The 72089-nt window shown below is 39.0% G+C and overlaps 1 protein-coding gene across 1 annotated transcript; it reads left to right on the top strand.

Moving 5' to 3' along the window:
* The first annotated feature begins 25066 nt into the window (after positions 1-25066).
* On the top strand, positions 25067-25927 carry LOC107195126. Its single transcript, XM_015584909.1, has one exon. The coding sequence runs from the start codon at positions 25067-25069 to the stop codon at positions 25925-25927; it is 861 nt and encodes a 286-aa protein (XP_015440395.1).
* The last annotated feature ends 46162 nt before the right edge of the window (positions 25928-72089 follow it).

The following is a 72089-nucleotide window of genomic DNA, read 5'->3' on the forward strand; positions in this document are numbered from 1 at the left end:
CAAAATAAAAAAAATTTTTTTTACGGAGTTATGATTGTCAATTACAAGTTCTCGTATATCATTCTCAAAAATTGGACTTCTTTCAAAATTTTTCTTCTGAATAACGAAATTGCGGATATTAAACAATCACAAAATGCTAGTAATGTATGAAACAAATCAGTAATTGTTTCAGTTCAGGATAATTTTTTATAAATTTGTATGAACATTAGATGTATTCACCGTGTTCCACATGGCTTTAAAATTCTTGCTTTTTGATTAGATTTCAATTTGGCTTTGAAATGAGGTTTAACGGTAAATAACTATTGGTGCCGGCTATTGCCGGACTTGATTTCTGATTTAATTGTTACTTTACCTCTAATTTATTGAATTACGATTAATTCCAAGTGCGCCATTTTGCGCCTAAACAAAAATATTTTCGTTTTAAGTTCTACCAACCTAGCAAGTGATAGCATACCGAAGTAACAATCACTGATTCTCATGAAATAAAAAAATAATAATGCTGAACGATGTTTTTAAACAAATGCATGCGTTAATTGCTTATCGTTCGAAGCTTCGCCCGATAGGATAATATCTCTATTCCTGAAATATTGAATATTTACTTACTGTGATTTATGTGCATTGCACGTTTTATTACCACTTCGATCTTACTCCAAGTGTTTGAGGTTCTTGTATTCGCAAAAAAATAATATGCAATTAACATGGATCATACGAAACGTATAATGATATTAGAATGAAACTAAGATGAAATTGGCCGCACCTGCATTACGATGCATGAAGAGAATACATAAAATAAAATAAAGAAAATTGTTAAACACATACATTCGGTGTAATATGAACCGTTACTAACATGGAGTTGGCATTTGACGTTGAAAGTTCTTTTTACAAGTTAATGTCAAGAGGGACAGCCGAGAACACAATAGGCAAGGTCTTCGTTGATGGCAGTAACACGTTACAGGCAATCCGCGGGTGGTCGCCCTGCAGAAGACAAGAGACAATTTTATAATGTCCAGACTCGCTCACCCTCGGCATCGTGGCCAAGTGGACCGGAGTGGTGTATGAGATAAAAATACAGACGTTGCTCTAAGAATATACGAAAACAAACGCGACCTCCAAGACACTTTCCCATGCAGCTTTTCCTTCCCAAAAAGTATTGACCATGGAAGAGTGGGGATAGACCTATTACGCTACATCGATCCTAACGAGGGACGATCAGTTCAACAATATCAGTTGTCTCTTCCGAACGGTGTCCTTTGCATTCTACGAGCAAATAGAGTTCATGTTCGGAAAAACTAAGTTGAGTTTATTTAGCGATTACGTAGTGATTATTTAGTAGTGTAGCGTACGTCGTTGTTATAAATTGTATAAATTAATTATTGTAGGTTTTCTTAAATATTACAGGTTTTATTACACATTGTAGGTTTTATTAATTATTGCAGGTTTCATTAAATATTGTAGGTTTTATTAATTATTGCGTGTTAAAAATTAGTATAAATAGTTGTTAGAAATTAATTAGTGTAGGTTAAAAATTAGTGTTAAATAGTTATGAATTAATTATTTTAAGTGTTTGTTTTCTGTAACGTGTATAGTGTGAAACCCAACGGAGGAACCGCTTGCGGGTTTAATTATTCGCGCAGTGTGTGAACATTTTTCGCGGTTGGGACAATTGCGCAGTGTGTGTGGTCATTTTTCGCGGATAGGACAATCGCGCAGTGTGTGTGGACACTTTCGTGGACTTTGTGTGGTGTACGTGCATGTGTGGATTAATTTCATTGATACTCGTGGACAGGAGAATTGTTGTACGTGACATAGAGGGGGCATTAACCCTACCTACTCGATAATATTCGTAAGAAGATATTTACATTTCTTGCGAATTTTATCGAGTAATTAGAGTTAATGCGATACAAATGGATTCGACTCAAATACCGCGGGCACAAGTTATCGACATCTTCTACGGGGTAAGTAGACAGCTGTTCTACCGTCAGTTTCTGACAGTCCGTGCGCGCGGATTGCCATCATTTGGGTTAATTTGTAAACGCTTATACCTAACAAACGAAGCATTTGTCGCAATTTCGTTATTCTTGATTTTCGTCTTATTTTGCTTCAAAGAATCACCCCTTAAATTTTTTCCCACTAATAGTCGAACACTCTGTATACAAAACCATCATTTGCTGCTGGACAGCACGACACTAGGAAACCTATAATTTTCGCAAGTCTCCTTACTTTAAGTTTCTGATTTTCTTTTGTATCCTTAAGTAAATTATGTATACCTAGTTTCTTCTTCTTTGTTAGTTTCACTAGTATTTGTTTAGAATCATAAATAAACCCTAAATAATGGCATCTTTGTTTTGGTGTTAGTTGACTTTTATGTATATTAAGTATATAGCCCCTTATTTAAGTAATTCACTTAAAAGTTTCTGTGTTTCCATCACATTCTGCGGGCAACTTGGAACAGAGTCTCCTATAAGCAATAAATTATCTAAATATATTACAAAACGGTATCCTACTTTGCGTAAATATGTCACGACAGGCTTTAACATTTTCGTGAAAACGTATGGAGCCGTACTATGTCCGAAGGGCAAAGAAGTAAATTCAAAAAGTTCGTAATTGAACTGAAAACAGAGGTATCTTCTACCTGTCTTATCAATAGGTATCAAATAATATGTGTTTTCATCAAACTACCAGGACTTAATAGTCTAGTCGCTGTCCTTGTAATCCTCGAGCTTAAGATGTTCGGTTTGTATAAAAGTATTAAATTCAAAATAAAACCATCAGAACCGTCGGATTTCAGAACTAAGAATATTTTTGAAAGGAACTGATCTACTGGTCTACACGTTGCCACTGTGCCCTTTTCCTGTAGCTGACAAATTAAAGTAGCGATTTCAGCTATTTCTGTATTTGACCAATAAGTTTCCTTAAGCTTCTTGTCTTGTTCAGAACATGTAACAAAAGGAAACTGATACCTACTTATCCATGATAATACTCTGGGATCTGAGGTACGTGTTTTTCATTTTTCCTTTAGAAATTTAAGCCTACCGGCAAAAAAACCTTATTGGCTGATCTAGCAATGTCGACGATAACCCGACTCCTTTCTTTCTTGTCTGGTCTATAGTATGGTTTCTACGCTGTATTGCACGACGTTTCCGCACTCTTCTGCCCACACGACGTCACGAGTAAATTCCTTGTTCGAGGCTGACGGGGCGGAGCTCTTTAGTCTTTTTAACTCTTTGGAGGTTGACTCTCGCCCATTGATTTCATATCTTTACAAGAGATTTCCATGAATTTTCCTGACTTTAGGTTGTCATTCAAATGGGATACAAACAACCACTTATCAATTGCAAATGTATTAAAGGTTTCCACAACTCAGGTATTGATGTTTGACAAGATAAAACTACGGCGAATTAGAGATTCATCGTGATGAATGTCTGCCAGCAATCTATTTGACTCACTCACGAATTCCACGAGAGTTAAGTTCTCTTTATCATTGGTCAAGACGCGTGATAAAGCTTTCCCACTTGCTGCTAAACATGCAGCGATTCTCTCTTGCTTTGTAACAATTCGGTCGTCTCTTTTGACGACTGTCTCCTGTAAGGAGGCCTTTACCACCGCCTTTAACTTCGGCAGATTGGTTAAACAACACTTACTCGAAGCCGGATATTTTTTAAGAATTGCAGACCTATCCTCTGATGGTAGGCCAAGTTTAATAATTTCTTCCCATCTAACTGCAGTCACCTGATGTAATGGAGGCGCTAGAATCTTATCTGCAGCTATTCGTTTTCTAAAAATATTCAAAACCTCCTCATCCAGATCATCATTATCTTTTCCAGACGGATCAACCTCAACTGGTTCCTCACCGTTTTCTGCTTTCTTATTAGCCTGAATTTTTTCGTTGGGCGTTAGATTTGTCTTATCTGGCAGAACGTCTTGTTCTAGTGCTTGATGCACGTAACTCGACGAGCCCACGCTTGGTTTAATCGCATAACCTGCGAAAAAATTAAATCTATAAGGGAAAGGGTCACAATTCTGTTATGCACCTACATATGTATAATTAAGTCTACATAAATATATCCATATTTATGCAGAAAACTCATATGACCATACATAGGTTAAAATCGTGTGATTTTTGCGAAATTCACTGCACACAGATTAGAGTCTGTATAAGTATTATGTTTGACGGTACCATCTCTATGTGACAGGTTGGAGCCCATAACAAAGAGGACAAGCATTCGAAGAAATATTTTCTTGCTTTACAGGTTAGAGTCCGTAAAGTCTTGTTTTCTTTTTGCGATTGGATGCACATGATGGTTATACCGCCAAATAACCTACATAGGTGTTCCCGATTGACTTACAATCGGGTAGTCGAAACCGCGAGAATTAGAGTGTGTGACGACACCTGACGTGGTAATAGCCTAAGTTTCGTCTTACCTATCGCCCTCTTTCCGTCAATCCTTACGCGCTCCATTGTTTCTTTATTCCACTCCTGGTAATCCTAATCATCGTTTCATCTCCCTCTAACCAACGCTAATTGGGTTATGTGATTCGTCGACAGCTGGCCGCAACACTTCCAATTCTCGCATTTTCATAACGTTCACCATCTAAAATCAAGTAATTGCCGGTGACCGTCGCGCTTCCGAGCAATTCTTGAACGCTATAATTTTTAGTACAAACTCTGCTTTGAGTGCCGCTATCACGGAACAGTAAAACCATTGTTTTTTTGTCGCTATTTGTTTTATTATTTAAGTAGTGTAATGTACATTTTATTTGTAATAAAATAAGTAATTGTAAGGACAGTTTGTGTGTTCCGTTGTGCACCTCTATCGATTAGTTAAACCGTAATCAAATCCGATATTAAATAATAAGCTTACACACATGTTAGAGCCTGTAGTAAGTTTCTTCCTCCCGTCTTCATGAAATCTGAAAATTCAACTTATTTTTCTCTTTGTCAGAATCTAATTCTTCCGACGAAACCAATTAAGTTTTCCATCGCCTCAAGCTTCGACGTTTCTTATTATTTTTTAACAGCTTCTCTAACTTTCTTATACGCTTTTCAAGAGTATACTCAAACCCGTATTCTGATGTTCTACTCGCCTTTTGATTTATCATACACTTATTTTCCAATTAATATAATAAAACATAAAGTATTTTTTGTACGCGTGACAACTTCAGCACAAAAGCGAAGAATGAGGCAGCACGGGATCGAGCAGGAGAGGCGACTCGCTAGGCGTTGTTGTTTTTTTTCTGCCATAAACGTTAAAAATGTGACGACATCAGTATGAAGTAGGAGTACTACAAGTTGATCACGAGAAAGGAGCGTGCAATACATACTGTGTCTGTGCCGTATTTTCATACAGATTATATTATTACGTCATTATGATACAAGTAGTGTCAGTTACCATTTTTACGATAAAAACATGGATTTACAAATGTTTTTTATAAGAACCATTAGATTCTCGTAATAAATAAACTCTAATGCATTTGTTATATTCGTCAATGTTTCCAATTTGATCCAGCATGTGATGCGAAGATTAAAATTTTCAGTAAAGTGCCTTGAAGTATATCTTTACTTATTAGTCATAAGAAAATAAAGTACACGTATTCTTTTATTTTTTGTTTCTTAAAATTTTCATACAAACAATAAATTTCAGAATGTGTGCAACCTGTGAACTAGAATGAGAAATCGACTTCAGGATAAAAATTGCGTGTGACTGACAAACAGGGCGCGAAACTGTTGGCAAACGGCAACTACTAAATAAGTCCACGCGGCTCTGTATCGCGATTAAAGCTACATTACACTTGTCAAGACGCTCATGGTTGTTTACAGCCGAAAAGCAGATGTCTCGTTCTGGCAAAGTTTGCTGGCACTCGACACTGATACAAGTATCCATTTATCGGTCGTTAAACGAACTGAAACTTACGTACTTTGAGTTCCGCTCGAGGGAAATCAGTGAGGGTTCCGTTGAAAATAATGTTGCTTGAAGAGGGAATGGAGATTAGTAAGTTGGCATAACCATTACTTTCCGAACGCTTTAACTCTGCTCGTTACGTGTCGAATAAATTACTCGAGTACCTGTTGTCATTTTTGGGAATGACAAATAAAGGGATAAAAGAGAGAAAGAAAACATCGTTACTTTCTAACGTTGAGAAGAATTAATGATACACTACCGCACTACTGTGAAGATTTTCAACAATTTACTAAAAATTTGTCTTCGTAGTTTCTCATTTTAATGGCCACTACATTTCCCTTAAGAGGAAAATTACATGAGAGTGCATCTTGTGAATTAAGATTTCCTTTAGTTTTTTTTATGATACTGAAGAAAAGCAGACACCCCGTAACTGATTCTGTTTTGCCATTAAGACATTGTACGTTTATTCGGCGAACAAGCGATGCAATTTTCACAGTGATTTTCAAGAAAGTTGAGAATAAGATCGTAATTCATCGCCAGGTGATATTTGACATATTATAAGAGTTTGTATAACAATAACATAACAATGTCATCAGTGACAGGATACGATTTCTTTTAATGTATAAAATTATATATTACCATAATTATTACAGGCATCGTCCTTAATTAAATACAAATATATTTAATACATAGTTATTCAAATGAAGTGACTATAATTTTCTGTAATTCTTTTTTATAAGAGAACAGTTACTAATAAGCAAAAACTTTTTGGCAATATCTTAAGTTCGATATTGGGAATCATGTCATATTAATATAAATGGAGGTTAAAAATAACACTGTACAAATAAATATACCAATATTTTACATTTAAATAAAAATCTTTTAATTAATCTGCGTCTTTTGAGAGTATTTGAATAACGTAATTGATTCAATCCAAACAGAATAACGACACTTTATTCCTTTTCTTCTATTGCAATGTCCAATTTGTGAATCATAAAACGTATACAAAGTTATGCGTCCATAAAAGTGCCCCCGTAGAACAATCGTAAAACTGGTGACACATTTTTCCATTCTCTCCTATTATGAGACTAACATATCCTATTTCATGTTTTAAAAGCTTATAAAAAGCATCTGCAGGCTATACCAGGCGAGTTACCGGAAACGGAACACGTGAATATCCCTGGTTGATGTCAAAATAGTAGTCAAATAATCTCAAGAGAAGGACGTATTAAATAATTTTTCGACTCAATGTAATATTTTCTAGAATTGTCATATTTATTAGTAATTTTTGAACTAAATTATGTATCTTCATTCTTGAAACGTCGAGTTAATCGAGTTAACCAAACGAATTCAAACAATCATTTTATAATTATACAATATTAGTGAAAAAATCTTGAACGTATAATTTCAATAAATATATTGAAATTGGTTTGTTCGATAAAACAATGAAATTAACTTATAAAAATAACTTTTTTACAAGTTCGTATCTCTACTAAACGAAGCAAGCTTCCCTCAAAAATGTCTAATTAGTACTAAAGTAAGATTGTCAGAAATAGTACAATGAAACGGATAATTCGTAAATTCAATTTACAAATTGATACATCCTGAAATGACTACACTTTTTGATAAATTCTTAAATTACATTAAGAAACAGAGGAAAAATATATGCTCAATGGATATGTATACATATAAACACACACTATCATGTTGTATCCTGCGTAAAATTTGGAGGTCATGAAAGTGTTTACCTGTATTCGAATTTTTTAAAGTTATAGTACAAATAAAATAGTTTCAAAGTACTGGAGGACAATGTAATTTTTATCTTTTCTTCTGTCTTTGCGAGATAGCTTAAGAAATCCTATTTATTTACCTATCTGGCTATTTCAAAAACTTTCTAAAATTCATCAAAAACTATTTCGGATACCACTAATAATTTCCAGGATGTTAGCGTGGATCGATTAAAGCTGAGCACCCGGTACAAAGACGTTAAAATTCCTTTCAAGCAAATATCCTCTTCTGGAGCGTGCTCACATATAATCGGCCTGACATACCATGTATTCATCGTGCTCGGCGTACAAACGCCTTACCCCATGGCACGCTATCCTCTTTGCAGCAATTTCCTCTATGATATTTCGTAAGGATCGGAATACCGTCGTCGAAGATGAGCCAGAATGTTTGTACAACAAATCAGAAGTCGCCGGGCCAATCCTACGTTAGTTCTTAGACTTCCGTGTAAACTAAGAGTAGACTTAACTCCCTCGTAAGATTTACCTTGTCGATCTACAAACCTATCCGTCCACGTCAACCGTATACCGTCGTGTGGCGACGGTCCCGCAGCAAGGAAATTGGATTTTCTTAATACTGCGTGTGTACGAAATTTATGTCGAAGATAGCTCCTGACATACGTGATACATCGAATTTTCCTGAGAACCTAGTAAACCTACTCTATGATACACCTCTACAAGTAGAAACTGGCCATTACCTCGAATAGTAATGTGGGTTACACCATTCGATAACATAAACGTGTTACTGCAATATTAAGTTTCTTTCCGCAACGTAATAACCTGTGATTCAGTCAAAAGTACTTCGAAATTTTGAAAGCAGTAAACCTTTAAGATAGGACAACTTTTATTTCGATGTAAAATAACATGACAAATATACTATTGTTGCCAATTGCTAATACAATTTAAGAATCTTCACAGCATATAGCAAATTTTTAAGAATCTATCGTCAATGAAGTGGTGAAAGGTTATTAATCTGTAGGCAATACGATATTTCATCCAGCGAAACCGTGCGCCTAGTGATGGGTAACCGAGCTTCGCTGTTCGAGTTTGTTCGAACGAGCTCACTTCGAGCTTGTTCGAGCTCCTCGAATGAGCTCGGGTGACAGATTTATGATCTCAGGGGAGACACGAGGCTCTGGCACTCGGAGCTCAAAGCTCGAATCCTCGGCGCGTAGAGATATTATCTGGTTACCGGCAACCGACCCTCGGGTCCTCGGGTTACAATGTAACACACGGAATGAATCACCTATGAATAAAAATTTAAACTTTTACTCCTTTCAGTGTACTTTCTTAAAAATGTTATGAATAAATGTAGGAGATTCTCTTGATGAAAATAAGTGTAAACCCGACATAAACCGGACAATATTTAATAACATAGAATTCATATCGCGACATAACGTATGAATAAAACACAACATAATATAACATAATATGAAGCAATGCAGTGCAATAATATATTGATCACTAAGATATAAACATAATACAATTATTTTAATTGAAACATATTCCAAAGATAATATAAGAAGCAAAGAGAAGAAATTAATTATGACAAAATATAGTACAGAAACAAGTGTACAGTAAAGTGCATAAAATAATATAATGATATGTAACATTAAGACATAAACTGAATGCAATCATTTTAACCAATAAATACAACATTTGACCATGCTGACTTTCTTAGTCTGTTCGGAGGGTACGGTTTTATAGTCTTGTTGTTTGACGCGTCGCGTCGGTGAGACCGGCTGCCGGCCAACATACGGAAACAGTTATAATATTCCGACTAGGTGGCTGATGAAGTGAGCAAAGAAATAGCAACGGCGAAGGAAAACGTTAACCCTCATCCGTCCCTCATTTTTCCAATTTAATATGCCCCTCGGTGTCAAATTGACCCAGTGGTAAAAATTAATATAATGAAGTTCTAAATAGTTAAACGTATAGATTTTTTTTTATTTTAAAGAATAACGTTATTTCGTAGGAGAAAACTGTGTCAAATTAACGGAAGGTGCGGATTAGGGTTAAGGCAAGTGATATTTGTAGAACAACTGTACATGGATAAGTATTAACCTTTTCGCTCCGACGCACTTATCACAAAATATGCTCGTCGTGAATGAAACATATTTCATCTCGGATTACTTGACGCTGGCATACGGATATCTTATGTGCAAAGTAAGAAAAAAAATTTAATATAGTATACATTCTTCATACGCGACCGTCCAGTTTTTGTGGGCATATACATATGTATATGCGTTCTTTGGAGCGAAAAGTTTGATTATTCATGGTGGAGAAAAAGGTTCCTTCAGGAATAAATGCACATCTGAAAATAATTAAAAACACGTGGCCAACTTTGGCTTGCCCGCGTCAAGGTTGCGAAAGTTCCCCAACGGTACAAGTTTATGACGATATTGTTCTTCGCCTCGGTGGTACCTTGGTGGAACCTTCGTTTATTGTATAAGGGTGTCGAAAAGATTAAAAAGGTACGCAATTGAAGTCAAACGGACAAGATATACGGGAAATTGAATGGCTAAATTAGAAGTTGTTCGAAAGTAATAACCGCTGCTATGAAGTACTACAAATATTTGCAAGTTAGAATACTGCAGGAATATTAAGAATCTGTAAGCAAATGATGGGATATAAATATAATAAACAATTATTTTTACTTCATCAAAAAGGCAAAACTCATGAATTATCCCACCTTTCCCTTAATACGAATTTTATGTTATTAAATATAGTCCGATTTATGTCGGGTTTGGACTTATTTTCATCAAGAGAATCTCCTACATTTATTCATAACATTTTTAAGAAAGTACACTGAAAGGAGTAAAAGTTTAAATTTTTATTCATGGGTGATTCATTTCATGTGTTACATTGTAACCCGAGGACCCGAGGGTCGGTTGCCGGTAACCAGATAACATCTCTACGCGCCGAGGCTTCGAGCTTCGAGTGCCAGAGCCTCGGGTCTCCCCTGAGATCATAAATCTGTCACCCGAGCTCGTTCGAGTAGCTCGAACGAGCTTCGTGATTTTCCCCTACTACCGAAACACGTTCGAACAGCTCGGTTACCCATCACTACGTACGCCACTTAAATTAACAACACTGAATTATAAATATATAAATGTATATAAAGTTATATTGAAATAAGTAAAGGGAGCCACTAGTAAAGATTTTCGTGAACGAAACTGATTGTGAGTCTATTTTATCCCAGGGAGCCACTAGGATTGTAAGTATGGGTCACGTAACTTTAAGAATTCGGTACACTTCAAGCAGTAAAAGTGTGCCTTGTGGGTGCGCTTCTTGCTGGGAATTTAGATATTATTCTAGAGTTGAAATTGACAACATTCAATTATAAATATATAAATTTATATAACGTATATTCAAATAAGTAAAGGTTTTACAAACGTTAATGTAAGTGGTAGTCGTGGAAGCTAATTCCAGCGTTCTCGGTTTTCAGGCATAGAGAAATGTGGGGGCCTGTTGTACAGAGTATAGCTTACTTTTAAAAATGTTGGAAAGGGACTTTAATACCCGATCTCATTAACCAGACTTTTGGCATGTGTGTGACCCGCACATGAGCTGTACGCGTCCCTTTTTATACCCCAAATTCGAGTCTAAAATTAGTGGGATACACGCCTGTGCTTCAACGGAATCAGTTTTCCAAGAAAAGTACCCACCACGCCATAACACCACGTGAGTAACTACGTATACTAGCCGGATGCGTTCCAACTCCCGATAGAGTCCAGAGGTCACGAGAGTGTCTTCGTACGTAACAGGGGTACGATTTGTCTGAATTTTGTTATTATTTTTATTTCTTGCCCCAATATTGGAGTGTCATCCATATGTTATGGAACACCTTTAAAGGAACCCACAGACCAGCGCGAAATATTCGCAGTGGCAGCGAATATTTCGAGGCGGTAAATTCACAGTAGTATAATGAACATAGCGGCTTATGCGTGTGTCCGCGCCAACGCACACGAGCGTTTTTATCCGCGCCTGATTTATTTCGTTCTCCAAGACGTTTTCTTCGTCGCCATTCTAAATTCGTGATAATGTAAATAATAAATAGCTCTAAAGAATGGGTATGATTCCGGCCAAGTGAAAGTTTTCGATCATTATTTGGCTTAGGCTAAAACTTCCTCCAATGTGAGTGATATTAATTCAGTAAATAATAAAACCAGTAGAATCTTCTGAGAATTTAGAAAATCGAAATATTCAATTGGAACATTCAGAAAACAATTTTATTGAAAATGCATCAGATACAGAAATTTAAGAGACTTATTCACAATTGACGAATGATATTCAATTATCGTATTCAACACTATTACAACAGAATATGATGCAATTGGTATAAAATGGCAGCGAAGAATTCGCACTGCGGTGTGAAGAAATACGTGAATTTCGCTGTCGTGAATATTTCCTTGCCGTTGATCTTGCGAGTATTTCGCGCTGCTTTGGGTTCCCTTCATACTGCATATGTTCATTTATGTCATACGGCATTTTGCAATTCCAATAGAGCTTCTGGTTTTACCATGTATACCTTCATTTGTGACTTATATATTACAGGACAGTGAACGCGTTAGCCCGCTCAGAAACGGAACAAAACTCTAGATAGAGCTGCATCAGCTTAAAGGACACCTGTGGTGGTCATTCTAGACTATTCTAGAGACTACAGAATGTGCGCGTGTCAATTAAGGATGAAGCATCGTAGGCCGAATACGCATGCGGTCAAAGTGGTGCTGAATGCGTGCATCGGGTGAATGATGAGCACAGCATGGAGGGGGAGGGGGGGGGGTAGAAAGCTGCTGCGGTGCAGATGTAGACCCAGCGGCAACTTGTACGAACTTATTACCACCCACCTGGCGAGAGTCGACAGGTGCAATCCTCGTCCCGTGCACACACGCAGTGGTGAGCCTGCGCTCACGTAGAATGTAACTTTGCGACGTTACACCACAAACACGCCAGAGGGTAGGAGCCTCGTTACAAGCGTTGTACCTAACCGCTCCGACTCGTTACGACAAGATGTGGTTCTGGTTTTCACTGCACGCGCACACACAGTCTGCGGGTTAATTCGTGCGAGGAAGTTTCGAGGGCGAGTTGTACACGGGGGCCAAATCGACAAGAGAAGAGGAGTCGGACTGACAAGGGAAGGTTCCGAACCCAAAAATTCTGATTTTAATGTAACATCGCATAAATGTACAGCATATTGAACTATGCTTAGAGCAATTTTTTTTCGTGCCCGTTTTCACTATGAGGGGGTGAAATCAGCCCTTGAAGTTTTCACGGTTTTTTCGTTTTCTTGATATAACTTTGTAACAGTACGAGATAGAGAGAAACGGTAAATATAGAAATTGTTAAGATTTTTATGATCTATTACGCTACTTGAAGGAAAATTTTCTGCGATGCTACATTTATGAACAAAATGATTTTTTGTTATTTTAAATATAGATTCTTAACCGTAAGAGACAGAGATAGTCATTGCATGAAAAAAATGTACAATTATCAATGGTTATCAAATTATGAACGCATATTATTTTTATAAATTTTTTTATTTGCAAAAACAATTTTCCACTTTTGTACTTATATGCTTATGCATATACGTGATATCTTGTGCCATTCATGATTTGTAACTTACAGAAAGTTTTACATGTGGGATTCTATTAACCGACTTATGAAACAATTATAAAAGAAGATAGACGAGTTCAGAGATCGATTTCATTGCGATCTGCAGCGACGCTTTGTACATGACTGTGGCATCTTCTTTCGCGACAGCATGATCAACGTGTTAATGGAAAATTCAGTAAAGATACTTTTGCATCTGTAAGTAACTCATGCATATAAGTGTCATGAGCACGACTTACAATGGAATAGTATGTCTGCAATATGTTTCACACTTGAAAATTCTCCGTGATAGTGAAACATTTCGAAAAAATGGTTTAATCATAAAAACTTGTTGCATGATGAACCACGAATAACAGCAGGTTCGCTACAGATAAAACATGTAGGTGGATGTGTACTACAGTGCTCGGCAGGTTTATAAAGTACTCAAAAATTTTTCAAGTTTATTATCTTCCATGTACATCTGGTACATGAAAACATTGTGATTTGTTAAATTATCAATAAAAATGGCGTTATTGTTAAAAAATTCATGTTGCTAACTTTAATGTTTTAATTAAAACTGTGTTTGCAATGTTTAGCCTTGTTACGAGCCAGGGCTAAGTTTGGTTTTTTGAGTTTGTTATGTGAACGAACCTGTGCCTATTTCATTACAGGGAGCCACTAGTGAAGATTTTCGTGGACGAAACTGATTGTGAGCCTATTTCATCCCAGGAAACCACTAGGATTGTAAGTATGGGCCACGTAACTTTAAGAATTCGGTACACTTCAAGCAGTAAAAGTGTGCCTTGTGGGTTCGCTTCTAGCTGGGAATTTAGATATTATTCTAAAGTTGAAATTAACAATATTGGAATTTTACAAATGTTAATGTAAGTGGTAGTCGCGGAAGCTAATTCCAACGTTCTCGGTTTTCACGCACTGAGAAATACGGGGCCCTGTTGTACAGAGTATAACTTACTTTTAAAAATGCTGCGGATGAGTTGTACGCGTCCCTTTTTATACCCCGACAATCGAGCCTAAAGGTAGATACCTGCAGGCTGCAGGTGAATTTCCGAAATGGTTCTATTCACTTTATTGTTGATTATTATTTTTTTAATTTAACGTAAGTTACATATGACTTTTTCCCGGCAATAATTCTGCAAGTTTACGTACCCACATTTTTCTTCGGGCTTCTTAAAGATTCTATTTAAAAAAATAATTGTGTATTCGTCTTTTTACGTTACACATGATTTTCTTACATTTATGTTTCATTCATTCATCACTTTAAGTGGCAAAGGAAAGATGATAAAAAGTTCGATTTGTGATGTTTTTTTATTTGCTATTATACGCGGTTTCGTGGGATGTATGCTGACTTGCTTGTTCGGAGCTTCATAGTACAAGCGTAGCGCGTAGCCACCGCTAACGCGGGAACTCGGCTGGCAAACTCGCGCTCTGATTGGTCGATGCTTTTGGTTAATATCTCCTTAACAAAGCCGCAGATAACATTTTCCCTAAGGAAAAAGTGGTTTTAAATCATCCCAGCAACCCGTCATGTCTCAGAAGAGAAACATTTTTGAGACACCCTGTAAGTACAAAAGTGGAAAATTGATTTTGCAAATAATAAAATTTATAAAAATGATATGCTTTCAGAGTTCGATAAAGCATTGATAATTGCACATTTTTTGCATGCAATGATTATCTCTGTTTCTTACGGTTAAGAATCTATATTCAACATAACAACATATCATTTTGTTCATAAATGTTGCATCGCAGAAAATTTTTCTTGCGGTAGCGTAAAAGATCATAAAAAACTTAACAACTTCTGTATTTACAGTTTTGCTCTATCTCGTACCGTTTCAAAATTTTATGAAGAAAACGAAAAAACGCGAATACTTTAAGGGCTGATTTCACCCCCTCATAGTGAAAACGGGTTCGACAAAAAGTTGTTCTAAGCATAGTTCCATATGCCCTACTTGCATGCAAAGTTTCATGAAAATCAGAATTTTTGGGTTTGGAACCTTCCCTTGTGAGTTGTATTAGCGTGACGCCAAGATAAATGCAATCGATCTTCCTCACGCGAGAGGCATTAACGAATTTTGCTATTCGACGAGCTTAATTCGCCGCGCTACAATGGAGTCTTGTGGATGTAATTTACACACACTGGCACACACACACACACACACACCGTACGGTGAGTCTGTAACCCCTACGCGGCGCGTCCCCACGTGGCGGATCGGGGAGTGCTCGCTAGAAATAAAGGGTAGAGCAGAAATAAAATACGCCCTGTGAACCAAACAGACTAGGAAAAGGAAGCCCGAAAATAAACCAATCATGGAACAGTTAAATAATATGACATCTATTACTGTGCAGGGGCTCGGAACCTCAATACCAGCGTCCATTAGAAGTAAGCAAGCGTGCTCCCACGCGTCGTCATCCGACAACCGCAATGTTATCGTGGTGGCACACTTGGCTATGGTAACAGATAGTGCTACACGTGAGGCGAGCAGCACATTGGAGAAACTTGGTGCTAAGATAGAGGAACTGGCCGCCTTTATGAAAGGCAAATCCAATGTCCACATGGATACCTGCAGGCTAATCGCATCCTGCAAAACGCTGTTCGAGCAGGCTGTACTGCTAGTCGCGGGTAAGAGTCACCCAGACAACACGGAGTCTGACGGCGCGCATGACCAATAAGACGCGTTATAGAGTCGAGTCTCTCCCTCGCCAAAGGAATCGAATGTAGCCAAATATAAAAGGGCCAAGCCTAAGAGCCCAATACCAGACAGGAGTGCCGCTGCAGCCGCACCGAAAACACAGAGGAAGCCAGTTTCTCCTCTGACTTCCCTGGAGTGGCAGGTAGCCAAAGGGAAGAAGAAGGAGAAAAAAAAGAAAAAGAAGGAGTAACAAGGATGCGAAAGAAATACGCAGGAAAAGCTGCGTCTTAAGATGGCGATGTTAGCCGCACGTGCTACCAGGGCGTCAGGCAACACCACCTACGCGGATATACTGCGCAAGATGAAGAGAGACGCGGCACTGAACAGTCTTGGAAGCAGGGTCTCCAAGATTAGGAGAAACGCGGCTAGGGATCTTGTCTTATAACTGGACCGCGAGGCTGATTAAAAAATGGACGAGCTTCGGAAATCGGGGGAAGTGTTCCTAGGAGTGGCTGCCGAGGTAAGAGCGCGCACCCAGGAGACTTTTCTGGAGTTTAAAGATCTGGACGAGATCACGACGAAAGAAGATGTCACCATGGCCCTGGCGCAGCACCTTGAGTTCTCCAGCATCACGATAGCTGCGGTCAAATCCCTGCGGTAGGCATACGACAGTACGCAGACGGTAATGGTTGTACTGTCGGTAAGAACTGCCGCCAAAGCCTTGGGCATCTACAGCCGCGTTCGAGAAAATAAGACAAGCGTCCTGCTACGATGCTTCCGATGCGTTAACTATGGGCGTATGGGCAGAAACTGCACAGGAAAGGATCGATCCAAAAGATGCCTCCAGTGCGGAGAGGAAGGGCACGGCACCAGATCCTGTTCAAAGGATCCTGCGTGCATGTTGTGCCGGGAAAAGGGCTCACAAGCTACCGATTACGCCACCGGTAGTAGAAAATGCCTGGTATTCTGAAGCGCAATGCAGGCGGATAAGGCCAAAAGCAGAATATGAGGTTACTGCACTTAATCCTCAATCACTGCGAGGCAGTGGAAGACCTACTGCGGTAGACTGTTCGGGACCAGCAGATCAATGTCGTCGTCGTTTGCGAAAAGTATAGCGATATCGACTAGGACACCTGGACTTCGGACGCCACAGGTCGGGCTGCAGTTTGGATTTGCGGAAGATATTCCATCCAGTCGAGGATGCAGGACAAATCGCAGGTGGCTGGCAATACATCTTTAGCTGTTATGCCCCACCAAGTGCGTCGATCAGCGAGTTCAAAAACCTGATCGACACATTAACTAACGCGGCATGACGGCGAAGTCCCTTGATTGTCGTCGGAGACTTCAACGCATGGGTAACCAAGTGCGGTAATCGACAGACGAATAGAAGAGGTGAAATCCTACTCGAGTCCTTTGCAGCGCTGGGCTTTGTCCTCCTAAACACAGGAATCGAGTCTACATTCTACAAAGGAGATAAGTCATTGATAGTTGATATCACCTTTGCCAGTGAATGGTTCGTCACCATAGACACTACGTGGCAGGTCTGCGATACCTACACACATAGCGATTACTCGGCCATAATGTGAGTTGCGTGGACCTAAACGTACAGGCCGGCCACCAAGAACATCTGTAGTCATGAAGTGGATGTTGGGAGCGCTCGACGAGGACTTGTTTCTCGTGGCAATGGAGGATGAGGTCGCCAGTTGATGGCGCATATGACCAGAGCTTGTGACGTGGTCATACCCAGGATTTCTGCATACCGCCAGCGCCCACCGGTCTACTGGTGGAACGATGACTTGGCAGAACTTCGAAAGAAATGCCAGCACTCTAGAAGGTTGTGTCAACCCGCGAAGGGAAAATCTCATTAGCGGCTCCTACATCAGCATAAAGCGGCGTAGAGGGAGCTGGTGCGCGCAATCAAGGTGAGCAAGCGCGAAGGCTGGAGGAATTTGTGCAGCGAGGTGAATAGCGACCCTTAGAGTAGACCGTACCGCAAGGTCATGGATAGGCTGAAAGGTCCTACCATGCCGTCGCCGATCTACCCCGATCTGCCGCGCAAGGTATTCGTTACACTATTTCTACGACAGTTGCAAGCCAACAGCGGCCCCTTAGAACTAGCGTCAGGAAGCGAGGAGGACTCGCCATCTGTCACCAACGAAGGGTTGCTTAAGGCCTGTAGGAAGATAGGGGATGGAAAGGCACCTGAGTCTGACACCATCCCCAACATTGCCTTAAAGACAGCGATCAAGGTGTGCCTGGAATTATTTCTGGACGTGTACAAGTCTTGTCTGAGAGTGGATGTCTTTCCACGGTGCTGGAAGAAGCAGAAGCTGGTATTGGTACTGAAGAGCAAAAAGTCACCGGAGGATCCTTCGTCGTGTCGTCCAATCTGCCTCGTGGACACGGCAGGGAAGATTGGAAGGGATCATATGTGACCAACTGGAGAACTGCACCGAAGGGGGGGGGGTCTTCCGACTACCAATTTGGTTTTAGGAAGGCTCACTCAACTTTGGATACCGTTAATCTGGTTGTCGACACCGCAAGGAAGGCGATCGTAGGGAGGAGGTGGAAGAGAGGGGCTAAACGGTATTGCGCAGTTGTGACAATTGATATCCGAAATACCTTCAACACCGCGCGGTGGATCTGCATCCTGGAGGCCTTGTGCTAAATAGGTACACCGAAATACGTAAGGAGAATTGTCGGAAAATGCTTCAAAGACCAGATTCTGCTCTACATCACTGACGACGGACCGAGGATCTACAGGGTCACGGAAGGGGTCTCGCAAGGCTTCGTGCTGGATCCGCCGGTGTGGAACGTGTTGTATGACGAGGTACTCAAGCTTTAAATGCCAGAGGGCGCTAAGAGCATCGCGTTCGCCGACGACGTTGACATCGTGGTGGCAGCAACACTGGAAGACCACAGCAGTGGCTGGCGGTCAACGGCAACTCGCAGACGAAAAGACCGAAGCGGTGCTCATCAGCGGCGGAAACTGTAGGGAAACCATTAGACTTTCAGTCGGTTAGCACAAAACAACCTCGGGTGAATCGTTGAATTACTTGGGGGTTCGGTTGGACGACAGACATCGTTTCCGAGACCAATTGAAGTGTATCAGCGAAAAGGTGGCAAGGGCAACGACGGTGTCATCGCGCCTGATGCCGAATATCGGTGGGCCCAAACAAGGCAGAAGAGCTCCACTCTCGAGTGTGGTACCCTCTATCCTGCTGTATGCAGCACCTATCTATGTCGAAGCGTAGAGTACAGCCGCATACAAGCGATGTGTCATTGCGGTACATCGAAGGTGTACTCCGAGGGTGGCCTGCGCTTTCCGCACCGTGTCCTACGATACAGCGTGTCTGGTGGCCCGCACGACGCCCATAGAAATTTCGGCGGACGAGCGATACTGAATTTTTAATAGGGGAATAGGAGAAAACTACGGCATAACATCTGTTGAGCAGAGAGCTGGATCAAGAGTACAGTGGCAAAGCTGTTGGGATTCGTTCCTAGCTGAGGGATGGACCCACCGTCTGATCCCCGTGCTGAATCCGTGGCTGAACCGACAACACGGCGAGGTTGGCTACTACCTCCACCTGTTTCGCATGTCCAGTATGTCGACATATGGAAGAAAACGCGGAGCACGTTTTCTTTGTTTGTTATCGCTTCGACAGCGAAAGGAACGTGTTATATGGAAGACTTGACCGAACCATTACCTCGGAGAACATCATTTCGCTCATTCTGGACACTGAAAAAGCATGGAACGCGGTCGATGAGTATGCGGTAATCGTTCTCAAACGGCTACGCCTGGAGATAGGAACAGGAAGCGCGCGCTATTGTAGCTGTAATAGCAATTCTGCCCACGAAGTAATGCCTGACGGCTGTTCTGTGGGTAACACAGGAAAGAGAATGTGCAAAGGCAGGTGGTTTTTAGTGGATGACAATCCCACAGAGCCCGGACTCTTGGAGTCTTTGAAAGATTTTCCGCCCACCTTCGCAAAAAAAAATACACACATTTTACAGCACAAAATACCTCGGTTGAACCGTGACCTCGTAGCCCCTTTCAGAGCGAGAAGTTTTCGTTCATCGGTAAGTTCTATTCCTCGATCCTAATTTTTGTAACTTTCGCAATGAGAAAGTTTCCGCGGGAAAGTGACGTATGAGGAACTAACGTGCTACGGTTGAATTGGCTGTTTCCTTCTGAAAGGATTACCGACAATTAAAAGCATAATGAACTGTGATCCGGCGTAGGGACCGGTAAGAAAAGGTAAAAATAGTTGTACTTCTGTAACTCGCTAAAAAGTTATATGATTGGAAGTAATTACTAGAAGTTGTGAAAATAGTTTTCATACGCTAATCTTCATTGCTCTTTCCTACACTTCGATATTCTTTTGATTGTTCCGGTAGGGAGTGTTTTCATCTTTTTGTATATCATGAGTGTGTATAGGAAATATGGTACACCGTTATACATATATTCGTGGGAAATCATATTAGAAAACATTATATGACCTAATAGTTTTGCTAAAATTTCTTCAACAATTAACAATCTCCTCTAATAATTTAAGATGGATCACATTAAAAAATCTATCACAAAAACTCTCATTCCTTTGATTTATCGTGATTACATTGTCTTTAAATAAATATACCACATGAATAATAAAAGGTTTTTGAAATTCGACTAAGTCGTTGGCGTACCGTCGCGCGGCCCAAGTTTCGTGAGTTTTCCCGAGGTTTCGCGAGGTTCCACCGCGCTCTTTGCTTTTCCCGAAATCCAATCGTGGCGCGCACCTGTATCACGCGATGACTCACCGCCAATCACCGGGCTGTGCAAAAAAGGACTCACGGTGCTCGAGCCTTATCCTACGCCGAGAGCCCGCAGAATACGAAGAATACCGGTACTACTCTCATGGGACAATTGTGCACACAAATCGCGTCTCTGTCGTTAAGTCTTCTTTTGTTGCAAACGACCAACAATTATTATAGCACGCGCATCGCGTCAAATTTCACGACTGTTTACTTTGTTACATGGTCTAATACAGGCCTGTCCAACTTGTGGCCCGCGGGTCAAAATCGATAATCGCCCCTACCGGCTTGCTGTTTCAGCCGAGGGGAATGACCCCCCTCCATATCCACAAGAAGCCCGACGATATAGAGACAAGAAAGCGTGTGTATATGCTCTGGCTGTCCCCACTTCCGACGCTCCAGAAATTCCTACCCGCACGTACCTCTTGCTCGACGATCGCATCGCAGCGCAAGCGAGTAGTGGGGAATGGACTGAGTGATGGTGGGGACCGCGTCGTCTGGCGAAATGACTCGCGGGCCACATGTTGGACAGGCCTAGTCTAATAAATAGTCTAGTGTTCGGTCAATTATCGTAATTCGCGTGTGTTTTATTGGGCTCGACCAAGAGTCCTCTATCAACCTTCACGCTCAGCGCTGAGCGATCCCAGCAAACTACTTTATCGAAAGTTGTAGCCAGCGTCCATTTTCGATACAGGATATGATACACTTGAGTCGATGTGCATGAAATAATATCCGGCGCGAAATCTTTCAGTAATTATTATGTAAATCCGGCTGTTGCGTTGAAACTGTTCGCATCAAGTATGATGGAATTGATTCTATGATACGAGCCATGGTACTGAGGGATGAGCGAGTTTGCGCCGTCGCGTTGGTTGTGAATTATTATCGAGCCCCGAAAAGCCTGGAAGTTGCAATAAGATCGCGATTATCGTGCGTTCTCGAATAAATGTCAGATAAGTCGGAGAATGAATGAGGGGGTGAGGGGTCCGAATAACGCATCCATCAATCTGTCGGCGCATTACGTGTAATCCCTTCCATAATATTTAAAACCTCTTACGGGGCTTGGCGAGTCTGTATTTACGCCGGATTATAGCGGAGAGCGAGTTTAGATTCAGGTTTCACACCGACGCAATGGCGTGATAATATTGTATTGGACTATAAACTCATATCGCGCGAACAAATTTGTCGCGAAATGTATTACACGTTTATCTTTGACCAATTGAATTCAAATGGTCCCTGCTGTTTCGAATTATTAATAGAAACGCTCGTTGATACTATCATGCATGAACATCAACATTAAGTTCAGCTTTTGTTAAGAGAACAGTGAACTCTTGATTCATTGCCGCGGCCGAGATGTTAGGAAACGAAAAGTGCTGGACAGACAATTCCCCAATCGATGGATCGGTCGTGCTGGACAATTTCTGTGGCCACCACGTTCAACAGATTTAACGCCGCTAGACTATTTTCAATGGGATACATAAGAGATATGATACATCGTGAACCAACAACAACACTAGAAAATATGAAAGAACGAATTCGTGAATTATGCAGTATGTTCGCTGCAGAAACAATACAGAGTGCAGCTTCCTCGTTGATTACATACATAGATTACATCAATGTATTAATGTGTATGGACACCATTCCGAACCCCTACGCTAGTGAATGGAAGAAGTCTTACGGAAATCTTTGCTGGTATTGAATCTCCAACTTGATATTACGCACAGACCATTTTTAAGAAACAGAGTGAAATTATTCATTAATTATTAGGTTTACGACTAATAAAGGTCAGTACGTTTTTACTCAAAATTTAACGCTCTTCGATATTATGGCATAGAAAATATAGCATTCCATTTAAAAAAAACGAAGTTGACCTTCAAATTTCTGAAACGACTCCGCTCACAAATAAAATATATGCATTACATAATGTATCCCTCCAAACCATACAACTGTTCTGTAACAAATGTTGTCATACAATGTATACTTTAACAGTTATTCAGAGTGAACAAGTTACGTGGACCACCCTGTATATTTTACATGCATACATACATATACAGTGAGAGTCAAAAGTGAGTATACACTTTGAAAATATGGGATTCATTCATATTTATTTCTCTCACTTTAGAATCTAACATTTCGCATAGATGCTCTATACTCTATTACATTGAGATCTGGTGACTGTGGAGGTAGGACCTGACTGATTGAAAGTGTTCTCCAGCAAACAATTTTTCACCACCTTTGCCAGATACATATTTTGGGCCATGAACTCTCACTAATAGACCCATGTTTGCAGCTAAATTTAATTTTGAAATGTTTAAATATCTAAATCTGTCCATAGTCAGAGTCCTGCATCAGAGGTTGTCATGCTGCCCGCAAACCATAATACATAGTACATTCACCATGTTTAACTAAATTTTGTGGTTATAGTTCTGAATTTCTTTTTCTCCAACATGTTGGCTGCCTATTTATCTCGAAAACGTTAAAAAAATTCATATCCAACTGTATTACTATCATGATCAATTGCAAGATGCTACAGAAGTATTACCACGAACCTCACGTATTGTGAGGTGTACACTTAGTTTTGACTACTATACTGCAGAATTACATGTTTAATACGTGCCGATATATCTGAAAAACATGATTCCATACGCCATGTTTCCTGTGCTTACACAGAGCATGTCATGTTGCATAACTTTTATGTTCTTACCTAATTAGCATTAGTTTCACTGGAAGAATCATGCAAAAGAACATTAAATTAACTCGGTAAACATCTTATTTGCATTTTGGAAGATACATTTAAAATGTGCAGTGAGATATAAGATAACGAATACATTTGTCATTCGAAAGGCAAAAGCACCTGCTGAAAATTTTATTGGAGTGCCAATATAAACGTAATTAGACGCATGAATTTTTAAGTAAAAACTTGAAGGAAGTTATTCTTACTCTTAGATTCGTATAACAACTTAACTTTTAATATACAATTAATGTGAGATTTTACACAACGAAGTAACCCGTTATGTGCGCTTAACAGGTTAAGGAACAATTATCTCATCTATCCCTGTGGACCGGGGAATAGAATACGGCCACGGCATTCCCTGCCTGTCGTAAGAGGCGACTAAAAGGGACCGTTGGGATCGCGGGACTGTGGCACCCGCGGTCCGGTGGGGGGGGAGCTCACTGCTTCCCCCACCACAGAGAGGGCGCTCCGCCGTCTCTGGCGGAGCGGGCGCTGGGGAGGTACCGGTTGTGTTCGCAAGAGATCCCGGTGCCTCCCCGTATAGCGCCGAGCCCGGCCACCGTGAGTGGTTTAGTGGGTATTTCCCCTGGGCACAGCCCTATTGGGGATGAGTCCCACACTACCCCCGCCCACTCCTCCCACATAAGGAGGAGGGCGGGGGTGTGCGTAAACAGCATTCCCTCACGTTAAAAAAAAAAAAAAAAAAAAAAAAAAAAACAATTATCTCATCTACTAAGTGTTCTATATGTACATGTATCTGCAATTATTGTACTGCCGATGAAATGTAATTAGTAATTCACATTCCTGAGCTGTTGGCCGTCCAGGTGCAAAAACAATATCGCCACTCTTATTAATTTATTATTATTTAATTAAGAATTTCGTACGCCGTGTTTACTTTCATATCTATATAAACATAGTTTTAAACAGTTATCATGCAAAAGAAATATATTTTAATTTTTATTTACATAAAATGAAACGAAGATACTTACAAAATAAATGGTTTTATTTAAGATGAATATTTTATTCCACATATAAGTACTAAACCAATACATAACAAAGACAACTATTGGTATTAAGTGTAATGAAGGTAAAATAAATTAATTTCATAGATACATAGGTGTACCATGAGTCTGTATTATTATCATACTAAAATTTAGTTATAATGATTAAGAGTGTGGCGGCACGTGAACAAACGCGCCGCCTCATGGACGACGTGCCGATCAGCGCGTTGCGACAAAACGCACTTCGGCTGCTCGGGCGAAAGTTCTCGGAACGGCGAGGACCGTCGTCTGTATACATTATCGAATAATCGAGAACGTTCTCGTTCGATGCGTCAGACGACGGCCCTCTCGAAAAGCCGTCGCGGGACAGACAAAAAGGGGCAGTCGGGCCTCGAGTGTTGCACGCGCAACAACGTTCCGAGCGATACACTACCAACGCGAAATAAACGATTTCCGACCGTCTATGTGTGGATTATTTCACCCAAACGCCGAATTTCCCCACATAATTGGTGACCCCGACGTGATCCGCCGCGCAAGGGTGAACCGCGAGTTTTAAAAATATGTGCAGTGTGTGAAGCGTCGCGAATTCGGACGGTGTAGTGTGGCCCAGCGCAACATGACGAGCAGACAGCCTACTATCGACGCCACTGCGGCCAGCGGTTCCCAGGGTGAGGCTAGCGGGGTAGCCCTGACAACTACGCCTACCGTGGGGCGAGTTTCTGTCCACATCCCACCGTTTTGGGAGAAGAACCCAACAACGTGGTTTCGACAACTGGAATTCCAGTTCGTGCTGTCGGGAATCACACAGGACGCGACGAAATATCACTACGTCAGTGCGAACTTGGAGAACAAGTACGCTGATGTAGTGATCGACATTATCAATAACCCCCCGACGACGAATATGTACGAGACGCTCAAGGCAGAGCTCATACGGCGACTGTCCGATTCCAAGGAGCAGAACATTCGGCACCTCCTGGAACACGAAGAGATCGGTGATCGGAAACCGTCAATTTTTCTGCGACGGCTGCAGAACCTCGCGGGTGATACAGTGTCGGACGAGTTTTTAAAGACATTGTGGTTGGGACGCCTCCCAACGAGTGTTCAGGCTATCCTGATTACACGACAGAAGGAGTCGCTCTCCGAACTTGCCGCCCTCGCCGACGCTGTAGTGGAAGTTTCACCGCGTCCACAGATCGCCGCCGCCGCCGTCGCATCGACGGTGCAGGGTGACATTCGCGCGGACTTGGCCGAACTCCGTCGCGAAGTCGCGGCCCTCCGCGTAGAAACGAACAGTTTTCGTCGCTCACGTGCCAAATCGCGAAGCAGGCATCGTAGCCTTTCGCGATCGCGTGGCCGTAATGAGGGAGACATTCCTACCGACGGCAAGTGTTGGTACCATTGGAAGCACGGTGCCGCAGCCAGGAAGTGTCGCGATCCGTGTAACTTCGCGACGGGAAACTCCAGGGCCGATCGTTAATGGCGGCTAGCGATTCCGGGCCGACCACTAGCCGTTTGTTTGTTGCAGATCGCGATACGAAGACCAGTTTCATGGTAGATACGGGATCCGATCTGTGTGTGTTTCCTCGCGCGCGAGTGCGTGGACCACGTGAAAAGACACTCTATGTGCTTCACGCGGCAAACGGCTCGGTGATAGCGACGTACGGGTGCGTCAGCCTCCGCTTGAATCTCGGGCTGCGGCGTGACTTTACGTGGAAGTTTGTCATCGCAGACGTCACAACGCCAATCATCGGGGCCGATTTCCTCTAATCGATGGCACCACGACCCTAACAACAGCTGGACGTGTTGCCGCGGACGGTACGCAGAGCGTCAAGGCGATATCCGGGGAATCGCGATATCATTCGATTCTCGCCGAGTTTCCGGATGTCACGCGACCGTCGGGAGGACACCGCGCGACGAGGCACTCGACGTGCCACCATATCCGGACCACGCCTGGTCCACCGATGTCCTGCAGGCCGAGACGCCTTGCCCCCGACAAGCTGAGGATCGCGAAAGCCGAGTTTGAGGCCATGGTGAGGGACGGAACAGCGCGACGTTCTGAGAGCTGTTGGTCATCGGCCCTACACCTGGTTCGGAAGAAAGGTAACGAGTGGCGACCCTGTGGCGATTACCGACCGTTGAACGCGAGAACGATCCCGGACAAATACCCCGTGCCGCACATCGAAGACTTTGCACAGGGTTTGACCGGAAAGACCATATTCTCCACGATCGATTTAGTGCGCGCGTACAATCAGATCCCGGTGCATCCGGACGACATAGCGAAAACCGCGATCATTACACCTTTCGGACTCTTCGAATTCCCGTGGATGTCTTTCGGACTACGAAACGCGGCTCAAACGTTTCAACGTGTCATGGACGAGGTGTTGCGCGGCCTCGACTGGTGCTACGTGTACATTGACGATATCCTCGTGGCGTCCGGCTCAGTCGAGGAACACGAGGACCATTTACGCGAACTGTTTCGCCGTTTGAACGATTACGGTGTGTTAGTGAACGCGGCAAAGTGTGTTTTCGGTGCGCCCGAAGTGACATTTCTGGGGTACACGGTGTCCGCCCAGGGCACTCGACCGTTGCCAGAAAAAGTCGAAGCAATTCGAACTTTCCCACGCCCAGTGACAGTGAAAGAACTGCGTCAATTTCTGGGCATGCTGAATTTTTACCGTCGGTTCGTGCCAGCAGCCGCCAAAATCCAGGCTCCGTTGAACGCGGCTCTGCAAGGGAACGTCAAGGGTCGAACCCCCGTCGAGTGGACGCCCGACAGGTTGGAAGCGTATGACCACTGCAAGGAGAGCCTCGCACGTGCAGCCCTCTTAGCGCATCCTGACGTCACGCTGCCCTTGGCGATTTTCACGGATGCATCGGATTATACCGTAGGCGCCGCGTTACAGCAACGATCGCGCGACGGATGGCAACCGTTGGCGTTCTTTACGAAGAAGCTAACGCAGGCCGAACGAAAGTACAGCCCCTTTGACCGCGAACTTTTGGCGATATACAAAGCCGTCAGATATTTCCGGCATATGATCGAAGGGCGCGTATTCACGATTTTTACGGATCACAAACCGCTAACTTTCGCGTTTGCGCAAAAACCGGAGAAGCACACACCGCGACAATTCCGTTGGCTCGACCTCATCGGGCAATTCACGACCGATATCCGTCACGTGTCGGGTAAGGACAATGTAGTCGCGGATGCTTTGTCGCGGATCGCAGCGATCGCGCAAGCACTTGATTACGCGAAACTGGCCGAATCGCAGCATCAGGACGAGGAGCTACGCACACTCCTACAGTCGGATTCGTCCCTCGTGCTCAGGAAAATCGCGCTTCCCGGTACGAATGTTGAACTGTATTGCGACATCTCGACTCCCACTTTGCGACCGTTTGTCACGAGGCAATACCGCAAATCGGCATTCGCGTCGCTTCACGACCTCGCTCACCCCGGCGCTAGGGCAACGGCGAGGTTAGTGTCGGAACGCTTCGTGTGGCCAGGTATCCAAAAGGATTGTAGGACCTGGGCACGAGCGTGTATACCGTGTCAGCGTGCAAAAACTAGTAGACACGTGTCTACTCCGTTGGGCAGTTTCGTTGCACCCTCGGAACGTTTCGACCACGTCCACGTGGACATTGTCGGCCCGTTGCCGATGTCGAGGGGGTACCGTTACTGCGTAACATGCGTCGACCGTTACACGCGGTGGCCGGAAGCGTTTCCCGTCGAGGACATCACCGCGGAAACTGTGGCTCGCGCGCTTTTTCTCGGGTGGATTGCGAGATTCGGGGTGCCACACCGGATCACGACCGATCAAGGACGACAATTTGAATCAGCGCTATTCAAGCAATTGTCGCTCCTTATCGGTACGCAGCACTTGCGCACAACCGCGTACCATCCGCAGGCGAACGGTATGGTGGAACGATTCCACCGACAATTAAAGTCCGCGATCGTTTGTCACGCCGATACGGGCTGGGCTGATTCGCTGCCCATCGTCCTCCTAGGTATACGAGCGGCCTGGAAGGAGGATATTAAAGCCACGTCCGCGGAGATGGTGTACGGCGAACCGATTCGTCTCCCGGGCGAGTTTCTAACTGCCTCGCAGGCAAGGGATGGCGACAGCGAGACATTCATTGCTCAGCTACGCGAGCATTTTAACATATTAAGACCATCTCATGGTTCCCGTCACGGTGTTCGGCGGACATTCATATTTAAAGATCTACCGACAGCGACGCATGTTTTTATACGACACGGACCGCATAAAGTCTCGCTACAGCCTGCATACGACGGTCCATTCGAGGTGGTCGAACGGCACTCGTCGAAACACTTTAACATTCGCGTTAAAGAACGAGTGGTTCCAGTGTCGTTGGACCGTTTAAACCCGGCATACCTGCTTCGCGACAACGAGCAGGACGACCGCGACGGACCTGCCTCGCAGGAGGTCCCAATCGCTCGCGACACGCCCGAACCCGAACGCATGACAAAGTCGGGAAGACGCGTACGATTTCCCGACCGTTATGTTGCAACGTAGCAACGTAGTGTATTATACCTGTATATAGTAGATTATAAGATGTCAATATGTATATATCATAATTTTAAGTGCGACCGCACCCTTAGTTTCACCAAGGGGGGTGATGTGGCGGCACGTGAACAAACGCGCCGCCTCATGGACGACGTGCCGATCAGCGCGTTGCGACAAAACGCACTTCGGCTGCTCGGGCGAAAGTTCTCGGAACGGCGAGGACCGTCGTCTGTATACATTATCGAATAATCGAGAACGTTCTCGTTCGATGCGTCAGACGACGGCCCTCTCGAAAAGCCGTCGCGGGACAGACAAAAAGGGCAGTCGGGCCTCGAGTGTTGCACGCGCAACAACGTTCCGAGCGATACATACCAACGCGAAATAAACGATTTCCGACCGTCTATGTGTGGATTATTTCACCCAAACGCCGAATTTCCCCACAAGAGTTAGAGTTAAATAAAAATTAAAACGACAAAGAAGAAAATAAATAACATTCACAAATACTTATACCCTCTTTTTCAAATTCATCAATTCTTTTCGATAAATCCAAACACTCGCAGTTATCTTTTTATAAAGACAATAATACAGGATTAGTTAGTCTTTCCTGTGACATCGACGACCTAAGGTTAATTACCTACACGTATTTAATCCAATAATTACCGTGAGCTATTGATATATTGTCACTTGATATATTGCTGCGTAAAACATGTGCCCACCACACATACTTCCACGAACACAAATTCGCTCTCCCAAGTTGCCTACATCGTCCTCGCTAACACGATACAGCTCTTGCGCAAGCGCTGGGGCCGAGGCTACGAGCTACGACTAATGATGGGATACCAAGCCGGATTCAAGTCGATCGAGTCAGATGACGTCACCGGAACTCGGCTCGCGACGACGGTATCTAATCTCTATAAGCATTCGGCGACCGACGCTCGGGTTACAATGTAACACACAGGACAAATCACCCATGAATAAAAATTTAGACTTTTACTCCTTTCAGTGTACTTTCTTAAAAATATTATGAATAAATGTAAGAGATTCTCCTGATGAAAATAAGTCAAAACCCGATATAAATCGGACTATATTTAATAACAATACAATTCGTATCGCAACATAACGTATGAATAAAAATTGTTTTCGCTCCATTACCCTATTCAGTGACACGCAAAAATTTTGAAAAACATTGCACACGTTGCAAATACCGGGCCACCTATTTCAGAATTTCTCGAATTTTTCGGTTGAAAATTCTAAGTGGAAAAAATTAAGACCCCTAAAAAATGATAACAAATACAAATTTCTTAGTACAAAATAATTATAATTAAGCATGGTAAAACACGTACAGTAACATTGTAGGTACCAATATATGGTAAAAAACATAACATAATATGCAGGTTTGCAGTGCATTAATATATTCATCATTAAGACATAAACACAATACAATTATTTTAATTCAAGCATATTCCAAGGATAATATAAGAAGCAAAGATAAGAAATTAATTAATAGTAATTACGGTATAGAAGCAAGTGTACAGAAAATGCATACAACAATATAATGTTATTTAACACTAAGACATAAACTTAATGCAATCATTTTACTCGGGGAATACAGCATGACCAATTCCATACACATTTGATAGGAATGTATCGGAAATCAATAAGCCGCTTATTGATCTGCTAGCTATATTCTCGCGGTTTCGCTCGCGTGGATTTCGAGATTTAGTAAAATTTTTTTTAAATAAAATTATAATTAAAGAAGTAAGTAAGACTTCTACTTTTATGTATACAGATTGAGCATTATTCAAAATATTATTAATGAATAATTCCAAATACTTTTTTAGCTGTCGTTAAAATACAAAATTGCATTATATAATTACATAAATAAATAATTACGTATACAATCAAATGTAAGATGCTTGCAATCACGTTTCATAAGATATCACCAGCAGCAAAGTACCTAAATTTTGTTTCAAGGAATAAATGGAACATCCAATATTATATCAGCATAGTAAAACAATGCACGAATGAAACCAAGTTCAATATTTAAAAGTAGTTTTTCATTATTGAATGCTTGCAAGTTAGAATACTGCAACATTACTAAGAATCTTTATGCAAATGATGAGATATAAATAAAATAATTAATTATTTTTACTTCAACGAAGAGGCAAAACTGTGACCAATTATCCCACCTTTCCCTTAATGTCGCGATACGAATTGTATGTTACTAAATATAGTCCGATTTATGTCGGGTTTGGACTTATTTTCATCAGGAGAAACTCCTACATTTATTCATAACATTTTTAAGAAAGTACACTGAAAGGAGTAAAAGTTCAAACTTTTATTCATGGGTGATTCGTCCTGGGTGTTACATTGTAACCCAAGCGTCGGTGGCCGAATGCTTATAAGGATTAGATACCGTCGTCGCGAGCCGAGTTCCGGTGACGTCATCTGACTTAATCGTCTTGAATCCGGCTTGGTGTCTCATCACTAGCTACGACGCGACGCACAGTGGGGTATTTGACCCGAAAAGCTGGCCAAAACCCCAAATTTTATCTTTGTTCAAAATCAACGAAGCTTTGTCCCTATGTTCCTAAGAATGAATAAAAGTAAACTGCTACCTTGGTTTTTCGAAAACCGCAATATTTAGCAATAAATTGTGGCTTGAAAGTCAACAATTTTCGTGCTCGAAGAAAATGCCAAGAAACCTATATTAAGAAAGTGATTTATTACAAGTGTAGTGTTAAGGAAGTGCAATAACAACACATGTCGGATAGAGAGGAAGGTATGTAGAGTAATTTGGCACCTTGTTTCCTTCACTTTCTTGTGTGGTTTTGATAAAATAACAATTTGAATACAGTGTTTATTTTTTCGTAAAATCAAGTATAAAACATTGAATTACTTTTTTGCATCCCAAAGCACCCCTTTACTTGTGATATATTTTTATCCTTGGACATTGCTTTATATATTTCTTGAAAAATTAGGTGCTAAGAGGTGCTAAAACTACAGTTCTGTTCAAAAGTATCGCCTCTCTTGTGCACTAGTGAAAAATTATTGAGATTCAATGTTCCATAACTTGGTTAATATTTGTGAGAATTTGTTTAAATGAAAGGCAAATTAAAGCTTGAATCTTCTACTTTTTGACCCTTGCGTTCGATTTTATTTAACTCGGTACCCAATAGGTAAAATCCTCCCTTATAAAGAGGGCCTTCAAATTGTAAAATTTTGTTCATATTTGAGAACGGATGTTCCTTATAGACAACAGTGTTCGGAATTTTGCATGTATTTCAGAAATAATGATTCTGTACCTTCAAAACAAGCCAAACTGCATCCCAAATAGATGTTTTTTAACGATGTTATGGCCATTTATAGAAACGCCTGCCTCTTTATGGTTTCATGTCTTACGTGCATGGCACGGTTCAATGGTATGCGTTTCTGTGAATGACTATAACTTCGTTAAGAAACATCCGTTTTGGATGCAGCTTAGCTTGTTAAGATGGCAAAGGATCATACGATAGGCGTATATCGTATGGTTGATCTGATGATGGGGTAATTCAGGTGTGGATAGATCGATGAAGAATAGATATATCATAAGCAAGAAATACTGTCTGATGAAGAACCTTCCAAAGCATTTTCTGACGAAAATTAATTCTATTATATATTGCAAATAAAAACTATTCTTAAAATATATAGTATTTTATATGTTATATACCATAAATCAGAATGTTTATGATCGTAGATACAATCGACCCGCGTGCATCCATCGCTGTTAGTTGATTATTAACCTATTGTAAATTTTGTCTGTCAATTCCTGACGATTGAAGTTTTTAGTATGTTATTAACTTTATTAGGACAAGGTTTCGTTGATGACCTTCTATTATATATATTATAACATATACATTTACATATCTTACCGTACACAAAATATTTGAAAATATAGGTTTCCTTTAAAGGGTTGTATCTTTGTTAAACAAGATCATTCTTCGATGAGGTTTGCCTTTTTAAAGACAACCGACTATACTTTCCGGTGGCATGTATCAAAATTGCAAAAAAATATTGTCTGCAACATCAAGGAAAAGTACAGTTTGGCACACTCTTATTTAAGGGTGCATTTTACCCTCTAGACAACCATTTTGATAAAATATATTTAAGGAACCAAAAACTAGAAGGTTCAAACTTTCAAATGGTTTCTGTTTCATTAACTTTGGATGAAGAGTAACAAAGTTATGAGAATTTGAAGATTGAGTGAATTTTGAAATAGTTTTGGCCATCTTTTCGGGGGATCTCGACATGTTGCCGCTTCCGTCAATTTCATTGTTCTGCAACACCGGACGTGACAATATATCAGGAGTTCACTATATGGCTAAATATTGTAGTTATTTTTGGCTCTATATAAAGGTAGTTTATTTTTGTACATGAATAATGTTACACAGATTAGGAGAGATGGGGGAAATGCGGGCCAATTAATGAAATGTCAAGATATTTAATTACCAATTAAAATACTGATTAAAACCTTTGATAATTCTTTAAACCATTATTAAACAATTAAATAAGGGCGGCCTTCTTCACCACGTGCCACCAATTCAAATTAAACTATAACATTTTTGTTGCGAGGTGTTCACGAAAATAGTTAATTTCGAATATTTTGCGAACGTTGCTTCCCGAAGAATAAATTAATATTATCGGAATAGTTGCAATGAATGATTGACACTGATGTCTCGTGTATAAACTGTATTTGATGTATGAGATCGCACTAGACTGGTAAAGTGGACTCTACCAACATTGGATGCAGAATGTCAAGTTATCGCTGGATCGGAACTGTCTCCATTTTGTCTGATGCTTGAATGGAGTGTTGGAGTGATGGATGTATTTGTATATGATTGGTGTTCTGAGTTTGTGTGGGTGTGGCAAAATTGTCTATAATTGTGGAAGGGAGAACGATGCCAGGAAAAACCGTAAGTTGATAAAAATATGCGAGTGTCTCGCACGTGTTTTTCAGCGAACCCCAAGTTATGGTCATCGTCGACGTCTAACGGCTAATTAGGAACAAAATGCCGCAGGTCGGTCCTTGGCTGAGTGGCGCTGGTGAAATTTCCTGCCATAAATGCCTCAATTGCTATAGACTTCGACTTGACTGTAAGCATGTTTCAACAATTTTTCTGAAAAAATAGTTTTGGTGCATACTGCCCGCAAGTTAGGGTAATGAGGGACATACAGGGGCAATGCTAGTCAAGTGAGTGTTTAAACAGAATATAGGAAATATTAACCAAAAACAAAATTAAAATCTTCTCTTCTAATCCTAGAAAAACAACAATTCCACTGTTCAACAAATTTTAACGTTTTTCCTTCCTCATAACTGTTAATAGGCGTTTCTGATAGATCATTACGAGCTGAATACAAATCTGTAAACCATTTTTTCCCAGCACGTCTAATTTTTGAAAAAATCAATTTGAACAATAATTGCGAATTTTCAAATTTGGGCGCATGTTGTGCTTTTACAGTGATAACGGCAGTTAGCAGCCATAGGGTGGTGGAATTGCTCGCTACGTCGTGTCGCTCGTGGTTTTTCCCGTGGACCAATTGGCCGCCCTTGCGCTAGACCATCTTATTCGTATGGTAATCCGAGAGTTGAAGCAACTAATCATAGTCCGTTCCTGTTCAATCTTCAGCGTGAGCAAGTAGGCACTGTCGATACTGTTCAGCCGAAAGAATTACGCGGTAATAGATCGTGGTCAGTTGCGTTTCTCCGGTGAAACCAGCCGACAGTCATGTGAAATCGGTCGATACCGGTCGAATTCAAGATAGTGCAAGATATCGAAGATGTCTACCGGGAGGTATAGGTTATGTAGAGGCGTGCCAAAGTGTGATTGCGGCAACATTGCATCACCGACAGCGGTCCCGGGGTATCTTTGAAGGATCGTCGTTGGAGAGGACGAAGTAGGATTCTCCTCCTTTCGAAAGCGTCGGTAGGGGCCTTTGGCACAAGGCCAATCACATTGACTGGCTACTGTGTACGTTTCGTCCGACAGAGCACTACCTTTCCCTGCACACGCTTTCTGCCCTTGGGTCTAGTTTGGGCTGGCATGGCTCGGCCTGGCCTCCACCACGGCACACGGTCAGAGGATTCGGGTAAGGGGATACTCATTTCTTGTTTGCACCTATTGGTCACCCACTCGTGGTCTGTGAAGTTAGCACCCCCAAATGCAAAATTTTATGAAAAACTCGAAGCATTCGTTTGTCCACGATTTATCCACATTTGTCCAACCAAAATTTTCGTTTGTCCACCATTAAAAAACAAGTTATAAACAAATTAAGAGTATGATATCAATACTCCCACGAACATTTTTCCTTCATTTCTAACTGAGATATGATTGTTCACGATATGTCCACGTCTCGTCACCCCAAATTTTCGTTTGTCCACCCAGCAGAATCGAATTATTAACAAAAAAAAACTTAAATAATGAGATATGATCCGTCTGAGCATTTCTTATTGCATTTTCTCTGAACTAAGCATTAAAATCGTTTGCCCACGATATGTCCTCGTTTGTCCATTCGAAATTTTCGTTTATCCACCAAAAATTTTCATTTGTCCATCCAGCAGAATCGAATTGTTAACAAACGAAAAAAAGAACAAAAAATAAGATTTAATATTAACGGCGACAAACGAAAATTTTTGGTGAACAAACGAGGACATATTGTGGACAAACGATTTGAATGCTTAGTTTAAGGAAAATGGAATATGAAATACTCAGAGCGATCATATCACATTGTTTATGTTTTTTTGTTAATAATTCGATTCTGCTGGGTGGAAAAACGAAAATTTGGGGTGGACAAACGTGGACATATCGTAGACAATCATATTTCAGTTAGAAATGAAGGAAAAATGTTCGTGGGAGTATTAATATCATATTCTTAATTTGTTTATAACTTTTTTTTGAAGGATGGACAAACCAAAATTTTGGGTGGACAAACATGGACAAATCGCGGACAATCATATCCAACTTGAGAATTACGGAAAAATGTTCATGGGGGTGCTAGTAATAAATTGCTTTATTTGTTTATAACTTTTTTTTTAAGGGTGGACAACCGAAAATTTTGGTTGGACATATATGGACAAATTGTGGACAAACGAATACTGTTTGTTTTTCATAAAATTTTGCGCGTACCTTACTCTGTCGTCTAGCATGCCCAGGCTGGACACATACGGTGTCGCGTTTAATTCGCACATCTCATCACGGAAAGCGCTGTTAATAACTATTTATAATATAACTGTACTATTTTTAAAATAACTGTATATAATACTGTTTTAATGAAATGTTGCAATATTTTTAGATACTTTCAGTTATAATCAACCACATTTCGTCTTATTCTTCATTCATAATGAATATAAATACTTATGTAAGCAGCTAAACCTGTAAAAATTACTCAACAAGTATAAGGTATAACATAGTTAGAATGAAGAATAAGAATATTAAATATCTTTAAGCTGTTTAACCATAGAAACTGAAAAAATGGTAAAATAATATGTACAGAATGTCCGGTTTAACTATATACACGCTATTATTTCTGTAACCATTGAAAATGCGAAGAAATGTTTCATATAAAAACTGTTCGATTTCATGGAGTAAACTTAATAGAATATTTGAATTTTTCTATTATTCTTATTCACATAGATTCTAATACGAATGTAATTGTTTTACAATGGAACTACATATTTTGCTTACTGCCGTCTTATTAAGCATTTGAAGACGAATTCAACGACATCTTTGAATGTTTTGTTTGAACAACAATTTCGCGGACAACTGTATGAATATTGGTTGCAATTTCATTTCACATCAAGCCATCAGAAAGTACAGTACTTAAATGCTATCAGAGGGACCATAACATAGCAATAATAACTTTCTTGTAGAGTAGAAGCCACATAACAATCCGTGACATATTTCAAATTTTTATGTAAAATATGTTACGAATTGTTATCATTTTCACATAATACCTTAATACTTTATTACGCCTAATGTTTGGAAGAATCGATTTGCGTAATAAAAATATTTTATTCCATTATATTTCAATATCATTAATAAAAATAACGTAATTAACTTTGAAAATTTAGAAGATACTCCACCTACGAAAAACTTGTTACTGCTAAGTAATAGCCCTCTTCATAGTGAACAACTTCTGTGAATAAACTTTTCTGATATCTCTAAAAATAACAGAGATGATTAATGCGTATATCCAGCCCACCGTATATCTAGCTGCGTTGCACGACTGAACGGCCGAGTGGTGGGGAAAGCGCTCGGGTAACTGGTCACCGATTCCTGCACGGTTGCTGGAATTCCGGCCCTCTACAGCCCCGACTAGTGTGGGAAACGATTGTCTACTGTATTAATTTAACATGTTGCTCAATATTTGGGTACAATACATTCTTTCAAAAGAAATAAACTTTTTCTTATTCATGTATTTTAACTCTTGACGTCTGAAAACGTTCAGCGTCTCGTCAACATTCTCCGCCATTTCCAGACATTGAATGATTGACAGGCGCGTGCCAAACGCAGTCCCATTACTTGAGATTGTAGGTAGGTCCTTCTCGAGAGGTTTGTAATACGTGCGATGGAGACAGACGACCGTAGACGAGGACGCACGTCGACGGTCGACGGTCGAACGTCATTGGCCAAGACGCGTAGAGTGAGAGAGACACAAGTGCCGAAGACGTGTCACGATCGCGACAACACCGCGAAAAGTCGGGCCTACCTCCCAGGGCTCTTCTTTCGTGGAACAGACCATAAGTGCTCGTACTAATAAAGAAACATTTTGGAAAGTTGTACAAAATAATTGGTATGTTTTCCCAATCAACATTTTAGAAAGTCTAGTTAATAGTATACTAAAGAAGCTACAAGGTGTGATAGATAGGAAAGGAGAACGTACAAAATATTATCACTATGTGGGGAAATATAGAAAATACAACTATTGCAACATGTAATTAAACTTATTTTTGTCCAGCTAATTTCTCCAATTGTTGCATTGTTGTAAAGAAAACATACACTTTTTCATTCCTACGCATGAATTTGTTGTCTTTATTATTTCATTTGAAGCGCATGTTTATGAAAAATTCTCTTGTGTAAAATTATGGTGTTTTTTGTATCGGTTACCTTTTCAACTTTCCTTTGTCAGTCACTGTATCTTGCTATCTGTTCAGTATATTTTTATTGCAAGTGATTTAACTTATTTTATGAAGCTCGCATGTTTCTTATCTTTTTTTTATCACAATTATAAGAATTTTTTATGATAAAAATAGTAATTGTAAATTTGCTTTTAACACTTTCGCTGCTGGCTGAAATTTGGTTCCCCTTCTCAGGAGCGGTTTACGTTTTTTTTTATCGGACATGGCTTTGTTTTATGGAAAAATGATTGTTTTCATATCATTGGTCACTGGTTTGTTTGTCTTTTTTTCGTCGTAACGCATATGGTGCGTGTAAACAAAAACGCCATCGTTGCGTCAGCAGCATTATTGAAACAACTGACAGAACGCAATATACGTGTCGCCAGTAGCGAAAATGTTAAGTTCTTAAATAGTACTAATTACTAACTACTTATTTCGAGATCCGTTAATTTATTACTGCAAACTGAATACATTGTAAGTTTCTTGGTATATATGAAAACGGTTTTTAATAACAGTTGCTACTTTACAATTCTCTCCAAATCTCTAAAAGTCTTTGAAAATTTTTTTGTCAGTTACAGTAACTTCCCAGTCAACTTGCTTTTACAATTAATAACACTAATGTTAATCTACATTTTTCCTTGATAACTGATTTCTTTCTGTGATTGTTGAACAATCACTAAAGCATTTTCCGACAGACTATCATATTTTCTTGTATTTAGATTTCTTCTTTTGAAAATATTTTATTTTCTAATTGAGAAGTGGTAATTGCAGCAATTGAAGAATCCCTACGATGTAGAAACATCAATTTTCATAGAAATGCAATATATCAGTGAAATTCTCGTTGGAATAAAACATCCAAGGCTGACGGTGTATATTTCGAAAGAACAGTAATTATGTTTTTAAAAAAAGCGTTTTTCGATCTATATAAACTGCAATGGCTTGTGGTAAAATCTAATCCTATGTGATTATTTTCATTTAAAGATGTATATACCGGACATTCTTTTGATAGCAGCGAAGCATGCAAAGAGAGTGAACTTAGTACGGCAGCGTTTACCAGTGGAGTAAATACAAACATCTATTTTACACCCGGCACGATTCGCAGAGTTTGCTGCCTGCTGTTCGTTTGGAAACTAAGGAAGAGGGAAAGAGACAGAACCCGGTGAACTCGAATTAGAAGTGGAGTTTGTGGAAATGAGAAGAGGTAGTTAACATGCTAATCCCAAAATGGTAACACTTAAATTCATTACACAAACCACTAATTACGAGCATAATGAGCCATCGCTAATCGCAGAAAGAATTACACTTCTCCTTCTTAAGAGGTCTCACTAAGAACGCACGGGTGCGGTATTATAAAATGAGAATACATCAGCGGAAATGGCTGAGGTTGGAATCTTTTGCATTCAACCGAGAATAGTCTCCCAGCTCACGTTTTCGGGTCGTAACTTGGGAGTTATATCAAAAAGCGATTTTGATCATTGATATTCAGCGGGCGAACGGGAACGTGAGTTCCGGTGTAGTTATGGAAAAGTTTAACGTATTAATTACGGAAAGTTCCACCGTGCCCTCCCGTTTTTTTTTCTTAGCCACTTTGGTCCGCTTTCCTTCTTTTTCTTCGGGTCCTCCTCCTTCTTCCCTCGTTGACGAACCGTATCGCATTACTTAATACCAATGCCGACACGAAGTACAAGTTTTTAACGAGGTGAAATGTTTGACGCCTGCTAAAAGTACCGACCAAACTATAATAGCTTTCTTTTCAATTTCCTATTGATGCTCCTTAACATTCCTGGCATCGAATCACACCAACTTGCGGATGATTTCAATCGCTTTGTAATCTGGGTGTCGTGAAGTGGTGACTTTTCTTCTCTAAAGCTTATCATACTTGTTTTAATAATTTCTGGAGTCTATTATAATACTCCTCGTTTAATCCTTGAGATGCACTACATTTACAGTTTCGACCATTGAATGTTATAATTACACATACACAATAAAAAAATTAGAAAACGTATACTTTGGACTACAATATTATGTAGCAGCAGCAGTTAATAAAATTATCATAAATTAAGTTAATTCAATATTAAAGAAAATTAAGCACTATCAATTCATTATGCGTGCAAATGAAACTCAGTCGCAAGAAAAATATGCAAAATGTGTACCACATCTGTCGTTTATGTAACATGTACAAAACTTACGTAATATGAAAAAGATGCATTTGCATTTATAAATAACCGCAATCTAGTAATAAAGTTCAACTTGCCCCTCATATTCATATTTACGGGCATTCTTGAAGACTTTAAGAGGTTTCGCAATGTTACATTTCTGCGTCAAGTAGTATCCATACTTGGACTGACCCCTTGGGTTAAGCATAACTTTACCGCGGTCCACAAGAGGTGCGGGGATGAGAGTGTAGGGAACGACAGCAGCAGGGGACGTGACTCGCCTGCCAGGGGTGGCATTACGCGTAGACAAGCCCGGATCAGCGATACGGCGCCAATCTCTAGCCAGCCTCAACCTCCAAAGCACGTATATCGTTACGCTCATGACGCCATGCGCCATGCAACCGAGTCTATCTTCTTCGAGCGTCTACATGCAGCCGTATATCTACAGGACGAAGCTCGTAGAATGTTTTAATACTAGATGAATATAAACTTATAAAAGTGTTAAGACAAATATAAGTAATACGAAATACATAGATAGACGGCGTTGCACTATCGAACTTAACGATATAAGTATCTGACGAATGCTCGGACTTGAATTTCTTCAAACCTGGGCCTCATGTGTAAAAAGTTGGTCCAAAATCAATACAAGTACATTTGTTTGAACTACTGTTACAGCTTTATTTTACTTCCATGCGAGACAATAACATTTAGACATGCACTTCCGCTTATAAGTATACGGATACCTATGGAGTATGCGATTTTGGCGGCGATCGTTTGACTGGGAAAACGTGTAAAGGCAAGGAGAGGGAGAGGGAGCGTTTCGTCCTGGGCCTGCTAGTGGACTCGTCAGTAAGGCTTTCTAGCAGACCCTGCCTTAGACGCGGGGATATCCGATGGTCGGTTAAGGACGTATATATACGAACGAGGAAGGCTTCAGGTAGTTGCGGGAAAGGTTTCAACTAGGTAGACCTCTGATGGCGAATGTAGGAAGGAAGGTAGTGCCGCCACACGATAAATGCTATAAGGCATTATGCAATTACTGAAAGTCTCAAACAAACATTGTTTAGGGGATACTAAAGCACGACGGACAATGTTTATGACACTATAAAGTAATAAAACTAGTCTAAATTATATAATTTTTATGAAATAACACATTTTCTTTGTACATATTAGGTTTCCTATGACTTAAACAGATCCAAAAATAGTGATAAGAAACGGCTCAATTTAACATTATAAAGAAATTATTGAGTGAATCAACCAATGGAATAGAGAAAATACATTGCAAATTAAGAAAGAAATTATAGAGAAAACTAAGCTAAAGTTAAAGTGAACGTAGTTCGACTATATTAAAAAACTTCACCCTCAAACTACTATAACTACATAGTTTTAGAATTATTTCGAAATGAAAGGACAATACTTATATGTATAAAGAAAAAGTCTTAAGATTATTCATACTATAAGATATGGTTAACACATTCACTACAATATACAAACTTAATAGAAAGGCTATAGCCGAATAACGGCATCAAATGTGCCCCTAAACTAAATTCAAGTTGCGATGACTCATTTGATAGCTTGTAAAAAAAACACATATGTGCCAATTTCGTTGTTGCCTAATTTCTGCTATCTTATCGCATAAAACATTGTGAAAAAATCAGAGGAATTTTAGTTGACGGGCCACATATGATAGAACATTTTCAGATTTTTAAAATTAAAAAATGCGAAAAATGCTGAAAAATGCCGATTTCATGTCGAAACAGATGCAGAACTATAATACTCTTTTTACAGTAAGTAAGTATTGTTATTACTATTATTCTGGAATAATTAGGAATTACATAGTTAAAAAAATTAAAAACCAGTTTTGTCGACGTTTTTTTCCGTGAAAAGGTACCTTATACTTTGAATTTTTTGTATTTTCTTCTTTAAATTACTTTATTATGCAATCGTAAATATTTATACATTCAGCAAAACAACATAGGAATTACAGAAAATAAATATACCCAATCAACTGAAACTATGTCGTGCCAGAGACGAGGTATAAGAATAGACCTCACATCTTACGAGACTTGATGTCTCACGAAAACCATACTGGTTCGAGCGCACTCTACATAAAAGTTTCCGACTTTAGGAACTACTACGTTCAACACCGTGATGACGGACAGCCCACATACCCCCGTGACTACTACAAATAGCACTACATATACATATACACTATTGCCTCGGTTTCGCTAGCAAGGAAGAAGGCTGCTTCTCTCACACGGTCTGAACGGCAGTTTGACATCTACAAGTAGGCCTGGTATAAATGTATATATGCTATTATATTAATCTAACTGTTACAAATGCGAAAAAATGTTTTATATAAAAATTGTTTAATTTAATGGAGCAAACTTAATAGAATATTTGAATTTTTTTTATTGTTATTTACAGTGATTTTAATAACAATGTAATTTTTATAAATGGAACTATATATTTTTATTAATGTCATGTTATGAAACGATTTCAAAATCAATTTAAAGACACATCTGAAAGTTCTGTTTCAATAATAATTTCTCGGATAATTGTATAAAAGAAAAAAAAGAAAATGCTATCCGAAGTTGACATTGGCCAGCAATATTCATACAGTTATCCGAGAGATTATTACTCAAACAGAACTTTCAAATATGTCGTTGAATTCGTATTGAAATGCTCAATCACATGATAATTGTTAGATACCTCGTAACTTTCTACTACGTAGTACATTTTAGCGCATCTGGACATTGTCATCCACTCGTACCCTTAGTCCTTACTCCCTTCCAACCGTTCGTGACTCCGTCGAAAACAAACAGATTAGTCATGGTCCTCAGGAAACTTTCTCTTCGTCTCCTTCTTAAAAATCCAAACTATCTCCAACTACACCACCCCTGTTTTTCAATGACAAATCCAAGTCTCTTTTTTCCACACCCTTGAAATAGAAATCACCAATACCGTTTTCCCCACTAGCGATGATTCTTCCTGGCACTTCACCGCCAAGCGGCTTAGAGTTAGTCTCGATACAACTAACAAGCTCAAACGTCTACAGTCTACATAATAAAGGACAATTTCTTTACACAAGTAATTTCGAATTATTTCCTTTGCGTGTTCACGACATAATAATAAACATATGTAGTTCCTTTAAGAAAGTTACATTATTTTTAAAGTCTCTGTAAATAATAATTAAAAAAAAGTTCAAATATTCTATTAAGTTTATTGAATAATTACAGAAATAATAGCGCCTATTAAACCGAACATAATACTGTGCAAGTGCTATGATACATACCTTTGTCTCTTGGTGTGGCATTGACCTAACATTTCTGGATTTGTAGACAGCATAGTTAAATACAATTGTATTCAAAATTTTACTCGTTATTAACGAATCCAAATTTTTTGTTGAATAAGATTTTTTGCGAAAAGAATATAATTATTCATTTCAAATATATAAATTATTATTCGATAGTATCATTTGTTACAAATTCTGAATTATTATTAACCGGACAACACATTTATACAACAAAACAGAAAATATTTTTAATTTATTTGACAGTGTTAGAATGAAGAAATATGTTAAAAAATTAATATTGGACATTGTACTTGTGACACAAAATGAAAATAAACTTTTTTACAATACTTACGTATTAATGGGCGAGATATCTCGCGAGTCTTTCCATTCTACTATTTAGCGATGCTATAGAAAGAATAATTAATAAATATGTATTTTGAGTTGTAAATATTGATAAACAGAGATGCGAAACAGTTCGTCCAAAGAGTCCAATAAACGACATCGAGAAGCGAAATATCTCGTCCGCAATTGCAGGACATACAATCTTTTATGTTTCGCGATTTGTTGTACAATAAAATTCCTTGTACAATAATAATTTCTTTTATTGGTCTATCTGTACAATACAAAGTCTTTAATATTTACTTCAATTGTTTCATATAGATACTTCACAGTTGGCGATACTGGGATTGTTATTTTCCTTTCAATATTTTGGTGATTCTAATATCGATCCTTTCATAGCATCGAAACAACCGTAATCGTTATTATAAAGCGCATTAACTGTTAACAATGTTATGAGTCACGGTTGACGAGTCAGAAGCTGTAATTTTTTATTTAGGAATGCCACATTGTATGAACATGCCTTTCTTTCATCTTAGTTCCACCATTACTTTTGACAAAATTTTCGAATATTAATTTTCATGCATATAAACAGTGAAAGTAATAGTGTTAACGGGATGGGCCACGCGATGGCATGGAAGAAGGTCTTTTCCATCCCTGAATATGTTCAGTGTTCAGTTGTGTATGTACAAATCCTTCACCGAAAGAAATTGAAATGAGCAAAGAAAAATGCATTATAAAATAATAATTATTTCTAATACTTTTAAAAAGATGTAAATAATCGAAAAGGAAATAAACTTTTTGGCCATTTTTTTCAAAATATGGCTTTTCAATAGTAACTAAGTCATTTGCGACATTCTGATTACTGGATCCCTGATCGGAAACAACTATTCTCACTTTCAAGCCAGTCTCATACAGTGAATTTGAAAGATGGAGGGGGGGAGGGAATAATTTACATTCGCTCTTTGCTGAACTGATATCAAATTCAGAACTTGTGTCACTTTCATTATTATTTGAATCAGTAATGCTAATTTCATAATAGCTATATTTAAGCTAATAGGTATATTTCTTTTCAATCGACCCAACGCGGATTAACTATCGTTTGAAAAATGCCGACTGCATATGTATTTTTATTTTAATAGACTATCAGGCAATTTTACCCAATCATCGAGACCGCAGTTTACCAGCCACGTAATACATCGATCATTGTCATTAATAGGGAAAAATATGAACATTTCTTAAAATGTGTTTTATTGGTCTGGCGTTCCCTGCTCTACGAATTCTGACAATATGTAATGTAAACATTGGAAAACGCAAAAAAGCAATATATAACACATAAGAAAGGCAATATGTACAAGAATGCACTACTGATAATAACAACAAGCAGACGAAACAAACCGAACTGAACGAAATGAACTGACCCATATTTATTACACTATGTGGTAGGAATATATGTATACAAGTTATTTAGTTTTACTTCTGGCCAAAAGAGCATGGTGATATATTTCCACACTGAATCAGTAACGTCAGGTATTGACATTCAAATGGTAAGGGGACTTCTCACGTCCTCGAAGCATGGGACAGAAAATTACATCGCATGTTAGGTCTATTCTTATATCTCGTCTGTGGTTGTGCTCATTATATTCTAACATATCGACTTTTTCTTTGACAGTGCCGATAGCGTAGCGAGTAGAGTGTCGGATTCGTAACTGCTACGAACTTTTTGAACGTAGGTTCAAACCCTCCTCACATGATCCTTTTTTCTTTACTAATTGTATATTTTTCATTTCCTAACTATATGACAATGATTAATATGTATTATGTATCTTAAAAATGTTTTAAGAACATTTAAAAAATATTTTAACCTGAAATATATTAATTAAGTTGCGTTGAAAAATGCAGAAAATAAAAACTCAATTAATACGGCGATTCTTCGGGGAAACAAGCTTACGAAAATGCGATGCTTTCATGTCTTAAGTAACGACTTAAAAACTGTCTTTGTTTAAACTACCTACTGTACCCTTACAAAATAGTTGAAATAGCTCAATTATGAAAACAATGGTCCAAAGTGAGCCTAATGTGAAGGGTAATGGTTCGGAATTTATCTCAGGAAAATAGAGCGTATTAATTCACTTTTTGTTAGTCATTGCATTTTAAATTGAAATCGAAGCTGGTAGGCTTCGTAACATACTCCACTGAAAATACATAAATTTACATTGAGAAAACATTTGCAATCAACGAAAAAAATGGCCAGTGGTATCGAATTTAGTAGGTTGTGATATACGGTATAGGGTGCACGATATACGAGAGGTATAGAATTCAAGATACATGATATATGGTACACTATGGGCAGAACATGATCATGACGTGAAATACGCGATATATGATGAACAATATACGAATGCGGTTCGATGAATTTATTAATGACTTATTTTTATTTGTAAACATAATTTGGAGCTTCATGATAACATGATTCCTCATAATCACGCATAAATATGTCACTCTATAAATTTGGATGATAATGTTATATGTATAACCTCTTTCGTTTGGAAGCATCATCAAGGAGTTTTAAGTTTTGACCAACTACTAACAATAAGTAGGTAATAAAAGTATTACTTTTTGCAGATAGTGACATAAATTAACTGGATGCAGAAAATTCATAATAACGAAACGTTCGGAATCACTAAACAAGACGGCATGTTTCATTATGACAACGCTGAGCCACATGTGAGACAAAACATTTAAAAACTGAGATGAATTAAATTATCAAATTTTATTTAGTATACTATTCAAACAATACCGATTACGCGAATAAAAAGGCTTGTACGCGTTTAGCGATTCTATTACGCTGAGCGACAGGCAAGGCGACCGCCGTCATTGAGTACGACTGTTGCATTCGCGTGTATTGCTGAACTATTTCGCTTCTCTAGTGAAAGCAAAACATATTCTGTATCTTTCTTTAACACCTTCCACGGCAGGAAGGTCTGTACTATTGCGTGGTATGGTTAAATTTTCTCCTGGACCCCATAGTTTTTAAGTAAATTGGAGAACATCAGCAAAAATTGTTACGTTTTCGGTGTCCTTTTCACTTTGATCATTGTCTGAACATAGTTAGATGTCTATAATATAATAATAGTTCACATTGTTCTGTTTGGGAGAGTCCAAAGAATAATTTTGTGTCGAAAACAATTGAAGAGTTGTTACTTTAAAGGAACAACACAACTCCAGTTATGAAAATTTGCAGTTTTTTAAAAGTGATTTATTATAAAACAGTAGTAGGTGCTGCAAAAAAACGGTTTGCAGATTCATATTCAGCTCACAAAAATCTAGTAGAAACGCTATTGCAGGTTATGAATTCGAAAAAAGGTCAAAATTTATTGAACGTGTAGTCGAAAAACTTTTTTAAAATACGCAATAGGTTTACTCTGAAACTAAAAGAGGCCAGCGAACGATCTATCACATTTCTTCGTACAGTCTAAAGAATTTTTCAAGAATCTGTTCTCCTAAACTTTTTCCTGACCGTAGATTCTACATTTTAAGTGCTGTTGGGTAACTGGAAAGTAATTAACGATATCGATTAAGTACACAAAATTTCTCTTAAAACCATAATTAATCGAGTTAGTAAACATAGGTGCGGCTACGGGGTTCGTTAACTGGGCTCGGTGTTTAACGGGAATCGAGTTACAGATCTTTCTTGAATAAAGGATCTGCTTGCAATTTGTCGTGAACGAAACGGACACGAGCGTCAGACTAACCTTTGCTACATGTAAAGACGTCGTTTACATGCAAACAGCGTATGCCGGGTAACTGGGCTCGTAAAGAAGCGGCGCAAGATACGCCGTCCAATGGTAATTTCGATCTCGTAGATAGGGAGTTACAGTGCGCGGGCTGTAATTACTCCTGCGCGCTACCCCTTATACTTTGGTATCATGTGTGCCTACATGGAAATGCTCGGGACTTGAAAGTTCGCCTGATTTTGCAGATAGTATATGTGTACCTGTTTGGTTCATTCGAACATAGCTACCGCCGTCGCCGCCCCCGGCGATATATTGCTTTCACACGCCAGCGTTACATATATACCGGTAATTAACCCAAACTTAGAATTCAGCCCCAGAGAGGGGTGGGGGAGAGTGAGTAACCTGAACTCTCCGCAGTCTTGGATCCATTTATCGGACGTGGGTACGATAATTTTCTATGGCTTAATATCTGCCAAGCAACCATAATAGTTTACACTTTTGTTGAAACGCGGCAAGTTGAATTGCTACTAAAGTACCAAGCGTAGAACTCGAAGAGAAAAGGTGCGGAGCGAGGGCTAAGGCGGATGATTAAAATATTCAAAACCACAGACACGAACGTCAGAATCGTTGAACTTAGCCGAGTTAACTTTAGTGAAGTTTAAACGGATGCACCCGTTCTTCGTGTTTGTTGAGGCATTTCAGGAAGAAAGTACTTTTGCTGACTTTGTTAATAACTTGTAACTCGGTTTCCACATCGAGATTGTGTACATTCATCGCCCATGCACGAAGTTTAACATCTAATTGATACTTTTGAGTACCTCGTCAGCCAAATTTGCCGTATAAGCGACTCGCCTGATTTCGCGATTCCCTGCCTACGATCCACTTCTACTGAACTTCAACGTAATACTTGCGGTTACGTAATGAATATGCAATGATAACGTTAAAACAGATGCAAATGACGCAAATATAACTGCGTTAACGAAACACAGTATAATTGTGTAAAACATAATTATCAACGGCAACAGAAATAAAGGCGAGGCCTTATTATTCATACCCCGGTTAGGATTATGGACTCCATCCTGATTATGTAATGCCTACAATCGACGGAAAGTGGAAGTTCAGTTTCAGGAAACTGATCCTGGAAATATGCACTGTTGCACTTTCTAAGAAAGCGCAGTCCTTATTTCCCTTGAATCGATTGAATATTTAAAAACAAGTATTGCATATTCGTAAAATATTAAATACATTACAACAAAAAGGTCCTCTTTTCCCAGTACAAGTTTTTGATCAGATCAATTTTTCAATCTTGAAGTCGAATTATTACGTAGTATTCAATTCCTTTTGTTATATCATTCTGAAATAAGCACAAATTTTAGTACTTACATCGAAAGTATAGATATAAAGTTTTCCAGACTCTCCATCCAGTCTACCACTTAATAGCTAGAATGGATGTACGTTGTCGGTTCAAATACTAGAATTCAATAACATTTCGAGAACACAATAAAATTGAATGAATTTATTTTTGCATCAACTGTAAAATTCGGTAATACAGAATCTTACATTCCACATGTAATGTTCAAAAAAACTTGCTCGTATCCTTCGTCTGAAACTTATTCTACATTGTTTAAAAATTGTAATAGGCAATAAAACAGAATTTCGCACATACTTGCTATGAATCTTATGTTCACAGATTTATAACTGGATATGGAAAAGAAAACGACATTGAAGAATATAAACGTATGAATTGATCATGATGCATTTTAGACAAATCGAGCACTTACTTTTTCCTTGAGGAGATAAACATCCAAAGTAATTAACATAAAACGATTAACCCGGTGGAAATGCATCAATCATTCAAGATAATCTTCGAAGTACGATCGTCAAATCGCAATTCAAAAAGGTAATTATAGTTGAGCAAGTAGCACTGCTGTACAGAAATAGATTACCGGAACATCGTTTTGCGTGCTCCAATGCACACCTTGTGGTTTTCGTAACATGATGCACCATGTATGTAATCGGATTACATGAAAATGAAGTTTTACTTCGTACAATCTGAATAATTGTTATATTACAATAAAACTGTAATATGTATAAGGGAATTCCATCCTGGTAAAAATGTAAAGAACCATAATTACAGAGTGTTTTATGGTTTTTATGGTTATTATACTCGTTTTTGGATGTGTTAGAGTGAAAATCACCACAATCACTGTTAGTATGCGTGTTCGGCAGTTGGCACACATTGTGCCTGCATGTGATTGTATACATATTGTAGGTGCAGCATGCCTGTGCGCGTTATCTGGACAAAAGTACCGAACTGGAAAGATTGAGCGCTTCACTTAATTTAACGTATTATATTATATTATATTGTTACCCGCGTGTAGAACGTAAGTAGAGATAGTAAGCTCCCGCATTATATTTCTGTAATATATATATAAGGGTGTAACAAAAATGTTGTCCAACCCGGAAATGGGGCACTCGGGGGGTGAATTGAAACAAGTTTTGCCTTAGCAATAATGTAATCTGAGGCTTCGTTATCGAGATATTAACGAAAAACCCCGACCAATCAGAGCGCGAGTTTGTCAGCCGAGTTCCCGCGGTAACGTTGGCTACAAATCGCAGCGCGCAGCCACCGTTAGCGCGGGAACTCGGCTGGCAAACTCGCGCTCTGATTGGCCGGGGTTTTTCGCTAATATCTCGGTAACGAAGCCTCAGATTACGTTGTTGCTAAGGAAAAGCTTGTTCCAATTCACCCCCCGAGCGCCCCATTTCCGGGTCGGACAACATTTTTGTTACACCCTGTATATATGTATATACGTAGCTCGTAGTAGCATTAAAGTTTAACAGGACGTTAGCGTACTTATAATTCGGAAAATAATAAATGAAACTCATGTTATCACTTTTTTGTACATCACATCAGAGTTTTGTAATGCGGTGTAAAGATTATATATTGAGATACAAGGGACATGATAGAACAGAATGTAATTATACGCGTATAGCATATATAAACTGTGCAAAAAAATTGTTTCCTATAAATTTTAGTTCACAAGACAACCAAAATTACCAAACCGTCTGGTATGCACTTTCTACGAAGAAAATATTCACAAAAGTGCCACTACTAGTTTCAAAAATATAAAAAATCACTCGTATAAAAAGCACACGTATCTGTAATATCCGCCCTCACTCAAGCTTTGTCAAGAACTGATTTTTCATATGGAATGGCGACGTCATTTAAGAAAATCTTAGTTTGTCTATCATCGCCCTAATCGAAACGTATATTACCTACTTTTATAAACAGATACTTCCCAGCAAGGAAAACGAACAAACGAATGCTATCTTATGATAATAAACGCTAGACTAACATGCTAATATACTCGGTCGTTATGATATCACACAATGAACCATTAAACATTTTTAAATATTCTAAAACCCAAATGGTGTATTTTAACATTATTATTATTCTTCTGGCAAATATTACATTTAAACATTGTCTGTTATTGTGAATATAAAGATTTTATGGTTTTATGGATATACTCGGTGCCAACCTACGATGAATTTACCAGCTGACTTCCTAAATAGTTACTTTCCTAATGGATTATCATCCGAAGAAGACAACGACGACTAATCAGGTGAGTTTTCCTAATGACGACATTCCGAACTTTGCGCTTATTTTTTATAACTTTCCCATCGTCTCCAGGGTAAATAATTATACATTTTGGATTCCTTAGGGTCTGTAGAAACATATCCTGTAAAAAATTTTCGTTGCCAGCCAGGACCAAATTGCCGAATTCCTACCATTATCCTTGTACACTACATGTGTGATGTATGTTTCATGTAAAATTACCTCAAATCCTGTTTTATAACCCATTTTGCCAGTTTTTGTAAATTCCTCTATGAAAATTTATGACAAAAGTAGACTGTTGAAAAGCAGTGAAGCACGTAGAATAGTTTTAATAAAAATTATTCTATTTATTCAGCGCTTACTGAAATTGAAAAAATTTGATGAGTTCAAGTATACTTTACGAACACTTTTTATGTCAACGTTCTCATTCATCAGTGTTACTTTTTTCAAAAATCACTGTTACGTACGTCATAGTTACAAAGAAAAGGTAATAAGTTACTGAGTGAAATATTGTTATGACGAACGAAATCGTTTAGAAATATAATCCGCGTTGACGTAGGCCACAGTAATTCAACGATAAAATTATATAGACACTTTATTAAAAATTGCTTTATTATACCTTATCATTTTTAACTTTTCAAAATTGAAATTCAGGAAAAATAGCCCCCTGCGATTGGTAACACCTCAACACTGTGATTTAGGAGGTAATTACGGCACGGTAACGAAAGAATCAGGTATAAATATGTATTCACATGGGGTGAATAAGGGCAACATCTTGCGTGTTGCGAATTACAAATCGGATAAGTCAATAGCCCTAGAAAACATAAGGCTCAGTACTGTCGGTTCGTGTGTTTTAGAAGATTAGTTGCCGAAGGGGGAAGAATAGGGGTGTTCGCGTTGTTCTTGCTACGAGAGATAATAGGATCGTGCTGTCAGTCTGACGTATAACATAATACTTCGAATTGTTTAGACTACTCTATTTTCATTGAACACCCAACCTACGTTCCCTCTACCGTTAATTAATACCTCAAATTTAGGAGGAACAGAGCCTGCGGGTAATGGATAGGGAAAGGAAAACAGAAGGCAGGTAAAATATCAGAATGTGTGGGAGAGAGGATTGTTATCGAACTGATATAGAGCAACTTATCTACCTAATGGAGCCTGCAGCATCGTATTTGAACTAATAATTAATATTTAACTAATGATAAAACTAGTCATTAATAATTACGAGTACATATATTGATAATGATTTTATGAGAATATAAAGAAAGATAAAAACGTTTTTACTAGATATTGATTGTTTATGCAAATATCCAAATTCGTAAATTGTTTTACAAAAGTCAGAATGATAGTGAAATTAATTTCCGAAATCATAGTTAGTAGATAGATGACTGATCCCGAAGGAATCTAATCAATGATTACTTTAATTAGTCAACCACCGGCCGCAAGGTATTCCTTGGTTGGTATTTTGTTTGCTTTATTTGACGACCTAATTGTAATATATATCGTCGAATATTTGTGATACGTCCGAGTATAAATATCTAATTCTCCCATAACTTGTTCTACAGTAAGCAGGACGAAGTATTCGTTAAAGAAGCAAGATTATGGTAATGGAATTACTCCCTCTGTTAATTTGTGTGCAAAGAGAATATACTATGTTTAATCAACTGTCTTAATTACATTAATGCGATCTAACGTACAAGAAAGAGAGTTTAAGGTTTGTTTAAATAGAGTCAGTGAGCTCTAGTGATTTAAGAGAAGGAAGGTGACAAAGCCTTATCATTCTCCGGCTTATCTGAATCACTGATGGATTTGCCACCTCTTCAGCTGTTATCCGATATCACCTAATCGTCTACTTCCATTGTTTCCTTAATCTCCAACGAGTTCCGTTTCAAGAGACACATCATACTTGCTAGTGTGCTCCGCTGTTCCCTCCACGGATGAGCTGTTAACCTCAGAACCAGACCATTGTTCGATAATGAAGACTGATGACAGGATGTTAGCGTTGAGCCGAATAATCCTTGCCCCGCGACAAGAAATCGTCGTTGGTTTATTAGACGTCGTTCACGATAAACCACCACTCTTTGTTTCAATGTCGTGACGAACGATCCGCGATGCAGAGGTTTAATGAACTTGTGCCTCCCCCCATGGTTGCTGGCGAAGGATACTGGTGGTAAAAATTCATTGCATAAATCAAATCCTCCTTGTTTTAAGGCTGTACGGACTACTACAAGTCGATCGACGGGTAACAATCTGAATAAACACAGGACGGTGTGACCTGTCAGGATGACTACCCCGCGCAAACAATATGAATAACATAGGATGACTCCGAATCACTGACGAGTCATACACCCCTCCCTTTACGGAAAACCATGGGCCCAGGACTAGGCCCAGACTATATATATTACCTTAGGACACTACACTAGTAGTTATTAAGTTACCGAATCTCTCAGCACGCGCATCCTGTCAGTCAGTTCTTGTAAACTACAATTTGAAGATTGTACTCGTTTTCCGACCAATTAGTTGTATCTCAACAATTTATCTTGTGTTACTGTTTGGAAGTAAATATTAGAAAACGGACATCTCCACCTAATTATTTATTCAACCCAACCACGTAACAACGGTAGGCATGGATACATCACCTGCGAAACTGAAGTCATTGATGTCGATATAATTTGACCACAAGTCTGTGAATATCATATTGTAATTTGTATGTCTGTTTGATTGAAAAATACAATAATCTTTAATTATTGGCATACAATGGCAAGTTGAATTACTTCGAGTGAATTAAACACTTTCCAGGTTCAATTTCCGACTCACCCCTGCTGGGCAGGATTAGAATACAATCAACAGTTAAAGCCGAGTTTGATCATGACGGGACGTTCGAGCTGAAAGTCGTTTCCAAACAGTCTGATGACGTTTCAACTCCAAATAATCTGATAACTAAAAATTCCAAACTCTCGAGCTGCTATAGACTTCCCAAACAGAGGTCAAACCTTTCAAACTTCAAGGTGCTCGAGCCGCGAATGTCGGCCAAGTGACTCGAGGTGGTAGGGTATGAAGGTATCACAGTTACTTATCTGTCGATACCCTCGTGGTTTGACGGTTTGAAGTTTGAAACATTATCAGACTTTTTGGAAGTGGCTTTCAATTCGAACGACTCGCCATGATCAAACTCAGTTTAAACTGCTTAGACTTATCGTTTCCAACATATTGCTCGCCAAATTAATATCTGGCAATTGTTTTCGATGCCGTAATAGGTTTGTGTATGATTGTGTATATTGGCAAACGCAAGTTATCAACAGTTTATTATCGAATGATTATTTCCGAATGAACTGATTGAAGGTGGTTAATTGCTCAACAGTCGAAGTTTGATACTTGGAAGCCACCGACTGATTCTACGATTGATAATATTCAAACACGGATACTGTTCGACAATTGGAAATGAAACGTCTGTCTTTCTCAAATATATGCCCGAGAATATTTGGGTATGAATAAGTGCTCGTCTGTTGGAGTTTGAACAAAAGAATATAAGAGGAAGTCTCTAAACTGGGAGGTATGAAATTATATTCTTTTTAAATAAACGAACTGTTAATTAATTGTATCCTCGACTTAATAAACGATAAAGAATTGGCTCCAAGTTATTTTTCTTCAAAATAGTGAACAACATATAATATCCCTGAAGCTATGTTGGAAAAAGATACATAATTTTATTCCATAAGCAATGGAAATTTTAATAACACATGTTTCTCAGTGTAAAAAGTGGTTAGCTACATATATTTCTTGTGCTGGTGAGTTAGTATTGCATACGTAAAGGTAATATAAAAAGAGAACGAAGAGAAGGGGATCGGGGACAGCGAATAAAAGAAGAATGTTAAATAAAGAGGGAGGCAAAGGTGCGAGGTATAGAAAGAATTTCAGATAGAGAAGTGGAGTCGAAAATCAGAGAAGGCGACAGTATAATCTGTCTCCATCGAGGCAAAGGGGAAATTTTCAAGGGGATGTACGAACCTACGTACTTATCCAAAAAGGGTACCATTCGCCTAGCAGTAATGGTCCGGGATTTTGAATGTCGCCCGTATGATAAGGGACGGAAAGGAAGCCATTATCGTGCTACGTGATCTTCAGCGTACGAGCGTGGACTACTTCTTAACTGCTGCATACCGGGTTCTATATATTTTCGAAATATGTCGTGGACGTGGCTTGATAGCTTGCCGAGAAAAAATATGAGAAATTGGTTTTAGATCACTGTCGCTGTCATTATTTATTTCTAACGCATTAAGTTTCAAGGCACTCCTTTCCCGTTTTATGAATATAGTTAATGAACTATAGCAATCTCTATGCCAATGAACAATGTTTATTGTACTGGACATTCAATTCCAACATACTGCTAATAATTCCATACTTTATTGCTTCTCTCATTTGTTTCAATTTTGGCGAGTCAATTTTAAAGGACCCATCTCGCAACGAATGTAGCACCGCCATTTTGTTGAAAAACGGTAGACAAAATATTGTTTTATAATCTTCAAGAGATGTGTGATAAATACCGTTACTAAGATTTTCTATCAAGTTGATTATTCGTAAGAAAAATGTTGCTAAATAAACCTATCATTCTTATGCGTCCAAGTTGGAACCCCCGTTAAAAGTCATTCTTCAAGTGACTACTATCAGTTATATTATATCGTCACAATATCTTTAAAGAAATATTTTTCAAATATGTGTGATAATATTAAATAGTAGACAGTCCCATAAGTCTTCGCCGGGTTCGTTGTTTTTCGAACGTTTTATATGCGCGACCTTTCGTGTAATGGGTATAAACTGGTGCGAGAGAACGAAAACGAAACAACGTCAACTGTGAGCTGTTATGTCGTAACACCTCTTCCACGGAGACAGCTAAGAAGATCAACGCTGCATTCGGGGCAGGTACTAGTAGCGATCGGACGGTACGCTTCTGGTATAAGTACCTCGACGTGGTCGATGTAAAGTGTGAAAACCAACCCTGCTCTGACTGGTCAACTACTTTCCATGAAGATGCTCTACGCGGCGAACTCGAGCTGCACCCGAACTCCAGCACGCGTGATTTGGAGAACGCTCTTCGACAATCCCTCACAACCATCGATCGCCACCTTAATTCGATCGACTACCGCAAAGTGATATTTGATGTCGCAGTGGATGCCCCACGCGTTGACCGATTATGACCGGGCCGCTCGTGTCAGCATTGAGACCCCAGTGATACATAAAGCTGCGTCCCCATTGAGGCAGCAATTGCCAGACGGTACGGATTCTGAGTCGGCTTTTGCCAGACGGAATTTGCCAGTCAACACGCACAGTACTCCCGAACAGTTCAGTGGATTGGCTCGTTCGATATTTGTAGTATGTCCGCATTTTATTGCATTTATTTAAAAAATACAAGTTTGCCATTTTTGCCTACCTTCGTGAAACTGGAACGTTTGTCAAAGTTTGTTGCTCCGCTAGTACCGACAGGACTTTCTTAAGGAAATTAACACTGGAGATGAAAGCTGGGTACGCTACGAAAATAACACACGCCACGCCTTTTAGCTTCCTCGCGGCGAAGTCACGCTAGCCCAGCCAAAGCCCGATCCACACGGTTGCAAGTTGACGCACCTCTTCTGGGAAGTGTCCATGCGAACAAAATGGCCAAAACGACTCGGCGTCTAGATTCTTAGCGATAACGCTCGGCCTCACTGCGCAAAGTTGATACGTGAGCAGCTCGAGGAGCTAGGATGGTCTATGGTCTGTTTTTCGAAAGATGATGCCTGGGAGGTTGACCTGCCTCGGCGCGTGGCCTGGTGGGGATCCAACGCGAGCTACGTATTTCGTGCGACGTTGTTACGGTCTCAATGCCATTGTGTGTCTCTTTCCATCCTCCAGCACTTCGGCACGAGAGCCTTTCGCTCAGACGCTCGTCAAACCAACTTCCTTCTTTACCCTGCTATTTCCACGTATAGCGTTTAATAACCTACGTATTAATTTAATCCCCTTTTAATATGTTGCTCAATATTTGGGTACAATACATTCTTTCAAAAGAAATAAACTTTTTCTTATTCATGTATTTTAACTTTTGACGTGTGAAAACGTTCAACCTCTCGTCAACATTCTCCGCCATTTCCAGACAATGGATGATTGACGGGCGCGTGCCGAACGCAGCCCCCCACTTATGGAGATTGTAGGGAGGTCCTTCTTGAGAGGTTTGTAATACGTGTGATGGAGACAGACGACCGTAGGCGAGGACTCATGTCGACGGTCGCACGTCATTGGCCAAGACGCGAAGAGTGAAAGAGGCACAAGTGCCGTAGGTGTCTCGCGATCGTGGCAACACCGCGAAAACTCGGGCCTACCTCCTAGGCATCATCTTTCGAAAAACAGACCATAGTAGAGTAGTATAGTAGTACCCCATCCACTGCGCAGCCCGAACATTGCACCATCGGACTTTCACTTCTTCCGAGCTCTTAAATGACATCTGCTGGGCAAGAAGTTTGACAATTATACCACCCTCAAAAAGTAGAAAGACATTCAAAACTTGCCGAGCAGATAACTGAATGTTATTGACAATGATGGTGATTATATCATAGAATAGAAATTCAGTTATCATAAATACAAAATAGAAATAAAATTGATTGCAAATGGCAAGGACTTATGGGACAGCCAATAGGATCGAAAACATACAATCACCTGGTGACAATAACAATATTATATTCAGGGTGAGTCTCGTAACGTGACGATTTCAAATAACTCATAAGTTATTAATTGTACAAAAAAATTGTTCAAACAAATGTTGCATACTTTTCAGGGGGCATACACTGCTGTAATTTGTAACTCTTTTTGTTACTCTGCTTTTTTATCAAGATATGAGGGTCACCGTCAGTTTTTTGAAGTCGTCACGTTACGAGACTCGCCTTATATACTTAACCATTGCCCATTTCTACGACCCTTTTAGTAGAACTTCCTGTCAAATTTCGCGAATGTGAACCTTGTTATCAAAAGGTCAGCTGTATTAATCAAATTAGTTCTATCAGTGCATCGAAGACCGTAATTTAAAAAAGTAAAACTTCATATCGCGGCTATTTGGCCGGAATCGATGTTTGAAAACTTGGCTGGCATACTAACACGCTTGGAGTTTGTCGAGTGGGTTACGCGATAAACTTTCCATTTTCACGCGTTGACTTCGCGTTTCGCCCAAAGAAAGAGCTCCGTGATAAAGCAATCCTCCTCGTATTCGATTCGTTTATTTTCGAGCTGGCACCTTCTTGTGCCTTATATTTTCGAGATGCATGGAGCAAATAGGCATGCAACAGTACAGCCGTGTCTCAGTTGCGCGGGAGTCCAGAGGAATTATTGGTCTACGAGCGGCGTTATCGCAGTTATTGCACCACCGGAAACGGATCGGTCGTCTAATTATTCCAAGGTCTTTTCTATACTAACCCCCCTACCCTCTACTTTTTCCACCGACTACGTCCCGTACGACAGTGGTTTGGAAGAGAACCGCATTATAGAAGGGGGGCCGGAGAAGGAACACAAACGTAGAGGGGAAGGGGTGGCCCTCCTTTCATACCGAAACGGAGTTGCCCGTTTGCAGCCATTCAACGAACTTGGGCAGTTGACTCTTTATGCGCAAAGTTCCCCGGCATTTCGATTTTATGTTAATTTCAATTCACTACGTCGAACCTTAGCCGAGCCACGAAAGAGAGTGCGCATCGAACAGGTGAGACCGTGCGCACATTCAGAAGATAGGGTAAGTTTAATAGGAATCGACGAAATATTGCTTTCTCACCCTACCGTTTTCATCCGCCGCCACCTTCTATCCCGTAGTCTGGATTGTAATTCCTTTTAAACGATTTCCCGCAAGCGTGACGCTCAATTCGATTCTATTTCACAGGTAAGAGAACAGGAATATCCCTTCAACCCATATATGCCGAAATTTCTCAACTTTTCTCTTGACATTTACAAATTTTCTTATATTTAAATGGTATTCGTAGTCGTGAAAAATATGTAACTTTCTATATAAGTTGTTCAATTTGTTAAATGGGATTAACCTTTGGCTTCCTTTCTGATCGATGCTGTCTTATTTTAAGAGAAAAAGCTGATACTGCTTTTACGTATGGAAAGTCAACAGAAAATAATTAACAGTAATTTTCTACCAATAAAAGTTTTTGCAAAGTTTGCTTCACAAACTTTTTTCGAAAACAATCGTGTAATGTCAGAGTGGTAGGCGCTTATACGTTGCACGATTTTTAGAATGTTAAAAATGAGACCCCAGTGATAGATAAAGCTACATCTCCATTGAGGCAGCAATTGCCAGACGGTACGGATTCTGAGTCGGCTTTTGCCAGACGGAATTTGCCAGTCAACACGCACAGTACTCCCGAACAGTTCAGTGGATTGGCTTGTTCGATATTTGTGGTATGTCCGCATTTTATTGCATTTGTTTAAAAAATACAAGTTTGCCATTTTTGCCTACTTTCGTGAAACTGGGTTGTAGGTACTTATGAATTTTTATCTCGGAAAGTTTTCATCATATACAGTTCATTTTCCCTTTTCTTTACTTTAGAAGGGTTGGTCTATTTAAATAATATTTTTTTATGGGATTACATACGTTCCCAACTTTTAAAACATCCAATTTTGTTCTCACTTAAATCAGATGTTTATAGTGTGTAGAATATGTGGCAACAAGAATTAAAGCAATATCTCAATACTTAAAGAAGATATTTGTGATAATGTGAGAGCGTGCATAGTCGAAAAATCCGTCGAATACTAGGAAATCTAGAATCACTCTAACCCATAGTATGTTGCTATAATAACAGATTAACTGTAAATTAGAAACAAATGTTTTCTTTCAGTACTTTTCGTCTTTAACTTCAAACGCGTTTTTCTCATAATCACATTTTTCAAACTTGTCACTATAATAACTTCGGCAATTTACAACATTTTTTCATAAACTTTGCATTGACCTACATAGAATGACATTCTCTAAGGGCCATCGGGCCATTTTAAAAAATTTGTCCCTTTTAATATTTTTGTTTACTATTTAAAGATCGAAATTTCAGACGAAAAGTTGATTTCCACAAATTCAAAATTTTAACCCAATGGCCCATTGCTACAGCAACATTTTATAAGATCGTTGTTGAATTTTTATCGTTGTATGCTTTTTCATGGAAATATAATGCTGACAAGAAAGTTCCTCTTTCGTGTAGAGGTTGCTGCAGTCGCAGAGAATGGAGGCAAAATATGACACACCGCGTGTCAAAAATAATTTTTTCCTTACAAATAAAGGTCCCAGAAATAAGATACGGTTATCACATTTTTCATATATTTCACTCCTCTCCAGATAAAAATTCCCAATGATAATCGATTTTTGCGCGCCGAGAACGTATGTAACCCCTTAATTGAAAAATCCTTTTATAACATGGAAAATTAAAAACCAATTTTTCTTTTGTGGGAGTGATTTCAGTTACAAATCGTTACGCTACTAACATAAAGTCACGCTGAGTCGAGCTCGAGACCCTCACCAACACTGTGCTACTACAGTGACGATCGCTCGAGCTCGAGAGACCTTCGCCGAAGCAAATACTATATGTATTATATTCTATATATGTAATTCACAGTCAGTTTCTCGGATTGTATTCTGATTTTTGTTATTCATGTACGAAAGAATAATAACCACATCAATTATAAAAAAGTATAATTATTCCGTATTTATATTATCACAATTAGTGCATACAATTCGACAGCAGTAAAGTACAAACGGACAACTGTAATTTTGTCGACTTTCACTTATTTACATAAATGGACTCTACATATTATTTAGAATGTTATTTACAATCTGTCCATGTGAAACAAAAAGGAATCAACCGAATACGATAAATAGTTGCCAAGATATAAATTCATAAATACAACCCATTTTCACGAAAATGGGCAAAAGTCGGAAAATTGAAAGGCCTGTATTTCTTAAATAAATTCAAAACTCTGAAATTGATGACTTAAACCCCATTCCCTAGTTCCATGTGGATTAAATCATACGTCAGTTTGTACAAAATCCCAGACATCGAGAGAATGACCCTCCTATATTGTCGAACACACATCCTCATTGTTAGTTCGGCACGAATTCATTTTATGTTTACCGACATCAGTCGGGAAACGAATCGGCATGCCGTTCGGCTTTTCCAGCCATGAGTCCAATTCACGCACGAGTCTACACATCGAACGGCTATGTCATTTGGCAATTGCTGCCGCAATGGGAACGCAATGGGGACGCGTCTCTGTGTATTGCCTAGTGGCTTTATAGGCCAATATTCCTAGTCGTAAAATGACCATACTTTTCTTATTTCACTGTGCTGCAGTTTTGGTGCCGCTTAACTAAACAACGCACACAGTTAAACAATTAAACCCGTAGACGATAAATCTTATATATCCACCCAAACTAGCATTTATGATGTTCCTAAGAACGTAATTAACAAGTAAACAAAATTGAAAATTTGCTGTGTGCCTGTTACGGTTGCTACTGTTCATTGACATTAATGTCGTGTGAGTTTCATGTGATTTTTTAATGAGAACACGAACTTACTAACTCAAATAAATTTAACTATATAACAAGTGTGTTGTGCAAGTCTGTACTAGTTGTGTTCTGTGTGACTGCTGAATATATTCTCTGTGATGAGTGAACGTATTCTGTTCGTTGCTTACACCTATAGTCGCTTGTTCCAAAAATTTTGGTTTTTCAAATTCAAAGGCCGCGTTTGTACGGAGTGGCGCGGCCTTTAGTTTGCGCAGCAAGAGGATCACTTTTTATAAGGTAGACGAAGTGCGGCTTGGCGTGTATACTGTTTTCTAGGATTTCTGGAAATGAGCATTGTGATGCAATGAATCACTGTTTTTAAGGACAGCGGATATTTGCACGTGATGTGCAATTGTCCAGGAGTCCCTATGCATGGCCGTCTGCTGACGATATGGCCGAGCTCAAGACTTGACCTTCCTTCTTAATGAAAGACATCTGTGAAATACGTGAGTTGGATCTCACCAACACGATAGGTGAAGCGTGTCTTGATAGACTGAAAATTATCGTATACGTACGGTCGTTCTCACATGCTAGTGACCTGCAGCCGGTGGTCGGTGGATCCGGAGGTGTATGCAAACAGCTGTACATGGCGGCTTTCTCACACCATCCGTCCAACCCCCGTAAAACCGTACGACAGGAAAGGTAGATGATTCGTTCGAAGGGTTGAACGGTAGTCCGAGGCGTAGGAATGAAATTCGTGGGGAATGTGACAGTAGGGGACAGAGTGGGAGGCAGTCACTGCGACAGTGCGACCCTGAACTTGCTGCGTGACGATCGATACCAGGTTCACTGTCCTACTCTCCTCTACTAACCACCTCCATCTCCGACACTTTCTCCTTCCTGTGCTCCTATCACATACACACTCTCTCTCTCTCTCTCTCTCTCTCTCTCTCTCTCTCAAAAAAACACACACACACACACACACACACTTGCTCGCTCGCTCTTTCATTCGCTCGTTCTCTCGTCTCTTCTGATCCCAGCTGAAAGGGCACCATAAAACCCCAAGGCGCTTTCCGCGAGGATCCCGTTACACAAGCTCCGGCTCTTAGCTCGGCGTTAACGAAAAGCGCGACCGAGCGTGAAGAGAGACGAGCGCTTCAAGAGACGCTCGTCGTCGTGCAGAACGCTTCTGCTGCCGATCGATACCTTGATATCCTGCCACTCTGTCTCGCTACTTGTTCCACCGGGGTCCTGCGAATATTTTTCTTTCGCTTTCGTACGTGCGCCCCGCCGTCAATTTTCACCCTAATTTTCCTGAAACGGTATCGTCTCGCAGCGCTTTTCCTTCGCTCGATGCTTACTTTCTCGCTACATAACGGCCTGGCTACAATCACAGGCGAGATATAAGAATAGACCAGAATAGACCAACATGCAATGTAATTTTCTGTCCCATGCTTCGAGGGCGTCAGGAGCCCCCGTACCATTTCAGTATTCCATTCCTTGCTAGCGAAACCGGGGCAATCATGTGTATATGTATCGCTATGTGCAGTCACGGGCATGTGTGTGCTGTGCGCTATCACGGTGTCGAACGTAGTTCCTGAAATAGGAAACTTTTATATAGAGGTACGCTCGAACCAGCGAGATTTTCGTGGGACACTAAGTCCCATAAGATGTTAGGACTATCCTTATACCTCGTCTGTGCTACAACGCGCCGTTCGTTTCCCCTTTATTTGGAAGGGACTACAGAAGTCCTACTTACTGGTATATTAAAATTATGGATACTTTATTCTTCCAATTTCACTGAGCACACTGTGTATGTGTCCGATTTGAAACGTAATATTTTTAGAGTCTGTAACAGAAAATGTAATATTAAGATTTCTGTTGGAAGTGAAATTAATGAGTATTTCTTTTCAGATATCAGAGTGCCTTTTGTAACACTTCAAATGTATTACACTTCTGATGTCTAATTACATACATTAGAAATGATTTTTAAGTAAGAAAACAACTGTTATGATTACAAGCACCGAGGCAGAGTTTTGGTTGCGATTAGTCATTAATAATCACTCAGTAACAGAAATTATTTCTATAAATTGTTAATACACCACACTTTCTCTCATGTTACTGTATAATGTCTGTTAAAATGTATTCTTTCACAACCCACTGAAACAAATGGAACATTCTTAATGCATCTTTAGTCTGTGTCATATGTGGCAACAATTTAATAGACAAGAATTTTCCATCGTATAATAGATAAATATGTATTATGTGAAACTGAAATTATCCTGAACTCGTACAGTCTAATTACTGTAGTACTCATACTCATAAAATCTTGAGTAGCTTTATAACTACGAGATAATCAACGAACAAATATAATAAATTGGGTTTTTGAACAAACTCTGAATACGTCACATTCTAAAAGATGTATTGCTTCTCAATTATATTCGCCTAAAAGGTTATTGTAATAAGTATAGAAAATTAAACAATTATTATCATGATTTGTAAACTAGGATCAACATTTTAGCAATATAGAAACTTCAGATACGTTTTTCAACTCAGTTTATTTTAGAAATGAGTAACACAGACTATATATGTATTTATATTTAAAACGAAGATACTCGTAAAACGTATTGCAAACGCTACAATGTGATTTGTTATTTAAAAGAAATCCATGTTTTAACTTCATTTTTTACTTGTTAGTACAGTAAAACACCGATTACCTGAATGACAATTACCGAAAATACTGATATATGTATATGTATTACACTTTAGTTTTGCACTAATAAACTGATTATTGGCCAGAACCTAAACCGATTTCCCGAAAAACCATTTATCCGAACGAATTTGTCTCTGTAGTTCGGATAATCGATGTTTTATTGTACTCTAAGATCACTTACATAAATTGACGATTTTACGATTTTAATTGTATTCTTTATATTTGCGTGCGCTAAAGTTTAATTCTTTTGTGTAATTCTGGTGGCAAATTGTCAATTAAAAATTATCCAGTGTAAAAACCTTGATGTTGTGATTTTAATTCTACACAAACACGAAGAAAAACATTTATCACACTGTGGCTCTAATAATTCGATCATCCACTGTATAATATAAGAGAGATCACATAATATGTATGCAGAAGTACGTCCTTCCTGTCATTTATATTTTCAAAATATCTACTGAAAGAGCAGATATTAAAAATCTCGCAGCGGTTTCGTCGACGTTTCTTTTAAACTTACACGTTGCTGGATCTAACAGTCTTTTTGAGCATTCAGAAGATTCCACGAACACAAGCTTAAAGTGATAGTGCGAAAACCATTGAAAGAACCGGGACCCTCTTTTCCTCTCACGGCACTCGGAGTCACGTTGCTGTCGTTACCGTCGTCAACGAGATCCGGCCGATGTCGTCGTAGCCGTAGTAGTCCTCGCCCCTTCAAATGTGAAAAGACGAAGGGCTGGGAGGGTGAATGGTTACGCCATGCGCCGCATAGAAATCCCGTCGGTCCGCCTAATGCTCCATCCATTCCCTTCCGTAATAGCACCCCGAGGAATTAGCGATAACTACGATCACGTATCGCTAAACTCCTCGATAGTCGCACCTTTCCAGCTACGTGCTGGATAACTTCCATTTAGAACTTTGTCCATCAGTTTTCTTTTATCGCTCTTGATAGAAGATACTGCTCATCTGGCTACCCCTCTTCTTACAGTTAAACCTTCGCTCTATAATTCTAAGCTACCAGTTTCGTAATTTATACACAAATAATATATCAATCTGTAATAAAACAATGTAACTTCATTTTTTATGTATTTTACAGCAATTTCACTTTTTAGAGTAAAGAGAAAGTAAAGCTTCCATATTAAGCTGTACGAAGTGTAATACATTCAGCGTTAGGCTTTTACTTTGCAAACTTCCTCGAGCAAGTTATGGAAATGAAGCAATATTTTCTAGTTTATGGTAATTTATAGTTTATGAAATTTCTAACTCTACTTAAAAAGAGATTACACAAATCTTTATCATTTAGATTTTATCCCACACAGTCTGCACGGAGTGAAGAATAATATTTAGAAAATAGGAATAAAATAAAAGATAGATTGATCTAAATTCAAGTTGTGTACGAGTTGTTTCAGAATAAAATAAAATTTATGTAAAAATATCTTTTAGTGTCATAAAAACACTTGATGCGTAATAATCAGTTACACTTTATTGCTTCATATAAGTGACATTAAATATGAATACTTTAACTGTTCTACATATATTTTACATGAATAAGCTTTTATAAAATCGGTTATTTTCCAATTATCAATAAAAATTGTTCATATTCGGTTAAAGGATTTTAGCGATGTTTATAGTATCATTTTGCTACATAAACACAGGTGTAATGAGACAAATATCATACTTATAACTAGCATATGTATGGAAAATACCTAATCGTATTATTAGGAGAACTTGCAAATGTACATTTTGTGTAAAGTATAGTTACTACATGCTTTACACTTATTTGTTCATGCATCATTATTTATTTATTCAGTCTCTGCTTTCATTACATTTTGTAATATTTATAACTCTCTATAAAGTAACGCAAAGATAAGTTCCCAGTTGCGACTACTTATATTAAAAAATGCCAATACAATATAGAATGACGTGGAAATTATTACCGTACAGTGAAACAGATTCGTTTATTTCTTTAAAAATTAACTTAGAATCAATGATATTTTTTCAAAGTTATTGAGTGTCTTCGTTTTCGGAAAAAACAAGTTAAAAAATCTTTTGGGTAGACATGTGATTTAATATGACTTGATAGAATGTATGGATCAATCATTACTATGTAGTCGGTGCAATTTGTGTGCAAAGTCACATTTTTATAGAGTAATCTAAAATTCTATTAAAGTTGTATTAATCTTCTTCAACACTGACAATGATGTGGTATTATGTTCTTTCCACAATGACTTTGTACAAAAATATAAATGGATCGTAATAGACAAACATGATAGCTAAGTCGCAGTCAAACGTAAGTGTCTATAACAAACGTTTAAAATTAATTATCTTGAAAATAAATCCACGTGTGCAGAAAATTTATTCTTAATTTTTTATTTGTCTTTACATACGAAATGAATCTTCTGTGGGTCATATTACAGTACTTACTCCGTTATAAAAGAGATGTAATAAATCCGTGCATATACTAACGCAAAATAATGACAATACACGTAAAACGAGAAAATATATGTGTGTAGAGTTTTGAAAGAAAATAGTTTAAAATATTTTAGTGTCTCTTTCCTTGATATACAAATACATACGTAAGGCATAATTATATCATAAAGCCAAAGGCATATTCAAACCTTCGAGAGAGTGCGCGGTAAAGAAACAAATGCCGTCAACGATGGCGCCATGAGACGACGTAGCGTCGTTCGCGGAGAGGGCATTGCTTTGCCGGCTATTTAGACGAGAGTGCAATTCTAAGCGTCTTGTTAAATAAAGTATTAATTTTTACCGTTACGACAATCCTTTAGTAACTGCATCCTGGGAAAGAAGTCACTACATTTCTCCAAGAGCTACGATATCAATTTTAAATTCAGATATTAGGTAAGTAGGATTATGTTAGCGAAGGAGAGGGAATGTTAAAATGAGCAATGGAAAGATGAGATCGATTAGTCACGTAAGTAGCAGAGGCATCGTTAGCGGAATTGCCAGATTTAGCAGTTAGGAAACTCAATTCCGAGTTATTAATGAAAGCCCTGAAATTTGTGATATATGACGTAGAAAGTATATTCTCCAGATCTACTAAATCATTTAAAGTAATGCATAAGTACAAGCAGATACCTACTTCTTCGAAATCATATTGACAATATCGTCTTTTATCTAATAACAAATCGTGTTTATAAAGTATTTAAGCGACAGTAAATATAGAAGCACATAATGTGCGATAAAAATTTGGAAATGCATAAAATAGTTAAGAAATACATTATACAGGGTGTTCCAAAATAGCTTCAACTCTCGCGAATCACTGATGCCAGATCGTGGGATTTCCGCGCGAGCGCTTACCCTCTCCATGCCTCCCTTGGGTATTCTACACAAGCATATTCTAGCCTGTTCGTGAGCTCTGCCCCACTATGTCCTATTCGGCGACTCCCCAAGTCAAGCATTTTCTACCTCTGTCCGTGTGCGCTCTGCTTCGGGTGTTCTCGACAAAAGTCCTACGTCACACGTTTACGACGCGACGGCCGAGTGGCGCAAGCCAGGTCAAAATCCCAAATCCCAAGCAATCTAAACGCCGAGAGTTGAGAGCAGCATGAATTAACTCTAACGCCCTTATGGCGAAGACCCCGTCCAAAACCCCGTTCGTCTCCCGATGCGACGGTTTTACTTTTTATTTTTAATTGTTGTGTAATTTTAGTTTGTAATTTGCCAGTAAAATAAAAGGTTCAAAAATATTAATTTAAGAACCATTTTACAAAAATGGGAGATGTATTTATTCCTCTTTAATATTTAAATTTTATATTACACAAATACATATTCTCTTATATATACACAAATTATTTTTACAATTAAATGTTACTTTTATTTTTTTTTGTTACATTTTTTTGTTAAGCTGGTCCACGCATAAGCGATGTCGAATGGTTCGTTGCTATTCTGCATCTGAAGACAAATAAGTACACAGTTGAAATCTGAATAGGAATAATGGAAGATAAAATATTAAGGTTGTTATAAACTTATCTTTTTCTTTGGATTAGTCCGTACACATACTATGCTGACTGGTCTTTTGCTTGTCTATATCGGAAGAAATGAACACATGAATTAGATAATGATCATAATTGCAATGGTATAGAATAAACTGTAAATATTATTAAAAACTTATCTTTTTCGTCGTGATGAAAATTAATCCGTTGCTGAAAGTGTAAAGTATTGCGCAGCGGAAATACACGCGGAAGAAATACATGCACAAGTGATTATCATACAATTGTAATTATATTATTACTTGAGAATTGGCCAGACAAAATGGTGAAAACGCTAATTCTGCATTCGAATGTGGTAAACATCTTACAATGCTAAGAAGCGAAGTAAGATGTGGGAAAACAAGGTGACCTTGAGGGTTTTTATATCTACAGATATTGGTACACATATTATCGATTGACAATTTGGACCAATTCTGTTTCTCTACACTGGAAGTGCCATAATACAAAAAGTCCCATCCTTTTTATGTATCGTCGGCATTGAGTAACCCTAATCGTCGAGCGACAGACCTGACATGCTGGAGGGTTAAATTTCTATCAGTACATTGTACCGCGTACATCGGTTTGAAAACTGTTAATTGTGTTAGAAAAATATTGTCATGAGGAAGACGATTCCTAATTTCATTACAAACTACAATATAAAACTGTAAACAATTTTCGCGAAAAGAATTTACTTCAAGCTCTGTTATTCCGTTTTTCAATGCCACTTCCAAATATTCTGAACATTCACGACCAAGATCCACTTGATTTAGTGGAAGTTGGTTAGATTTACAGCTAAAATTAACTTGACGAATAAAATCGAAATGCTTCAAAAGCAAAGGTTTTAAAAATCTACGTAAAAAAAATTGAAGCAGCCTTGCCGAATAAGGCTGTAATTCCTGTACCATCGTACTTCTACTTTGGAAAGAGGCATTGTAAGCATTTAATATATTTAATGAATATTCTAGAAAATAAAATTAACCTTCCATGTCAGGTCTGTTGAGTAATGCCAACAAAGTGTTAATAATATACCGTGAATAAAGAAAGTCCATATTGAGGACGGAACATTTGTGACATTATTTAGAGGACAAAAAGAAAAGACGATGTGTTGTATTTCCATGCATATTATCCATGCTCACCGACATCAAATCTAAAAAAATGCATATGCATGGACCAGCTTAAGAAAAAAACTAATATTGAAAATGCTTCTCAAATTAATATCTTCCAAGCTTTCATTTCACTGTACGTAACATATTAATGTAATGGATTTAAAATAAAGGTAACATCTAATTGTAAGAACAATTTGTGTATATATAAGAGAATATACATTTGTGTAATGTAAACTTTAAATATTAAAGAGGAATAAATACATCTCCCATTTTTGTAAAATGGTTCTTAAATTAATATTTTAGAACCTTTTATTTTACTGGCAAATTACAAACTAAAATTACACAATAATTAAGAATAAAAAGTAAAACCGTCGCATCGGGATCCGAACGAGGTTTTGGACGGGATCTTCATCATGAGCGCGTGAAAGAAATCATGCATCTCTCGGTGTTTAGGACGTAAACTGTAGGTTCCTTGGGATTGGAGCTTTTTTACCTGGCTTGGGCCACTCGACCGTCGTAACGTAACGCGTGATGTAGGACTTTTGCCGAGGACACCCGAAGCAGAGCGCACACGGACAGAGGTAAAAAATGCTTGTGTGGGAGTCGCCGAGTAGGATGTGGTGGGGCAGAGCTCACAGATAGGCTAGAATATGCTTGGGTAGAATACCCGGGAGGCATGGAGAGGGTAGGCGCTCGCGCGGAAATCCCACGATTCTGGCATCAGTGTCGGGAATGAGGGGTTCCTAAGATGATTTGAAATAACTTTTTCCTTAGCAAAAATGTTATCCGAGGCTTTGTTAACGAGGTATTAATGAACGACCCCGACCAATCAGAGCACGAGTCTGCCGTCCGAGTTCTTGCGGTAACGTTGATTACCAATCGCAGCGCATAGGACGTTTTATCTTTTAATGGAGAAATGTATGACAGAGTTCCATAGTTTTTCGTACGAGAAATATGTTCGAGTCAGTCTAGTGAAAATCAATAGTGTCAATAACTAGAAATTCTTCTCAGGCGTTAAATTAAAATCTCAAATGTTCAATTTCAAATAAGGTGGCTAAAACACTTAAAAAATGTGAACTTTCATTTCTGATCAACCTAAATCAGTCAAATTTTTTAATGACATTCTTTCTTTTGAGACTGTGTGTAACTAGATAAACAGAATGGTTAGTATGAGTCGCCAAAACATACCAAATATGAAATTATTAGTATACGATATTCCAAAATCTACATGATTTGATTGACATCGAATTCCCGACTGTACAATCGTATTACCTTTGTGGAATGAAAATAATTTTCTCGAAAACATCTACACAGTAGGTACTCTAATGATTCTTAGCATTTAGCTACAGGATAGTCAATCATGAGTGCTAAAAACCAGTAAATATGTCTTCTTTGTAATTAAAACCAAGGCCTAACAATCGTACACTTCCTTGCTCGTCATTCATATCCAGGATGTATTTTAATTGATCTCCTTCGTCCCTTCTAGTCTGAGGGAAAAGTGTGATTCATAACTCATCTACACGTCTTTGTACAAGGTGTTTGCACAAACGGGTTAACTGCGAGTATCCTCGAGGTACTTGTACCTATGTGCTGCGAAGCAAGAAGACGTATAACGATGACTAATGGCTGTTTCCGTCCATCACCGACGTCTCATCAACCATGACTGGTGTCAAGAACGACTACCAAGCGTATAAATGCATGTACACAGCGTGTAACATCGTCTCGGGAAACAAGATTACGCTGGTCACCCATCGATAGTAAATGACAGGGTGTGCAATCGAAGGAATGATACGCTTTAATGCAAATTGTTTTCAATTACATTACAATTGTAAACAATTAAGATACGCATTACTAAGAAGAAGGCAAATATATGCTTGTTTTTAAGACCTATTTGTCGCACTTTCATCATAAATGACTTCGTATTTAGTGGTGATCTACATTAATGTGAAATAAATTTTGAAAACCTAAGCTTATAAATATTGGGCTGACCAAAAAGTAATATTGGATTTCTGCAGTAGATGATGCTTTTCTATTTCCATACAGAGAACTGCACCTAACTAATGAACGATTTACATATTCCAAAAAGTAATACATCAATGAGTCGTATAACCAAAATCATTAGTATTAGGTTAAATTTTCGAACGTTCACTTTGACTTGAAACTGAATAATAAGGTGTACCTTGGAGCAATTATGTTTTTGTATTCCATACTATTAAAACATAATCAATAGCAAACAACAATGTATGACTCTCGAGTCGACGCTCGAGACATCAGTTGCCGTCGCCGAATGGTCGCACCCGTTCGCATAAAGTTATTCGAGATTTATTCGAAGCCTACGAATAGAAGTACGAATAAAGATAAACCCCTTATTCGACGGCTCGAATAAATTCCGTTGGAAGAAATTATTTATCCGTGGTGTTTCAAGTGAAGATCAATCGAGTTATTCGAAGTTTCGAATAACGGAGACAGATAAATTATCTTTTATTTGAATCGTTATTTAAATA

This window comes from Dufourea novaeangliae, unplaced genomic scaffold (assembly GCF_001272555.1).
Source record: "Dufourea novaeangliae isolate 0120121106 unplaced genomic scaffold, ASM127255v1 scaffold52, whole genome shotgun sequence".
NCBI classification, from domain to species: Eukaryota; Metazoa; Arthropoda; class Insecta; order Hymenoptera; family Halictidae; genus Dufourea; species Dufourea novaeangliae.

What these genes read in the sequence shown, in the direction of transcription:
- LOC107195126 (XM_015584909.1), top strand. Translation starts at nt 25,067, where the DNA reads ATGACGAGCAGACAGCCTACTATCGACGCCACTGCGGCCAGCGGTTCC.